At 55.5% G+C, this 62,983-nt stretch overlaps 1 long non-coding RNA gene across 2 annotated transcripts; it reads left to right on the top strand.

Moving 5' to 3' along the window:
• Positions 1-2,536: 2,536 nt before the first annotated feature.
• LOC140603201 (uncharacterized) lies at positions 2,537-25,091 on the top strand. 2 transcript variants are annotated; one of them, XR_012006259.1, is made up of 3 exons: positions 2,537-2,678; positions 11,822-11,940; positions 24,519-25,091. It is a non-coding gene; the product is annotated as an uncharacterized lncRNA (long non-coding RNA). The 2 variants fall into 2 exon arrangements; XR_012006260.1 differs by lacking the exon at positions 11,822-11,940.
• The last annotated feature ends 37,892 nt before the right edge of the window (positions 25,092-62,983 follow it).

Here is a 62,983-nt window from a genome sequence, read left to right as displayed (position 1 = left end):
AAATTTTAATCATTAATAAAGATGAATGATTTCAGTTAAAAAATCATTTTTTTAAAGATTTTATTTTTATTTATTCACGAGAGACACAGAGAGAGACGCAGAGACACAGGCAGAGAGAAGCAGGCTGCAGGGAGCCTGACATGGGACTTGATCCCCAGACCCCAGGATCAAGCTCTGGGCCAAAGGTAGACACTCAACTGCTGAGCCCCCCAGGAATCCCAAACAAATCATTTTTAACTGTATTCTGGGTATAGTGAAAAGTTTTGGAAATTTTAACTGATTTGGGTATGGGGATCACTATCGTTTCAATACTGAACCATCATCTTGGGTATCTAAGTCAGTCGCTCTCCAAAGGGGTTCCATTAACGTTTTGCCAAATTTCAAATGAGTATCTTTTTCTTTTCGAGAGGCTTTTTTTTTTTTCTTTTTTGAATTTACTTATTCAGGAGAGATATATAGAGAGAGGCAGAGAGGGAGAAGCAGGCTCCATGCAGGCTCCAATGTGGGACTTGATCCCAGGTCTCCAGGATCACGCCCTGGGCTGCAGGCAGCTGCTAAACCGCTGAGCCACCCGGGCGACCGTCTTTGCAGGAGTTATAAAAGACTTATTTCTGCCATGGAGTTGCTTACTTACATGGCCTTTATTTAAAGGTACCCTTGCCTTACATAAATTTTGTATATACATATGCAAATTTATTTTATATATAAAATTCATCTGTGTGTGGCCCTTGCCTCCATGACAACCACACCCCAGATACAGAAATTCTTCATAGTCATGGAGATTACACCAGGACCTGGAAAAACCTCTCAAGGTCAAAAGCCCTCAGAAAAACATGTTTCGCAAATTGAATTTGCAGGTTTTCTGGCCGGGGAGGAGCAAAGAGGGATAGGCCCCTGGTTGTGATATCTTTTACTTAGTCCGACAAGGATCAACAAATGAACCAAGACCAAAAAAAAAAAAAACAAAAACAAAAAACCCTGAAAACCAAAAAAAAATTCCCAAAACAAGCCACTAATGAAACAAAGCAAACCATCAACACCTTGAGCCCAGTTTAATCTGGTTGTGGAAACAAAAGCAAGCTGCCCCGGAGGTCAGGTGGGGGCGCGCAGAGGAATGCACCGGGTCACAGGGCCCGAGGCTCTGCAAGGAGCAGGCAGCCGCGGGGACGGGGGCGCTCTAGGAAGGCTCAGCAATGCCCGCGGCCTCCCGGGGCGACGGGGGGACCCGCAGGCCGCTCCCAGCAGCCCTCCTGGGACCCGGGCCCCGCGCGGACGCGGCCTGAGCACCAAGCAGGTGCAGGTGCAGGTGCAGGTGCAGGTGCAGGTGCAGGTCAGCCTCGCCTGCGAACATACAGACCCCCGGGCACCTGGGCCACCCGCTCGGTGACTGCGCTCCCGCATCCTGCCCTGAAAGCGAAGACACCGGGGGGCCCCTCCCAGGGCCGCCGTGGGGGCCTCGTTGGTTCACGCGTGTGCAGCACGCCCGGCGGCGCACGGTCCCGCGTGGGGCCTGCTGCAGGCTGTGACCTGCGACGCAGCCCTTGCAGCCGTGGCCTCGTGCATGACCCGCTTCTCCGGGCCTCAGTCTTCTCCTCTGCAGAATGGAAGAGGAATCATCCTTCCCAGGGTCTCACCGCCCCGCGTTAGGACTGTTTGCTCCGGTTAGAAGCTGAACTGGGTGAAGGACGAGGCCCCAGGGGTGAGCGCGCGGGCCGACCGCGCCGAGGCTGCAGGCGCTGCAGGGCATCTGGGGAAATCAGAGGAAAGGCTCTCGCGCGTGGAACGTGCAGCGACTCTCCTTCGCAGGCGTGGGGGCTCGGCTCTTCCAAGTGGCCCCAAGAGGCCCACGGCCGCCTGCGTGAGACCCGTTCCCGGGGGTGCGGCTCTGCTCGCCGCGGTGCGCGTCCCCGCGGGTCGGGGGGGCGGGGCTGGAGCCGGGACCGGCCCGACCCGTCCAGGCTGCAGACTCTCGCCCCGACTGGCCAGCAGAGGCCGCCCTGGGCCGGGCGCGGGGCCCCGGGGGCGGGGCTGGGGACGGTGGGCGGGGCTAGGGCCCGTGGGCGGGGCTGGGGCGGCCCGGCGGCCGGGGAGGCGGGGCTAGGGGGCGGGGCTGGGACGGCGTAGGGGGGCTGGGGGGTGGGGCCCCTACGTGGGCGGGGCTAGGGGCGGCGCGGGGGCGGTCCTGCGGCCGCGGGGCTGACGCTGGGGCGGTGCAGGAGCCCTGGGGGGCGGGGCTGGGGGCGGGGCGGGGCTGGGCCGGCGCTGGGGCGGGGCTAGGGCCCCCGATGGGCGGGGCCGGGGCGCGGCTGGAGCCCTGGTGGGCGGAGCTGGGGCGGGGCTGGGGCCCTGGTGGGCGGGGCTGGGCCGGCGCGGGGGCGGGGCTGGGCCCTGGTGGGCGGGGCTGGAGCCCCGGTGGGCGGGGCTGGGCCGGCGCGGGGGCGGGGCTGGGCCCTGGTGGGCGGGGCTGGAGCCCCGGTGGGCGGCGCGGGGCGGGGGCCGGGGCTGGGGCCGGAGCGCGCCGGGCGCCGGAGGACTCGCCGCTGACGGAGCCGCGCCGCGGTGCCTGCCTGTCCGCCCGCCGTCCCCGCGGCCCCGCGCAGCCCGCCCGGCGGGGGAGGCGCCGCGCACCGGGACGATGGTCTGCAGGGCTGTGTTCGCGCTCTGCGTCCTCGCGGCAGGTACTGGGGCGGGCGGGGCCGGGGCGGGGGCCGGGGCGCGGGTCGGGCTGGGCCCGCCTGGGGAGAGCGGCTCCGCGGAACAGGTGGCCGCGCCTGGCGCCCGAGCCCGGGGGGCGACGCTGACCGCGCGCTCCCGGGGTCCCGGGGTCCCGGAGCCCTCGCCGCGGCGGCCCCGGCGGCTCGTGCGTCCCGGACCCCTGCGGCTGCGCGGCCCCGAGGCGGCTCCCGGGTCCCCGGCCCGGCCCCACGGAGCTCGGCTGGGCTTCAGCTCCCGGAACGCACTCGCGGGGCCCGGACGCGCGGGGCCCTGCGGGGGCTCGAACACGCGGGGCGGGGCGGGGCGGGGCGCCGCGAGGAGGGGCCAGGCCGAGTCTGCGGGCCGCCGGGTGCGGGGACCGGGTCTGCAGACCCCGCGGCCGCCGCCCTGCCGGGGACCCCCACTCCCGCCCCCGGCCCGCGCGGTCTCCCTCCCGAGTCCCGGGGGCGCCTGGAGGAGCAGCTGGGGCTTTCCTGGCCGCTCCCTAAGGACGAGCATTTTGCGGGAAAGTTTCCCGAGTTGAGATGAGAGTTTCCTGTATTTTGCTTCCTCTGCGTGCTGCGAGCCCAGGAAACCCCCCTTTTGGTTTTGGGATCCGCGCCCTTCGCGGTCGCGTCCGCGGGCGGTGCCCGAACACCCCGGGGCGGCTCCGGCTACACCGCAGGCTCCGGGGGCTGGGAGCGCGGGGCCCAGCGGGGGGCAGCCCCGTCCCAGGGGACCCCAGCGGGTGCGCATCCCCCCCCCCCAGGGCATTGCCCTGTGAGGCAGTTCCAGGGACCCTCCCAGCAGGAGGTGTTCGTTCACTAAAGGACGTGAAAGGCTCCGTTACTTCCCTCCTCACTAGGAATCTCTCCATGAAGCTCCAGGCTCAGAGAGACCAGTGAGCCAGTAGAGCCAGTGGCAGGTTTTTATTTTTTTTTATTTTTTTAATTTATTTGTGATAGTCACACAGAGAGAGAGAGAGAGAGAGAGAGAGAGGCAGAGACATAGGCAGAGGGAGAAGCAGGCTCCATGCACCGGGAGCCCGACGTGGGATTCGATCCCGGGTCTCCAGGATCGCGCCCTGGGCCAAAGGCAGGCGCCAAACCGCTGCGCCACCCAGGGATCCCCCAGTGGCAGGTTTTTCCTCTGGTTTTATCTTGTGGCTCGTCTTAATTTGTACCGACAGCCCTGGCAGTTGGCGGCACCTGCATTAGCCCTACTAGGCAGCGTAGGTAGCATTTTTCCCTAAGGAGCTGCAACGTTTTCTCTTCCTTGGTCAGTTTTAGAGCTTAGCCCAGCTATTCTGGGGATGAGAGTATTGCCCTTGTCCGTGGCTGGAGCGAGGGGCTGCTGGGCCCACTGAGCAGCCTCACCCGCGTCCACACACTGGTTGGTGGGGTTGGGGGGTGTTGGTGGTGGTCAGAGCCGAGCCGAGCCGACCGCAGCCTCCCAGTTCTGGGGCTCTCCTGACCCCAGAAGACATAGTTACGTTCCCGTGCACACCTTACCGAGTCCTGAAGCTTCGGCCTTCCCTCTTTGAAGATCTCTGTGTTGCTAGAGCTTCTTACAGTCGGTTTGAGAAAAATAACATAAAAACTGGTGTAAATATCTCATGAGATTCTTTGCATCCCAAGGTAGGCTGTTTTCAGGAACCAAAATATCTTTTCTAGGAAAAAAAAAACAATAGATGTGTTGGTAAAGGAGAGAGGGTGAGGGTTCCTGAAATGAAACTGCCTCACTCCCCATCAGTCTCGGTAAGGCTCTGCTTAGTTCACACTGATGGCTTCTCTTCTATTCTCCTCCTCCTTCTCCTCCCTCTCCCCCACCTTCTTCTTCCACTTTCTTCTCTTCCTGCTCCTTTTTTACCCTTCCAGTAAAATTCTCAAGGTGATTCTTCCTTGAGCCAGGAATAAGGTTTGGCAGGGGACTTTTTTAGCTTAATAAAGGCACTCAGTGTATACACAGCATTTCCTGCGGCTGTCTGTGGACACCTGCACGTATGTGGGCATGGTCAACGACCATAATGTCTACATTTATTCACTCGTATTTTAAAAAGAAGGAAGAGCGAACGCTTGGACTGTCTTCAGTTCTTTCGAAGTTGGTCGTGGTATGAACCATCATGGCTATTTTGTAGACCATTCTCCAGCATCTCTGTGTACAGGCATAGAGGAGCACCTCCTCTGAATTAGAGTATAGGCCAGCACCCCCAAGTTTCGGCTGCTGATGAGGGACGGAGGATGGCAGGCTGCAGCAGGCTTCCTCTTCATCCCTCTCCTTCTCCTATCTGGATTCTCTTCTTTTCCCCACCACCACCATTGCCACCCTCTGCTCTTCTATGGCCCCATTTATTTAAAAACTCCCTCACTGAGACCTCTGAGATATGCTGGAACTTTCCAGAGGTCTTTTCCAACACTCAAGGAGGACAGAAGGGAAACAAGCGCAGGTAAAAGAGGCACACACCTCATGACCCTGCACTCCCCACAGAGACTATCGCATCCCACCCCATCACCGAGGCCCACGTCTTGGCCCTTGTGGACCAAAACCAGGAGAGCTCGAGAGTGCAGTCAACCACCCAGCTAGAGAGCCTGTGTTCTGGCCTGACAGCTCTCCTCTGGGTGACTAACATCTAGGATGGCCTTGTCCCTGAAGGGAGACCCCACCCTACACAATGTGATACGGGTCGACACCTTCTCATCAGCACACTAAAGCCTCTACGTGAACCATAAATGCCTCGCGCACACATTCATGAGAACGGCGAGGTTGCCCGTGGTTGCTTGGGAGTGGGGGGTGAAGGGTCACTCGTATTCCTGTAGCCGGGTCACCTCCTTTCCTCCGAGGTCTGTCGCACGTCCAAGGAGTGACCTCTCCTCCCCGTGACACCTGACCTGCGAGGCGGAAGCGCTTCTCCGCCCTCTGATACGGTTGCTGAGGGAGTGGTGCAGAGTGCTAAGCCCGCAGGCTCTGCAGCTGGATTGCCCAGGCGCAAAGCTAACATTACTTGCCAGGTGTGTCATTTAGGGCGAGTAACTTAACCATCCTCGGTTTTCTTTTCTACAAAATTGGGGAAATAAAACCTCATAAGGTCGTTGGAAGTCTTAAATGATTACATATACTTAGAGCGCATGGGACTTAGGAAGCAGTCAATAAATGTTAGCCACTGTTGTTTCTATTAACGTTATTAATAGTGTTTGCTGGAGTTTAGTGCCCGTTAGGTCATCCTCTCCGAGGCAGAGCTTCTGCGCGTGTGCTCAGGCTAAGTAGATCGAGGATCTCCACTGACATTGCAGCACGATGCCAGCTGTTGTGGCAAACCTTAATGTGCAAATTAAGAAAATATTCAGCTGAGCCTACTATGTGCCTAATTTGAAAAGGCTAATAATGTGCCAGCTCAGATTTAGCACAACAGTCAAAAAAAAAAAAAAAAAAAAAAGACTAGTAGAAGTAAAGTCTTACCGAGGACTTGACTTCTTCCACAAAGTGTTTTGCTTTTGGAAGGCCCAGCTCAGTAAACCTTTAAGTCAGATTCCCAGAACCACACATTTTGGATGAATCAGATCAAAGAACTTAGGAAAAGACCGCTCACGGTACCTGAATGATCCAGAATGGCTCTCGAGAGAGCCCAAAAGCATTAGTAATGGGCATGTCTCGGATTCACCTTGACACCTGGGCCAGGTCTAAGCGTGCTTGTGTTTTTATGAGGAGGACCCTGGCCCAGGGTTTGCGGTGTTCGGTCAGACTTTGTGAAGCAGTAATTTTCCCTGTGAGAGCGGGGCCTGGGGAGGTGGCTGCAGCATCCGCTGCCACAGTGAAAGGGACGTTTTAGAAGTGTTTCCACGCGGGTTGGCGGTCTCAACACCAAAGCGAACGGAATCCTGCCATCGCATTGCCGACAGTTCGCTTCCTTTCGGAAGCATCTGTCGCTTAAATGGGACGTGTTAGTTCGGGAATCGGATGTTTGCTTTGCTGTAAGACACTGAATGAAACAGTTTGGAAAAATTAATGTTTTCATTTAGAAGACGGTGGCAATTCTGAGAGAGGTAGGCGAGTAGAGTGTGTGCCTTTGGCAGTGATCGCTCTTCCCTTGGACGTGCGGGGCTGGTGGGTACCGTCCAGTGAAGGTGACCATAAATAAGACTGACTTGTGTGCGGCATGACTTTGCTTTAAGTCACAGCTTAAGTTATTTAAATCACAGAATTTGTGTCACAGCACATCTCCTGGCGTGTGGATCTTCACACGTGCCGCGTGACCCTTACACCCGCGTAGCCCCTTTCTTCTACCTTTTACCTGTTCTGATGTCATTTCTAAACCTTGAGACCTTTGCCACTTTTAAGTACCAGAAATAGTTACAACAAAATAGACAATTACATAGTTTTTTCCGCCTGTGTTTTCCGTCGGTGCAGGGTAGTACAATGTCAATTGAAAATAAGCTGTTTTAATTTTCCTTTGGCTAGCGTTGCCAGTTTTAGCAAGTAAAAATAGATTGCCCCGTCCAATTTGAATTCCAAATAAACAATGAATTCGAAGTGTGTCCCACACAATAGTTGGGACACACTTGAACTAAGTAATTCTTCATGGTTTATCTTGAATCCAAATCTAACCGGCATCCCGATGTACGTCACCTAGAAGCCGTGCATTTGGCCTTTTATGTATGGTTCATCTATACGATGGGCTTGAGAGGAGATTGGCTTTATCTAACCACACCTCACCTGGCGTGGGCTGCCCGGCTCCTTCTCAGTCTGTTCACGGGAAGGCGGGGAGGTTTCAGGGCAGCTCCCTCCAGGATGGCAGCCGGACGGAGTAGAGTTCAGAGGAGCTCTCCAGTGCAAGGTTTTAATCTGATTGCGTTTATTTTTTTTTAAGATTTATTTATTTTAGAGAGAGTGTGTTCGGGCAGGGGAGGAGGGCAGAGGGCAGAGGGAGAGGGACTCTGAAGCAGATGCCCACCTGAGCACAGAGCCCAAGGCGGGTCCGAGCCCCTGAGATCATGACCTGAGCTGAAATCAAGAGTCGGACGCAACCAGCTGAGCCACCCAGGTGCCCCTCTGATTGCGTTTCCAATAACTGTGCATTGTTAACGTGTTTCTGAACAACTGGGATTTCTGGAGCCTTCCTGAAGCTACATTACCTTAGCCTCATGTGACTTTTCCTTTAAAAAAAAAAACTATACATAAAACGGTAGCAGTGTTCATGCCTGGGAGCTGGAACTAGGAGCTTCTAGAATCCAGCTGGCAACCGATTAGAAACAAAGTTATAGAATTGCTTTGGATTTCAGTGCTCTTTTATGTGCCAGGATCCTAATACACCTCACAAATATTAGTTGTGTAAGGTTTGCATAATTCCTGCAGGGTGGGTCTGTGGGTACACTGGAACCTGCAGGTATGAAGCCCGAAGCAGTATATGAGACTCTCAAGGCAAATTGGAAAAACAAACACAAGAACCCTTAAGCGATCAGACTGTGGTGGAAATTTGCACCTTCCGTATCGGGCGAACCTGTGAAAAGGTAGCTGTGGAGCGGGGAGGAAATAGCGGCCAGTTCCCAGGGCGATACTTAGAAACCTGTGTACTCGTCGCAAAGTAAGCTGCAGAGCAGAGCACGACGTCAATGACGACCTCTTCCACTTGGGGTCCGAGCTCCGGCACCTGATCTTGTTTTCTATCGGGGAAGAAATCAGGACGTTGGAGCTTTAGTGCAGGTGTTGGGCATGGAAGGAATTGAGGAGAGGAAACTGTGTGTTTAATTCTGTGTGTGCCTTGGCCCTGGTTGACTGGGGTGATGAAGGTCTGTTCCCCCCTTTAAATTATGATATTCTTGCCGGTGTCGTGGTGTCCAGAAGCACGACCTCGGGACTGACAGACGGTCACTTACTAGCATAGCCCGTGACGGATCGCCGCTGGTGCTTTTGCTTCTTATGGGATCTTTGCAGTTTCTGCCAGAAAGGCCTGTGCCCCCGCAGAGGGATGGCAGACGGATGCCATTACCCTGGCTCAGTCGTCTGGTTGTTGAACACGTCTTGCCGTGTGAGTCTTTCTTCGTGCTGTCTTTTGGATTCTTTACGAAGAACAATAACGGTTATCCTAAGGATTAAAGGATGCTCTCTTCACCGTACGGAAGCTCCGGTGCTTTGTCTGGATGTAGGGAAATGGTTAGGACACCACCATTCCACGGAGTCCACGTAGTGGGTCGGTTACGGGAGGATTTCAGAACATGTCAGAATGACAGGAGAGCCTCGATGCCCGTCTGTTCGTCAGCGGGGCCTCGGGAAGCCTGGTGCCCTGAACACCTCTCACACCTCTCTGTTGGCCTGGGGAAGAGGCCAGGGGTTGTGCATCCCCCACTGCCAGTTGGGAATTCTTGCTACCGGGGGGTGTGCTGCTTGAGAGGCAACGTCAAGGCGAATATTGCCGTCACCCCACCCGCGAGGAACCCTGGCTGTTTCGTCGTAGGGGTGGCAGGGTTGATAGGGCCGGCGTCCAGGAGGAGAGAGCCCCGGAAGTCCCGTGTTTTGAAGAGCAGTTGGACAGGCCTGAGCCGGAGAAGGAACGATCGGTTTCCGGGGATATAAGATCATTTATCATTTACGTTCTAGGAAATGTTGGTGGGGGCATACGTGTGGTTATCAAATTACATGTGGAAACTGGGTGAGAAATGGGCAGTAGGAAGGAGCCAGGGCTGCTCCAGAAATTCTGTGGGATCCATGGGCGAGGCTGGGGTGATGTGTTACGGGAGACGGAGAGACTATCAGATGGCCGAACGTGGTCGGGGGAGGGCAGCGGGGGGTAATAATTAAGATTATTGGGGGCTACGAAAGACCAAACTACCCCTGCTGCTGCTGCTGCTGCTAATGGAAAATGCATCAAGTTTCATTTTGGGTGAGAGAGAGGAGAGAGTGAGGGGTGGAGGGGTACAGGGTGGGGGTAGGGGTGAGATGAAAGAGGCCTCCTTAAATTTATATGAATATAAAGCCTTTTCAGGTTTGTGAAAGGTAAATTGAGGGGCACCTGGCTGGCTCAGTCCATTAAGCATCTGTCTTTGGCTCAGGTCATGACCCCAGGTCCTGGGATCGAGCCCCATGTCGGGCTCCTGGCTCAGCGGGGACCCTGCTTATCCCTCCCCCTCTGCTCCTCTCCTGCTCATGCTCTCTCTCAAATAAATAAATAAAATATTTTGTAAAAGATACATTTTTAAGTCTTGGCAAAATGAAGACGTAATTCAAATTTTGCCTTAGATCACCCCAACATGAGACATTGGCAAACTTGCTTACTCTCAGGTGCTTATGTCTAGTGTTTCCAAATAGCTTTTTTAAAAAATGTGAGTCAGCCTTTGGTTTTCATTGAGGATTACAAAAGCTAAACTTTAAAATCAGCTCTTTTTTTGAGCGATGCACATAAAAACTATTTTTCTTTTAAAAATGTAAGACTGTTTCTCATGGATATCGCTTTGAAATAGCTGAAACATTAAAAAGAGAGAGAGGAAGAAAAGGAAAAGGGGAAAAAAAAAGAAATAGCTGAAGTATTTTAAGTTCTCTGGCCAATTAAGAAAATGTCACCTTTGAGCTCAGCTAGAAAAGATACCTTCACTATTTGAACATTTTTGAGAATCTTCTGAATAAGTAAAAATAACCTGATGATAGAAGGCGATTTGAGCCGAAGGGAAGGAAGGAGTGGTCGGCAGCCTCCAGTGATGCTTGAGAGGCTCGAGTAAATCCTGATGCTGCGTGTGGAAGGTGAAGTTCGTCACTAGCAAGCGGGGAAACAGGAGTGTGACCTTAAAGGCCCTGCCTCCGGGCAGCCCGGGGGGCTCAGTGGTTAGTGCCACCTTCAGCCCAGGGCATGATCCTGGGGTCCCGGGATCGAGTCCCACGTCGGGTTCCCTGCATGGAGCCTGCTTCTCCTCTGCCTGTGTCTCTGCCTCTCTCTCTCTCTCTCTGTGTCTCATATGAATAAATAAATGAAATTACTTGAGCAGCCTTTAAACAAATCAAAGAATCAGAAAGATGATACTAAAAACATCTGCCTAGCTTGTTCAGTGGGGTCCCCTTGCAGATTTTTGAGGGGGGAGGCCCTCAGGCACCTTGAAGTACAGCAGCCTGGCGGTAAGCCAGGGAGTCAGTGGCAGTGGACCGTAGGCCTGCCCTGGGGCTGGGAGGGTGGGCCAGGCCGCATCAGGTGCCGTGGGCCTGACCCCGGAGGACGGGCGCCTGCCCCCGCCTCTGCTCTGCGGGGAGACCATTCCAGAATGAAGTGGAAAGCAGGGCCTGTGGCAATTCTAGGGTTAACTTTTGGGGAGCTGCCAGACGGTTTTCCAGAGTAGCTGCACCGCAGTGTATTTGTGCATTCCCTCTCATTAGGGCGATGCGGGTACACTTTTTTGAGAAAAGGAAGGAAAAGTCATCCACATTGACGAGAGAAGACTCCCCAGATCTCAGAGGCAAGTGTGGCTGCTGCAGGAGGGCAAACTGCTACATCCCTGAGTACTGGTCGGAGGGTGGTCAGAGACGGGGATGTGGTTTTGGAGATGAGGAAATTTACGAGATTTTTGTTAAAAAATTAAATATCATTAATGACGGTCATGTATTTTTTTAATGGTTTTTTTAAAAGCTGCCCTCAAGCACCATTTTTTTTTTTTAAATCATGGAAACTATAAACATACACAGAGATTGACGAGAATGTATCCATCACCCACCCAGACCTGATTCAGAGTCTGTTGGTCTTGGTTAAGAATTTTTAAAAATATTAATACATCGGAAGTCATGTAAATGTGTAACCATGAGGTGCTAGTCAGAGAAACTAGAATATACACTGCACGGCCATCCAACTGCGCAACAGCACGCAACTGCTTCGGATTCTGAGTCTTAAAAGCCATGCAGCCACCCGGGGGCTCAGCGGTTGAGCATCTGCCTTCGGGTCAGGGCGTGACCCCGGGGTCCCGGGATCGAGTCCCGCGTCGGGCTCCCCGCAGGCTTCTCCCTCGGCCTGTGTCTCTCATGAATAAATACATAAAATCTAAAAAAAAAAAAAAAAAAAAAAAAAAAAGGAATTCTGAGGTGGTTGGTTCATTCCTGTACAAACACATTAGCTGGTTACAATATATTGAACTAATAAGTGTAACTTTATATTTCACAGTTGTATCAGAAAAGCAAGCTACAGACTGAATGTACATCGTGATGAAATATTTAAGACATATTTATGTGCGTGCCTGTAGAGAAAATCATTTAGAAGAATACGGTGGTTATTTCTGGCAGGTGAGCCTTGGGTTAGTTTCAGTTTTTATGCTCTTTTCTATTGTCTGAAATTGTTAAAAAAGTTTGTTTTGCCTGCACAATTAAAAGAGTAGAGATATTGTCACTGTTTTAATCCCCCTTTATCAACACTTAATGTGGCTCTCGTAACTGCTGCGCAGCTATTTCTAGCCTCAATATCTTGATTGGGAAATCCTTCTGATGGAGCCATCAAAACCCGTATCTCAGAAAAGCAAATAACCTCGAGGGGTTTACAGGATATCACTGACGTAATGGGCAGGGAAGGTTCTGGGAAGGAATTGACTTAAAGCAATATTCTATTTTATGAAACCAGAGCGCTACATAAATCATCGATCAGAACAACTCTCTTGGACACTGTTTTAAGAGACTCTGACTCAACTGGTCAGTATTTGAGATTCTTTGTTTTCAATACTTGATGGTCACTTATGGGAGCAATTTTAAATGAAAACATTATTCTGAGCTTTTCTATAGTGAAACGTGTCCTCTTAGATGTAAGAAAACAAGTGGCCCCCAGAAGAGCGCATGATCTGCTTTTCTTTGGCAACATTAAATCTGATACATCATCTTTCCAATAAGATAATCAATAAAATGTGGTTTAGGCAAATGCTGGAGCGTTACTGACAGTCCGTGAGCATGTAGGCCGGCCCCTTCACGTTCTAAAGGGAGCCAGACATGCTGGGGTGGGATGGAGATTTCGCCTTGTGTTTAGCTGGAGCAGGTACCACACATTGTAGGATGCGCGCTTCCCTTACAGCTTCGTCTCATGCTCCCAACAACCCCACAAGGCAGACCGTCCCAACCCCCGCAGTCCCACGGTTCAGGTCACTGAGCCTCAGAAGCTGAGGAGTGAGACGTGGCGTTGGACCCAGGTCTGTCCTCCTTTACCCACCTTCGTCCCCACTGTCTTGAACAGACAAAGCAGACTACGTCGCCTCCAAAGTTTCCCCCGACTCTGAGCCTCTTTCCCGTCCCCACACCCACAGATTGATGGAGAGCCTTGCCATCCTTCCTAGCCGGTCACAGTAGCTCCCGACTGGCCACCCGTTCCCTTCTCACCGTCTCACCTCCCTTTTGGGAGTCTTTCAGGTCAGGCCACCCTGCCTGCCCCCCTCCAAAGGAGCGGAAGCAGACCTGAATCTGCTGGCATCCTCCAGGCGCTCAGGCTGTGGCTCATTAATCTCATTTCCACCAAAAAGAATGAAGGCTCCTGGGAGGACTAGTTAATTCCAGGCGTGAGTTAGAAACTACAGAGGATGAGCCTGGGACATCCTGTCATCACAGACGGCAAGGATGCTATCAGAGACCACCGGGCTCCTGTGACAAGGACTCAGAACCCTTCGTGAGGCTCCCCCTGGCCAAAGATGGAACCGCTGAGCGTCAGTGTGGGTGGCTGCCGGGGGCTGAGTCCCAGGGCTCAGGCTCGTGACTCAATTACAACACCGACACAAGGCAATAGTGACTCAAAGTCCATTTGTCCCCAGTGGGGGATGCTAACGAACCAACACATTTCGAAAAATAATAGATAAATAGGAAGAATTAAAATTCTTGATTGATTGATTGGTCTTATTTTGCCTTTATTTGATGAGGTGTATCCCTGGGTCACCAACCATTAGATGGTGGGATGAGCATCTTATACAGGTGTTCCCGCCAGCGGATGGCAATGGTGATGGCGATGGCGAGGTGGAGATAGAGTAGCACCATACGCGTCGCCTGAGGAGTTCGCGGGTCTTGGCCCTGACCCCCGGTGACGGCCAGCGCCGTGGGGAGCCACACAGCAGGTCTTCGTCTCCCGGTGGAAGGGCCCCCTGGCCCCTGGGAAGTGGCCTTGCCGCATCGGAAGGAACCTGTAGCAGATCAAGCCTCTGCATCCAACTGTCAAGTCACAGGAAATACAGAGGGCCGCGGAAGCTGCTAAGTGACCCCACAGGAATGAAGTCCGCGAGCTCCCGACCACGGACACCTCTTCATGACAAGCAGGTGGTTTCTTCCGACAAATGAGTTGCAAGGGAAAAAGAGAGATGAAGAGGAAGGTGGGAAGGCAGGATTTATCGACGACAAACGAGCTTTAAGAGGCAGCAGCCGCCACAGCCGTGGACCTTAGTTGGATCAACCCAAAACGCGGAGAAATGAACTAAGATGTTTACGAAGAGGATTGTGAATTCGATCGTTGACCGGACAGCCGACGGCGTTAGCGTATCATCATTCTCAGTGCGGTAACGGCGCAGCCTGCGTGTTCTCAACGACACCCCTCACCCCTCGGAGCTACACGCCGTCGTGTGTACACGCCTCGGAGCTACACGCCGTGCCGGGATCTGCTTCAAAATAATGTGAGAGTGAGATGCGGGTGGAGGCACATTCCGGAAAAAGAGTCGTCGTCAGCTAATGACTCTTGAAATGGAGCAAAGGGCCCATAAGCGTCTGTTACCCTCTTCTCTTCCATTTTGTAGAGGATTCATTTTCTCCATTATTCAGTTTTTAAAAAGAATCTTCCAGAAACCCCCATTTCTTCCAGGAACGAGTCCAAACTCCTTGACTAGTGGCTTAAGATCTGAGGTAGAGGCAGAGGGAGGGAAAGGCGGTGCGGGTAATCGTGGTGCGAGAGGCTAGACAGGCTTCCCCAAGACGGACGCATGGGCCGCATGCCCTCAGGCCGTCGCCCCGGCCAGTTTCTCATTCTAGAAGCCTCACGGCGGCGTCTGCCAACCAGAACGCTCTGTATCCTGCAAGTTCAAGTCTCCCCTTCACCTGTTTGCATCGTCGCCCTTCGAACTCGTGGCTTTTGGAGAGCAGGGTGCTGTCTTAGCTTCGCTCCCCGCCCCCCCACGTGTGAATGTGTACACAGCAGGTGCTCAGTACTTACTGAGTTGAACTGAGGAACCTGAAGCTCCAGCATGTAGACTGCAGGGTCTGGATTACACATCTCGTGTATACAGGAGTAGGAGTCCCCTGAGGCCAGAGCCCCCAGCCCTTCGTGTCGCTTCCCAGCACTGTGACCCCTGAGAGAAGTGACCCTTAACCTGCAGGGGCCACAGTGGTTCAGCGGTTGCGAGGCCCGGCAGGTAGCGGGGCATGGAGCCTCGAGAGGGTGGCCCCAAGGGCAAGACCGTGCTGAGAGGGGAAGTGGCCTGGGAGCTGGACGCACTGGTAAGGAGGCGGATGCCCCGGGCACCAGCAGGGCCCAGTGGAGAGCACGGGAGGGAGGGAGGGAGGGAAGGGGTCCTTCACCTGCTTCCCAGGACCACACAGCAGTGCGAGGTTTGCAAAGGAAGCGTGACCGCCTTACCAGCAGCCTGCTGCCGTTGGGCAGCCCCCCCAGCTGCACGTGTTCAGGAGATGAAGTTTTGCTGTAGACACGGAGGCCCGGGTGAGGTAGTCCTGGGAAGGGTGCAGAGGTAGAGGAATCAGAGGGCAAGTGTGGCCTCCTGGGTGGAAGGGGAACGGCTCCCTTCCCGGTTCCCAGCAGTGCAGATGCCAGCAGGTGGCTGGGCCCTGAGCACCATCTGAGCACCACCGAGCACCATGAGCACCACCTGAGCACCATGAGCACCACTGAGCACCACCTGAGCACTACTGAGCACCACCTGAGCACCATGAGCACCACCTGAGCACTACTGAACACCACCTGAGCACCATCTGAGCACCACTGAGCATCATGAGCACCACTGAGCACCACCTGAGCACCATGAGCACCACTGAGCACCACCTGAGCACTACTGAGTACCACCTGAGCACCATGAGCACCACTGAGCACCACCTGAGCACCATGAGCACCACTGAGCACCATCTGAGCACCACTGAGCACCACCTGAACACCATGAGCACCACTGAGCACCATGAGCACCACCTGAACACTACTGAGCATCATGAGCACCACTGAGCACCATCTGAGCACCACTGGGCATCACCTGAGCACCACTGAGCATCACCTGAGCACCACTGAGCACCACCTGAGCACCACCTGAGCACCACCTGAGCACCATGAGCACCACTGAGCACCATGAGCCCCACTGAGCACCACCTGAACACTACTGAGCACCACCTGAGCAGCATGAGCACCACTGAGCACCACCTGAGCAGCATGAACACCACTGAGCACCATCTGAGCACCACTGAGCATCACATAAACACCATGAGCACCACTGAGCACCATGAGCACCACCTGAGCACCATGAGCACCACCTGAGCAGCATGAGCACCACTGAGCATCACCTGAGCACTATGAGCACCACTGAGCACCACCTGAGCACCACCTGAGCACCATGAGCACCACTGAGCACCACCTAAACACCATGAGCACCACTGAGCACCATGAGCACCACGAGCACCACCTAAGTGCCCACCCCTTCCCACTGTGGCCTGAGTGCTCCCCTGGGTTCTGTCCAGCAGCCCGGCAGGGCAAGTGCAGACGGGCTATTGTCTCGGCTTCCCAGGGTGTCAGGACAGTGCGTCCCCTCCTGTTCTGTGGCTGGAGACTGCAAGTCAGGTGTGGGCAGGGCCCTCCTGTGGCCGGGGCGCTGTGGCTCAGGGCTGTGCAAGCGCCCGCTTCAGTCCACCCCCCGAGTGTGTTGGGGGCCCGTCCTCACGAGGCACCGGCCGCCGGGTTAGTCGCGGGCTCCCCTGGCTCAGGAAGGCCTCGCCTCACTCAGCGGTCGCTGCCCAGAGCAGATTTCCACCTGTGCCCCCGCTCGTGGGCCCGGGCCGGGGGCTCCCCTGCGTCTTCCTGGAGGCCCGGGCAGCCCATGCCGATGACCCCCGCAGCGAGGCCGGCCCGTGAAGGACCCTCCCCAGGTTGCCCGTGGTAGAGTCGGGGGTGAACGTCACAGCTCCACGCTCGTGCGGACGAGGCCGTCCTCTGCGGGAAAGCACGCCCTGCTCCCTTAAGTCTCTTCTCCCCTGTGTGAGATGCATTATTGGGCGGGGACATGGGAGGTCACAGGAATCTTCCACAGGAAACTTTAGAGATTGTGACGTTCCCAAACCACGGATCGCTGTCTGCTGGTGTGAAGAGTGTGCGTGCGTGTGCAGCAGGTATACGTATAGTCGTGGGTGGGATGCGTGTTTCCTTCCTTTCTTATCTGCATCCTTCCTTACCAAAGTAATTAGAAGAATTTTATCTTTTATTTTTAGTCTTTTAAAATAGATTTTATTTATTCATGAGACACAGAGAGAGGCAGAGACACAGGCAGAGGGAGAAGCAGGCTCCATGCAGGGAGCCCGATGCAGGACTCGATCCCGGGACCTGGGGTCACGCCCTGGGCCGAAGACGCTCCACTGCTGAACCCCCCAGGCGTCCCTAATTAGAAGAATTTTAAAAGGAGCAGGCAGCATGAGAAAGAAGGTGGTTTTCGGGGAAAATTAATATTCAACAAATTCATACATTTCCTGTAATTTCTAAGGTTCAACTCTTGCTCCCAATAAAAAGCTGGACATTCTGAATATTTAATTATCCATAATCATGCATATCCACATCTTCTGATTACTGACTAGGACATTAATTAGGTGGAACAGGGACATTTATTTGGTTCTATACCTACCTAGTCAGTGTTGTTTTGGAATTAGCAGCTTTCCTTACAGGTCCCAGTGAAAAAAAATCAACATTTGAAGTTCTTTTCCCTGGAAAAAATACAATTCCTCTTACAGGAGATTTAATTACTTAGTTTTGCTTATATAGGCAAGAGAAATATTCGAAAAAAAAAATGCGAGCGGTGCTGTCTTGAGTCTTTATTGATTTGGGTTATTCTCAAAGGAATAAAAAAAATTAAAGCTATAAACGAAAGAACTGAGTTGACGCTGAGATAAAAAGTCACAAAGCAGGAGAACAGCCTCATTATGTCGTGGAAGTCCCAGGGAGAGCCATTGTTTTGCCAAAGTGATGGGGTAAAACCGCCTGGGACCCAGCACCGGTGCCCGGGAGACTAGGAGGAAAGAGCTTTGGAGGCTTTGATTTTTTTTCTCTAAAACAATTAAGATTAAAGGAGTTAATCGGGAAATCTGAGGTTATAGAAGGTTGAGCAAGTCAACCAGCTCATGTGTCTGGTCTGGGGCACATGCCTGGGATGACCAAACTTTTCCATGGAAGATTGCTCTTTATGATAATTCTTCCAGAATGAAAAGAGTGACAAGAAAACGTTAAAGTCGGAAAAACGATCCCCACCTCCGACACCGGAGAACAGCCTGGCCTCCCGGGGACACCGGCCGAGGAAGCAGATGGGCCAGCTGGGGTTTGCGCCCCGCAGGGCCCGGCTGTGAGCAGGGAGAGCGGCTCAGGCGTGGCGAGCCCCGGTGCCCCCGGCGAGTCAGGAGGCCGAGCGGACGCTCCCAGGTCCCCGGGGCGCCCTGGCCGCCTCCCGCCCGGCCTGCATGGGGCGGGGGGTGGGTGGCGGCCTCTGAAGCTCTGAGCTCCGTCCCCGTCGGGAACTTCTCATAGTGGGTGGAAGAGATCGTTCACCATTTTTGCAAGAACCAGCCCAGAAAATTAAAAGCAGGTCCGTGCCCCCAGTGACCGCATCTATCGTCCCTCGTAAGCCGGGCCCGTCCCGGTCACACTCTGGGCGGTAGCAGCCAGGTTTGGGAGGGCATCCACGTCCTTTGCTTGCAGCAAAGGATTTTTATCCTTCCAATTTTTAAGGATTCCAATATAGGGGCCCCTGGGTGGCTCAGCGGTTGAGCATCTGCCTTCAGCCCGGGGCGTGACCCCAGGGTCCCGGGATCGAGTCCCTCGTGGGGCTCCCTGCATGGAGCCTGCTTCTCCCTCTGCCTGTGTCTCTCTCTGTGTCTCTCATGAATAAATAAATAAAATCTTAAAAAAAAAAAACTATTTGTATTTTGGGTGTTAAGTTTCATATGTTCTCTCTATATTTTGGGCTCTACCCCTTCGTCAGATGTGTCACTTGCGAATACTTTCTCCCATTCAGTACGTTGTCTTTTACACACTACAGGTTAACAGCCCAGATTTGACCCGTGTTGGACTCATAAAGCCCGACCGGAAAAAAAACGCTGTCTTGAAACCAACTACGCAATGAGCGATGTGTAGCGGGGCCTTGCCCTTCGCCCAGTGTCCTAAACCAGCCGATGGGCTTTCCACGTGCGGCGCTGAGGGTGTATTTGAGCTTCAGGTTCACAAAGCACGAAGGACCCCGAGGGAGGTTCCTAGTGGTTGTGATGAGCTCCGAGCCGCCGCCTGCAGGGGAAGTCACGGCCCGCGTCGCCTGGCTCCTTACGGTGCACATTACATTGTTCACAAGTTTTCTTGACTTTTATTTTTATCAGAATACACTTCCTTAGCATCGTCAAACTTAAGCAGCACTTGATGTTTCTTTTTGATGACGGATCTGTCCGCACATAGGCAATTAGCTGGCTGCTGTGTGAACTCAGGAAGCCCAGGGAGTGGTTAGATCGAAATTCATCTAACAATCTAGGTTTAAGCCCCGGTGGAGAAGGATCCAAACTGAGAGCATTAGCAGTTTGGCTTTAAAAGGGACGTTGGATTAATGCAGTCTACGCCTCCTTGCTGCACAGCATCCTTTCAAGGCAGAAATTCAACGTATGGCGTGGAAAATGGATACGATACACATAGGCTTGTCTTGATTTAACAAGGATGAAGAATTAAATGTTTGGGTAAATAAAACCTCCCAAATAACTGAGCTTTCTCTATTAATATGGGTTCTCAGTTTTAAAAAATGTGAGAACAACAATTTTACTTTCTTTTTTTTTTTTTAAGATTTTATTTATTTATTCATGAGAGACACAGAGAGAGGCAGAGACCCAGGCAGAGGGAGAAGCAGGCTCCATGCAGGGAGCCCGATGCGGGACTCGAACCTGGGACCCCAGGGTCACGCCCTGGGCTGAAGGCAGATGCTCAACTGCTGAGCCCCCCGGTGCCCCCCTGGATTCCTCTTTCTTTGAAAACCCTTATGGCTCCTCAGGATGGTCTGGGTGTGCCTGTGCCAGCAGTAGGGCTGCCTCCAGTTCCCGCGAGCTATGGCTCCCAATGCCCAGACTGCCTTGCGTGCACCCATGTCCCGCTCTGGTCACCCACGAAGGCAGAGGTTGCTCTTTCTAGGGACAGACAAGGAAATCCTTGTAGGGTCGGTAGCAGAAGAGGTCAGAGATGTGTCGCCAGAGGGCTGGGTCGGTGACAGCCCTGGGGGGAGTCGTGGGTATTTTGACGTCCTGACCTCGTGCTCTTTCCGCGACGGTCTCCTTTGTCGAGTGCCCTAAAGGCCGCATTTTAATGCACAAGGTCAGTATTTTGGAAACCACTTGTGTTAGCTGAAGTCTCTAAACTCTGAGCTTCCCAGATACGTGATCCAAAATTAAGCAGACTAGTGGCACACGGCTTAAAAATGGAAAATACTACCCTAGTGTCTGCAGGAGAAACTCTGTGGGAGGATGGGCCACGCGTTCCCTCGAGTCCAGATTTGAAGGATTGTTCCACGAGTTCAGAATCGCCCGCCGTACTGAGCAGAGAACACCTAGTCCCCGGCCAGCAAGGGAGCCCCGGACGCCGAGACCCCCCAGTCCTACATGCATGCAGCCTACGGCTTTTTATAAAAATATGTGCGTCTTCCCTCCAGAAGGCTGCGTAGCCTGCCTCGAAGCACGGGGACCTCGGGAGGGGTTCGGACAGACGCTGCTGCTGCTCTCCGGGCCCCATTGGCCTCTGCAGATGCCGTCGGGACGGCGACCTGGTGGTGATCCTCTGTCGACTTTTTGCTTTCTGCTAAGTGGTTTTATGACATTAAGTGGCCGGCAGAGGTGTTCTTCTGAGCAGGCCGTGCTGGGGTGACGTTAAATCGCTCTGGGAGATACGCGACCTACGTATTTGGGTTTGGATTTGTAGAAGGCTTGCGGCCGTGCACAGATCCATAACGGGACGGGCCCGCACTCGCCAGAAGCCCTCAGGCTGGGCGGGGAGCGACTCCGGTTCTCACCAGGTGTGCAGAGAGCTGGGTTTGGGGCCCGCGACCCTGCTCTGGGTCCCTGGCTCAGCCGCTTGCAGACGAGGGGGTCGGGGACGGGGAGTGAGCCCCACGAGGCGCCCAGCACCTGCCTGCCCAGCCCCGCGGTGGGCGCTGCCAGGGTCTCTGCTCCTGCAGGAGGGGACCCACGGGAGCGGCCTCGCGCTGCCAGGACCGGCGAGCGGGGGCACCAGCCTGGGCCCGGCCCCGTCGGCCGCGCGGCCCCCCTCCAGCGTCGTGCTGGAGCCCCGGGACCTGCGCGTCCCTTTCCGCGCTCTGCACTACGAGAGGCAAAGTGTCCCAAAGCCGTACGGCTCCCCAGGTCTTTAGGGAGTGGTGTTTCCCCCTATGCTGCTCTGCTCACAGCTCTGGGTGGTGTTAGGTTCGCTGGTGGGGGTCTTTATTGGTTTTGAAGATGTGGACACGGCTCAGTTGTTTTTCAAGAGCTCCCTGTCCCTAGCGGTGCCCACGTGGCTGCGGAGGAAGGGGCAGGAGGAGCGGCTGCGCTCCCGTTCACCCTGGGCGGGGGGTGTTCCTGCCGAGAGTGCTCGGGGCCGGCGTCTGACTCGGCACCAGGGCCCCCGTGAAGGCCTTCAGCACCCCTCCAGGAGCAGCTGCGGCCTGCGGCGCCCCTGAGCCGCCCCGTCGCGTGGGCCTTCCGTCCGGAGCCCTGCCCAGCGCTGGCAGGCGGTGGGACAGGTGGACGCGGCTCCCCGGCCTCGCTGGGACGGGGCAGCTGCCTGTTTGACGGCCTGCTCGCGGGGATCCAGCCCCGACGACACCGGACGCCTCGGAACGGCCAGTTCCCGGGAGGATGGAAGGCAGCCGGGTCGCCGGGGTCGTTGGCACGGTGCTCCCTCTGCCCCTGGAGGATGTTGGACACGCCTGCTGGGGACACCCTGCCCGGGCAGCCTCCCGCACCGAGGACAGGCAGCGGCGCTTGAGCACTGGCGGCGTCCTGAGCGGCCTGGGGGGCCCCGACCTGCAGACGGGTGTCGCAGCCGAGCCTCGTGGGCCCCGCATCCGAGGCGGGAGTGGGGTGCGGCCCACGGCAGACGGCGCAACTATTTTGCCTGATGGAGAAGCGACGGTTGCATTAGTTCCTGAGGGATAAATAAGTCGCCAGATAAAGGGGAGGAGCGGGGTGGGGGTGGGGGGTGGGACATGGTGCTCCAGCCTGAGCAGGCCCAGCACCTGCCGCTTGAGGGACTGTGGGTGTCCCAGGGCCTTGGACGAGCCAGGGGGACGGAGAGCAAGCTGGGCCAGGCCGGGGCGAGAGCTTGGGGCGCAGGGTCGTGGCGTGGGCCCGAGTCCCCGCGTGGCCGCACAGCCCAGGTGCTCGCTCTGCGTCCCCTCCTCTGTCTGTCGGTTCCGCCTTGAGGGCGGTGCTGGGCCCGGAGCACAGCCCTGGCGATGGGAGTGCTCGGCCGGTGTCCCCTGGAGCCGCGGGGCCGGCCGCACGCCAGCTCACCCAAGGGACTAGGGCTCGCGCGACACGCCTGGGCAGGGCCCTCGCCGCCCGGCTTGGCTTGGGTAGCTCGTCCCTTGCAGTCCGGAAGGTTTTGTGGCCGGAGGGCTGGGGCTCGGATGCCGTTGGCTGCCCTCCTTCCCCGCCGGGAACATTCCGCCCCTTCCTCCCGCGCTGCCCCGCTCGAGCCCGGGCACCTGTCTGCCACCGCTGCTGTCGCTGGTGTTACTCTTCCTGTGGGTTTGCGGCTTTGCCTGGTGTTTAATCAGACCCTCAGCGAAAACATGGGCCTCGTCATACTATTCACGAGGCAGGAGCCCAGATTGTCACGGGAGCCTTGAGGCCAAGTCTTGGCTCAAGGAGGGATGATGGGGACCGGGGCGAGGCTTCGCGGCAAGCAGTGCAGCCTGCGACGTGTGAATTCAGAGGCCGGCGGGCCCGGGGGCAGGAGAGGGTGCCCGGGGGGTGGGGGGTGCCTGGGGGGCAGGAGAGGGTGCCCAGGGACGGGAGGGGTGCCCGGGGAGCAGATGTAGCTCTTGCCTTCTTCTGAGAGAGGCACCTGAGCCTTGATCTGTACCTGAGGCTGCGTGGGAACGACGTGCAGTCAGGGAGCCGACCTCCGGGCCCACTGCCTCGCTGTCCTTCCCGGGCCACGGGTGTGGAGGAGGAGGAGCAGGCTGGCTGGGGGGTCGGGGGGGCACGTATTCAGTCCCACAGCGCTCTTCTGAGAACTTGGGGTCCGTCCGCACCTCACGGGGGGCGGCACTCACAATGTGCACATGGTCTTCACGGGCCCCGCGTGAGCCCGACGCTCCAAACGTGCTGTCCCCTCCAGGTTCTAGAACATTCCAGCAGGCCCTCCCTCCAGCCTGCACTTGGCTCCTCGTAGTCAGCCCCACTGACTCCCTCACCCATCAGGTCCCCGTAACGGTCCCTCCTCCAGAGAGGCGTTCCCTGACCTCGCTTCCAGGCAGTGAATCTCCTGCTCTGGGCGTCCCGAATCCCGCAGCTCGCCCTCGCCCTTGCCCTCGCCCTTGCCCTCGCCCTCGCCCTCGCCCTCGCCCCCTCGCCCTCGCCCCCTCGCCCTCGCCCCCTCGCTCTCGCCCTCTCGCTCTCACACAGCAGGTCTCCCTTCTTTCCTTGATGCGTCGTCGGGATTCTTATCATAGCTCGAAAGGAGCTCGGTGTGATCCTTCGATGCCCCTTGGGCCGTAGATTCCGAGAGGGTAGGGATGGGACCTGTTCTAATCTCTGCTTATCCCTAGGGTCTGGCCCAGGCCCGGACATGTTGTAGGAGCTTAGAAAACTTCTCTGGACTTAAAACATGACGAGAGAAAAGCTGCGCCAAGGGCAGGGACTACCTGAACTCACAACTAAACATGAGGAATGCTTTTCTTGTTGAGTGATGGCATGAATGACTGGGTGCCCCCCCCATGTCTAGATTTGTTTCCACTGAAGGCTCTCAGGGGTGCAGAGGGGGAGCGAGCAGCAGATTGACAGCAGGGAGTGAGTGAGCTTGGGAGTCCCGTGAACGGGGTTACGAGGGAGGGCAGGGCGCGCCGGAGCCTTCAGGCGAGGTCAGCTCCTCCTCCGTCCTCCTCCCCAGACAGCGGGCCAGGACGCGTGCCTCCGCTTTCCAGGCCGTCGGGCACAGATGGATTTATATTGGAGTTGGGTTTTCTGTTTTACTTTGTTTTGCCTACGAGATTGTGAGTAGAAAAGATTTTTTTTTTAGGATTTTATTTATTTATTCATGAGAGAGAGAGAGAGGCAGAGACCCAGGCAGAAGGAGGAGCAGGCTCCACGTGGGGAGCCCCATGCGAGACTCGATCCTGGGACCGCTGAGCCACCCAGGGATCCCCTAGAAAAGATTTTAATACACTTTGTGTATGTAAAAGAAAAAATTATGATTTTTTGGCATCCCCGGGTGGCTCAGCGGTTTAGCGCTGCCTTCAGCCCAGGGAGTGATCCTGGGGTCCTGGGATCGAGTCCTGAATTGGGCTCCCTGCATGGAGCCTGCTTCTCCCTCTGCCTGTCTCTGCCTCTCTCTCTCTCTCTCTCTCTGTGTGTCTCATTAGTAAATAAATAAAATATTTTTTAAAAAAAGAAAAAAATGATTTATTCTTCCTCAGTGACTTTTGTGCAAATGGATCATCAGAATGGCCTCTGCTGAGCCAGATGCTGGGCGTACAGATGCATCAGGAGAGAGCTGGGGGGACCAGCCGGATCGCCGTTGGTGGGCTGCAGAGGCCTCCCGGGCGTGCAGAGGCCACGGGCTGACCTTCCTGCGAGAGAGGGACACGGATTGTCAGCGAGGATTGTCCTCCAACTTGTGCTTTGCTGTGTGCCATTCAGCCCTTTCTCCTCCTTCCCCTTCCCCGCCTTCCACCGTGAAACCTCTGTATGGTTTCCCACGACTGCCTGGGGGAGTGGGTCTCCCCTTGGATAGCTTTGGAGCGTGAAGAGTCCAGCTCTGAAAGTAATGAGCAAAAGCTGCCCTTATTTGTGATACTCAGAACACTCAACATAATCACAAAAACGTGACCACATAATGAAAAGGACGCGTCACCTCTGCAAATTCTCTGTCATAAATAAATAAATAAGTAAATAAGTAAATAAATAAATAAACAAATAAATCTTTTTAAAAAATCTAAAATTATTCCAAAATAAACAGTTTATTTAAAGATAAAGCCTCAGAACTAAAATGCTCAGTTTTGGCTCTTTGTTAAATGAGTAGGAAGAAGCCACAGTTTACTAAGTCATTGCTAAGTTTATTTAAACAAAGTAATCACAAAAAGGAAAACTTAAGGCTCCCTGCTGAGCAGACAGGGGCATTTGTTGTCACCAAAATGCTTGACCTTTGGCTCCTATGGCAACACAGTCATTACTGTTCATGAAAAAAAAAAAAAAAAAAACTATTCCTATGTGTTAAAATGTCAAGGAAGACGTTATTCCAGGCTGTTGCCGTAGGTGCCAAGGCCGTCGAGTTGGAGGAGGGAGAGGAGCCTCAACTGCAGGTCCGGCAAGGACAAGCGGGGGTGGACGCAGCAAGGGTCAGGGGCGGTGAACAGAAACCACTAGGAGGTGTGTCGGGGTGGGGGGCGCCTGCTAAGATGACCCCCCGGAGCCTTGTTGAAGGCAGGCCAAGGATGTGTCCGTAAGCCTGGGAGGCACCGAAGATGAGCAGTGAGGACCTCGGTCAGGTACCTGAGGTGACTGGTATCGGGGTTGGGGGGCCGGGAGGTCCTCAGCAAACTGACTTGGCGGGATTCTTGGTGAGACTGGGCTCGGAGGCCAGAGACAGCATGAGGAGGGGAAGGAGGGACCCCAGGGTCAAGGTCTAGCTGAGAAGAGGACCCCGAGGAGCTGGTCGAGGAGTCTGCCACCGTCAGCCACGCGGAGACCATCTGACCCCGGTCTGAGTGGCGCCTGTGCCATCAGCACCGGCCTGGCCTGACCCCTGTCCAGATGGTTTGGCTGCATCCCTAACCTTGGCACGTTACAGCCCGGGAGCAGACTGCACCTGCGATCTCACATCCCGCGTCTGGATTGTGGCCACTGGCATTACCGGGTTGATATTAGAGGAGACAATTTCCTCCCAAATGGATTAGCTTTGGCGTCTGGACGCCGCAGGCCCGGAGGACGCGGCGTACAACTTCGCGAATGGTTTGGTACCGAGGCTCCACCGGGCAGTTCTTTCCCGGGGCTGACGGCCTTTTTCCAGCACAGCCCCTTATGCAGTTGTGAGGACTTTGGATATAGCCCGTAAATCTGCCAATTTAGGTCAAGAAGATGAACCACTGGAGGCTTTTCTTGCCCTCTGTGCCAGCCCAGCACATTCATTCCCGTTAACATATCCAGGTGTGCAAGGCTTTGCCCAACTTGGTAAGCTCGGTCTCCACCTTGCATCACTCTTGCTAGGGAATGGGCACGGCTCTTGTCATTTGGCAAGTCCCGGGGGCGGCGTCTCTCCATGTACGGCTAAGTGAGGAAATGAGGACAGCCAGGCAGTTTTGAGCAGAACCAGTGTTTGGTTTTGGCCTGTATTCTGGCCTAAAATTATCTTCACACTAGTCCCATTTCTCCACCTGGCTTTGGCCATGGGAACAGCTCAATCGCGGCCTGCGGGGACACAGACCGTGTCGTGGGGAGCCCTGGACGGGAGGGCTCGTCGGGGAGCCCGCGGAGGTTGAGCTTGGCACGGGGGCCGCGCTGGTGAAGACGTAGGTTCAAAGTTGTTCCCTTCTTTCTCTCTTTTTTTTCTTTTTTTGGTTCCAGTTCCCCCCAAAAAAAAAAAAAAATTCGTGAGCTAACACATTCTGACTCTCCCACCTGCTTAAATAAATTCTGCAAGGACATGAAAGGAGGTCACGAAATCCAGCCAAATGCACATCATCTACCTGTAAAGTCCTCTTGTTCTGCTGTTAGTTTAACTTGCGGTTTTCCACTTGGGGGATATTTTAATGCACCCAGAGGGCGAAACAGTGGGTAGGATATTGGGCGAAATCTGGCCATTATTAAGCCACACGGTGACAGATTGTCAGCTAATAACCTCAGCGCTTTGGTGGTTACTAAGCATCCAAACCAGCGCGGAGAGCAAGCAGCAAACAAGGGATTCTGATGTCTGGGAAGAGGCGGGGGACGGCGTCTGGGTGTTTCCTTGTCCCTTAAGTCTTCCCCAGGATTCTTTCTCTCTTTTTATCGTCCTTCCTGCAGAGCCCTTTACTCTTTTTTTAAATTTTTAAAATTTTTAAAATTTTTAAAATTTATTTATTTATTTATTTTTATTTATTTTTTTAGAGCCCTTTACTTTTTTTTTTCTTTTTTTTTTTTAGAGCCCTTTACTCTTACTGCCGTCTGTTAGCCAGCTTTCGAAATAAAACCAACACGTCTGTGGCTTCATTTCTTTTCAGTAGTTTATGATCCTTAAGGACAAGCTCAACCATCATGTATTTATAAGACTTGCTCCCATTTCTGCTTCTCCAGTTTGTCTCCTACAAAGCGGAGGAAAATAGCTCTGAATCATTTGTCAGAAAAATTAGACGTTGGACTTTCCTTCCCCCCAAATGCTGCAAATAAAATTAGAGCGTTGGCCTCCAGAAAAATGAAGGAAAGGAACACGGCGTCATGTGGAAATCAGATTACTGGATCATCAGGCCTAGTTAATTGAGTTTGTACAGGTCAGGAAATAAGGAAGTCGGGTTATTCTGGTTTTCTGCCTTACCCCGTAAGTGGGCGTTGGGGGGTGATAGGACTTCCGTGCTCGCCGAACCCTGTGCCGCCTCAGCCTCAGGACAGCCCTGAGATGCCCACGTGCACCCCCGGCTGTCGTGGGCCCGAGGACGGAGATGCAGGGAAGATGCCGGCGGCGCTTAGAGGAGCTGAGGTCAGCGCCCGGCCCGAGCGGCCCTGCCGACCGCGGAGAGGAAGGCACTTCGGGGTCAGTGTCCACTGCGCTTTCTTCCAACTGTGCATCCAGTTTTTTCTTTTTCCTTTTTCCAAAAAAAATCCCAAAACCTGAGCCCTCTTCCTCTTGATCGTTTGCTCGCTGCGCTTTCACCAACCGCGGCAACGGGTAACCAAGCTCAGGTCGGGGGTGTCGATGTCATGCCCCCCACCCGCAGGTGCAGCCCCGGGATCGCCCGCGTAGCCCCTTCCGAGAGGAGCTCCGGGCTCGGAGACCACGTCCCTGACTCCGAGGCCGGCGGCTCCCGTGGTCCCTCCGTCCCTGGCCTCCCCAGGACACCGGCACCCGAGCTCCGGGGGCGGCGATTCCGGGCCAGCAGCGCCCGCCGCGGCTGCCTCACCGGGGAGAACCACACCCGTGCACACGGCTCTTTGTAAGACGGGAGGGAAGAAACGCCGCACCCGGGACTGAGACCTGCCAGCCTCGTCTGCCGGGACTGCCGGGGCTCGAGACGGGGACTGCCCTTCCTGAAGGCGGGCCGGACGGCTGTTGGGCAAAGTGGCCCCGCTGCGAGTGGCTGACGTGGGGGCTGCTAGGGGACGGGGTCCTGCTGTCGGGCTCCCCTTCGGGGCCGGGGGCAGGGGCCCCGCACATGGTTCAGGGCCCCGGGGCTGCTGCGGAGCTTGTGGGGGCTCGTGGGCTCAGGGGGGCTGCACCGGGCACCGCAAGGACACTGATGTGGCTTCGTCTAGGCTGCTGGCCTGCAGCACCGGATCAGGATGCGGTTGCCGTGCCCCCCACCCCCCCGGTGGCACCTGCGTCCTGCCTGAGTCCTGCGGGGCCCTCCAGATGGTGGCGGCAGGACGGAGGAGGCACCTGGGACGGAGGAGGCCCCTGGGCCCTGTGGCGGCAGGACCAAGGACCCCGAGGCTGGGGGGGCCGTCGCCTGCGGCTGGACACCTGCCGTCGTCTGCACCTGGAAGCACAGAGAGGGGCTGCCCGGGTGGCTCAGCGGTGGAGCGTCTGCCTTGGGCTCAGGCCCCGGGGTTGAGTCCCGCGTCGGGGTCCCCGCAGGCCCTCTCTCCCCGTCTCTGATGAATAAACAAAATCTTTAAGAAAAGAAAGAATATGGGGATGGCTGCATCCACAGCAGAGTGTCTGGACCCGGGGACCTTCAGGGGACGAGTCTCGGCAGCACAGACGACGCAGGGCCACGGCCTCCGGCCTCTGCAGGACTGTGCTGTGCCCGAGCGCCGACGCCACACCTGCTGTGTTCCCCGCCCAGGCCCCCCCGCCCCCTGGCGCTGGCGCGGCCTCTGAGACCCACGGCAGGTGCACCTCGGCACCCGGTTCCTGAAAGGTCAGGGCCTCCTTCCACGTGCTCCGGGGGTTATCGCATTTCCTAGAAAGCACCTTTGGCTGAGTGTCGCGGTTCGCCGAGCTCACGGAGGGTCACCTGACAGCGTGGCTGCCGAGCGCGTCGCCCTCCCCAGTCCGGCTGCGTCATGATTTTACTTCTGTTTCTGGGAAGTGAAGCAGAAGCACGAAGCTGGGAGAGCGGTCGTTGACGGGGCTCAAGAGGCTGAGCTGGGCAGGAGACAAGGTCCGCGGCGCTTCACCGACCCCTCGGGGCTTGCCTGGGCTCCGGCCTCTCAGATGTGCCGTCCGCATGTCTTACACGGCACAGCCCTGCGGCCCCCTCCGGCCCCAGTGGGGCCTGTCCCGCCTGCAATGGGGCGGCCACAGGGGGCCTTCCAGAGACCCTCCGTCCACGCTGGCAGGTCCAGCTGCGCTTCAGGAGCGAAGCACCTCGGGCCTGCTCCCCACCATCGGCCTGGAGAGTGGCCGTCCCCCGGGGCCTGTGGAGTCGGCTCCGGTTCTCCGCGCAGGGGCCCCCGGGGCAGCCGAGGCTCGGTGGGCTCTGCTCGGGGCCCGGGACCCAGCCCCCCGCCCGCGCCCGCAGGGAGGGACTGCCCCGCGGGAACAAGGCCCAGGCCGGGGCTGTGTGTCCCTCCTGCCTTCCCGCCGCTGAGGTTCACCCTTCCCTCCGCCGGCACCTCCGAGATCCCCGGGCCTGTGTCAGGGCCACCCCGCGGCCACCTGGACGGCCGGACGGCCCTGAGCCCCGTAACTGAGTCACACATCGTGATCGTGATTTGAAAGTGTAAATGCAGCCGGTGCAGCCATCGCTTGCCTTCTTGCCCCGACAACCACGAGGCCGAGAGGCGGCATTTTCACAAGGCGAGGGACCGGCCACGCGTAGCCCTTCGGGGATCTGCGTGTGTCCAGACGCCGGCGAAAGGGCGCCACAAGCTTTCCCGGTAAAAAAAAAAAATGCATATGGGGGTAGGTTTTACCTTTCTCGGTTGTTTTGAAAGGTTTCCTTTGCCGCATGAAAGCAGCCGCGGCCTTCGTGACGCTCCTCCAGCTAACGCGCGACTGCCCGACTGCACTAGGGACGTGGGTTGCGGAGGTTACGGACGGCGACTCGCAAGGAAGCGTCCTCTCCTGACTCAACCAGGCCCGTCGGTTAAGTGGGTCCCAGGCACCTTCTCCCAAAACCCTTTGCATTACTCGTCCTACATTCCCACAGACGAGTGACCGGTTTGCACGCGCAGCACAGAAACCGGTGCAAAGACACGGGGCGCCAGCGTGTTGTCCACGTGCAGAAAGCGACGCAACCGCGGGGGAGCTTGTGGGCAGCGGGACGCGAAGGGCTGTGACCCTCCGTGGCAGGCCCGGGCTGACCCGTGGTGTCCGGGGTGGGGGCAGGGCCGCTGTGTGACTGCGGGTCACATAAACCTGCAGGTGGTCAGCAAAGCGGGAGCATCTAATGGAAGAAATTGGGCTTCCCCGGGATACCGGGAGGCGGGAAGTTCAGGCAGCTCCCGAGCAGCTGAGGGAACCTGATAGAGGAGCCGGCCGGCTCTGCTCTGCGGGTCTCGGGGCCCTCGCCCGGCTCTGCTGCTCCAGGGCTGCCTACGGTCGCGCCAGAAAGCAGGGTCCTGGAGTCAGACTGCTGGATGCCCATCGCAACTCCGCCATCCCCATGAACCTCTCTCTTTGCCTCGGTTTCCTTGACTGCAAATGCCTGAGTTTAACTGAGTTCTCTGAGAATTAAATGAGATACTACCTGGCCACATATCCAGTCCTCAGCATTATTTGTGCCTCTCTGTTTGCTTCACTATTTCCATCTGAATATAGGTTTCCCCTTCTTCTCTATGCATACGGGGTGATGCCATCCCAGTGTCCACTTGGCCAACTCATCAACCCTGACACCACCTAGGGTCTCAGTCCCGAATGCAGTTGTTTTCCAGAAGAAGGGGGTTGATTGGTCCAGCCTAGGTCAAGTGCTTACGCCCGGTCCAGTCGGCTGTAGGTGGAGGGCGGGGCCAGGGTTTGGGTGTGACCACAGGGCCCAGTCCACTGTTCGTTCTTAGGAGACGCACAACCTTTCACAACACTTTTGTATTCATTATAAATATCCACAGTTACAAGTTAGAGGCAGTGAATATTCTCGTAGCCCTAGGTATAAGCAATAATTATATTAAGGAAAACTGCCTGTAAAGAAAACCCTACTGGGGCACCTGCCCTCGGCCCAGGGCGTGATCCCGGGGTCCCGGGATCGAGTTCCACATCGGGCTCCCTGCATGGAGCCTGCTTCTCCCTCTGCCTGGGTCTCTGCCTCTCTCTGTGTCTCTCATGAATAAATAAATAAAATCTTTAAATATGAAAAAAGCAAACCCTACTTTAAATGGCACACAAGAGGACCGTGAAGTAAGGCTATTTGTACATAAAGACTCCTTTTACATTTGGAATAACAGCTTCACTGAATATCCATTTTTATATGTTAAAAATTAAAATATCTGAAGTGTTATTTAACCTAGATTTTGTCAAGGTTAGCAGCTGAAATTGAGATTTTAAAGTTTGCCGCTCAATTAGCTTGATTGCCTTTTGAAAAACCTAAACTTGACAGGTTTTGTGCTGGTTGTGGTGTTCCCTTATGGTTGGTCACCGAGGATAGAACCCTTTCGGTTTTGAAAGGGATTAAAGTCTAATACAAAGAAGTATGTCAGGGGTTCCTGGGTGGCTAATTCCTGGTACCCCAGGATGCTGAGATCGGCCCTGTGTGGGACTCTGAGCTCCGCAGGGAGTCTGCTTGAGGGTCTCCCCCCCTCGGCTTGTGCTCTCTCTCTCTCTAAAATAAATAAATCTTACAAAAAGAAGAAGTAAGCCAGCTCCTGCTTCCTCCAGGAGTTTTAAATGACCCTTGTCCTCTTTTCAGTTCCTCGAGGTGTAAAGGTTGTCAGTATCCCAGCCCTGTGTGAGCTACATTTATTTCATTAAGTCAGAAGTCATCAGGTCCTTCATGCCTCATGCTGGGTTCTGTGGGGGAAACCAGGAGGAGTAACATGTGGTTCGTTCCTTTGGGAACCTCACTGAGGTGACAGATGGCCGTGTGTGCAGTGGATACATTCCCAGTGCCATGGGAGAGATGGCCTCGTATGCCGTGGACATGTCACACTGCTGGGAGAGAGATGGCCCTACGTACTTTGACACGACCTGCTGGTTTGGGAAAGATTGCCAGAGATGCACCGGACACATTCACATTGATGCTTGAGAGACAGCCGTGTGTACAGCAGGCATAGTCACACCCGTATGGGAGAAATGAGTGTGTGTGTATTGGACATGCTCACACCGACGTGGGAGGGACGGCTGTGCATACGGTGGGCAGGCTCACACCGACGTGGGAGGGACGGCTGTGTATACAGTGGACTTGTTCACACCGACCTGGGAGGGACGGCTGTGCATACAGTAGGCACGCTTACACCAATGTGGGAGACATGGATCATTCTCCAGCTAACCCTACAGTGTGGAACCTTGCACACCATGGGTGTGCCGTCATTTTTGTTGAATGAATGAACTACTTAGTGCGTGAAGGCCCGATGATAGAGGTGCTATTGCACAAAATGTCATGAAAGCATGGAAGAGAGGGAGTCATTCCTCAAACAAACGCTTCCCTTGTGCCTTCTGTGTGCCCGGAGCTGGTCTAAGCACAGGCACAGGGCTATTCCTTGTGGTTCGGGACTTAGAGGACATGACATAAAGCAGCTGGCGTGTGTGCTGGACCTTAGAGCCCCGCTCAGAGGTCTAAAGAGGCGTGGCTGGGCCTGAGGGAATTCCAAGAGGAGAGCAGTGAAGTGTGGCTGGAGATGGCAGCTTTGGGGCGAATCACGACGGCTAAGGTCACAGCACTGGCATCAGCCACGGTCACTGAGGAGGGAGCCTCCCATGCTGGAGGGTTCTTTTGGACTTAGTTTTGTAGACAGTGGGCCGCTGTTGGAACTTCTGAGGAGGGAGTCACATAAGCAGGCTGTCCTTGAGGGACATTTACCTGGACAAACCGTGCGGGTTGGAGCGGTGATACTAGAGTCAGGGCATCAGGGATGAGGCCTTGCGGGAAGGCAGTGATGATGGGAATGGAGAGAAAAAAAACGAATGAGAAACATTGAAGGGTTAGAATCTGTAACATACGGGAGATGTCATACATGTAAAACGGTTGAACTAGAAAACAGGTCAGGTGAAAAGAGTAAGAGACTGAGGCATCCACGATGACTCCCGAGCATCAAGCCTGCCCAATTAGGAGGCTGAAGGCACCATTAATGAAAAGGAGAGCCACGGGGAGGATCAGAAAGGCAAGAGAGATGAGAGGATGAACTGTGGCTGTACTGGGCTCGAGGTGGAACGGAGGATCCTCATGGTTGCCAGGGTTTCTAATTCAAGCAAGCAAGGCCTGGGAGCCACTAGAGTGGGTCCTTAAGGGAATGACGTCCACCTCTGAGATAGTAATTGCATTGATATCTTCATCTACAAAACCAGTTTTTCCAGATGGAAGGAGGAAGAATTTTGCAACCGCAGTATAAATAGGGGTTATTGAGCTCCTTCAGATTATTATCGGCCTCAGCACAACACAGACCTGGCTAAAGATGAAACTTACAGAAACAGCAAAAAGGCCCTTAGGTTCTATGTGATCCAAGGGACAGGGACTTAGGATCATCCAGGGAAAGTCTTGGAAAGTCACAGGTTGCTACCATTTGAGTCGGGAAGACATTGAAAATCACAGCAGAGAGCTGGGATTCAGGATCGGAAGGCAAGGAGATAGCCAAAGTAATGGGAGTCAACCAAGTAGGTAATTGAGATAATCAGACAAATTTTTCCAAACGGTATGGTATTTTTTTTTTCCTCTTTAAAATATTTGGCACATAAATTCTAATTCCAAGCCCTCTGATGTGTTATAAAGTTGCCACTTAGGATTTAACAAAGATAATAGTCAAAGCCTTCAGATTCACCGACATTGTGCAGAGGAGCTCCTGTATCTGTGGAGTGGTAAGAAAAACTCAATGTGGAGAAAATGGGGATAAAAGAAGGACCACAAGGATGCAGTCTTATGGAGCAAACAGAAGATACTTCACAGCCAGCCCTTCCAAGAAACCATGTAAAAAGAAACATTTTCAACATATGCATAGCACCGCGTTAGGTGTAAAAGAAGTCAAATAATACATGTTCTGCCCTCCAGGAGCACTTTTTCATGAGCATAGGGATATGTGAAAATTGAGGGGAGGAGGGTAAACTGTGTTAGAGATTACTAAAGCAGATGGAACAGATTTCTGCTTCTGAACATAATGGAGTAACAGAGACCAGACTTAACTTTCTAGCTTAAACAACTAAAAAACTAAAACAAGAAAGCGGACAAACTGTATGAATCAATGGTTTCCCAATATTGGAACAGGCAGTAATCTCTACAAGAAGGGAAGCAAACAAGATGAGCCCTATGATTGCCTCAGTCCGGTGCCTAGACAGAGAGCCAGGCTGGGGTATAGAGAAAAAAGAACTTAGGGAAGCAGAGGTCTCCCTGAACTAAAGAGATAGAATTGGGAATTTTAGAGGAGGACAAAGCAGCTAAAATCCCTAAGGCAGTGTACCAGAACTAGACGCAGAGAACGCTCTAGGCCCTGAAGAAGGTTCCTCTCAAGTCCTAAGAAGAGTACTAAGGGGCGCGTGCTTGCCTGCATGCAACATCAAGAAGTACAGGGAAGAATCATCAGACACGATTTAACAGAAACATGTCTGACATTAATCCAAGCCTGGAAATTCAAGTTCCCAGAAATTAGAGGAGAGAAACTCCATAACACACGGGGCATCGGGTTTAGTCCTCAAGAGGATATTGTCTAAGTAGAGGGCCCGATTAGCCTTAGTCTAAAGCCTGCTGTGATCCCACCTATCAAAGCTGAAATGTAAGCTGTGAAAAGATCAAAATGATTCCAAATAACCACATTACAGAACAAAGTTCACTAACAGTTCAAATAATGCAAAAATAAACAAATAGATGAAAAGATAAATAAAATACCCAACATGAAAATACACACTGCCTGTCACCTAATCAAAAATTACCAGGCATATAATAAAGAAGCAATACGATACAACTCATAATGAAGAAAAGAATTGATGAATAGCATCTTAAGGAGAGATGTGGAAGATTTTTAAAAGAACAAAATCCAACGTATAGACCAGAAAATTAACAAAATCAAAAAAACCAAACCAAATCAAACCAAAACCCCCAAAAACAAAAAGCAAAACAACATTGAATGGGACTAATGGGACCTAGAGCTGGCATTAGATAATTAGGAAACAGGATAGAAAATACCCAAAATAAGATAGAAAAAAAGATCAAAAAAATAATTGAAAACGGCAGCAGTGAGCAGTGGGACTGACCGACCAGCTTCATGTGACCTGTTCATGTCCTCAAGGGAAATGAGGAGTTTGGAAGAAATACATGAGGACCTTATGCCTGAAATTTTTCCAAACTTGACAGAAACCATAACCTTAGAAATCCAAGAAATTCCAACGAACTCCAAACAAAAGGAACATGAAGAAAACTACATCAGGCCACATTTTAATCAAACTGTTTAAAACCATAAAAAAGAGAAAGTCTTTAAAGCATCCAGAAAGAAAGAAAGAAAATGAAGAGCGAGGATAAAAATTATAGCCGATTCCTCCCTGGAAACAATGCAAGTCAGAAGTAAGTGAAGTAACATTAATCGGGAAAGAAGACAATATCAATCTAGAGTTCTGTACCCGGCAAAAAGAAGCCAACTAACTAGCTTTAATGAGCAAAGGTGAAATAAAGATTCCTTCAGACGGACAAACACTGAGAGACGCTTGTAGCTCAGCAGACAAGCAGGGCAAGAAATGTTGAAGGAAACCCAGGAGGGAGAGGATGCAAGGTGGAGATCTAGAGCTCGCCGAAGGAGGAAGAACTCCAGGAATTGTCTTTCTTTCGTTTCTCTTTTTTCTTTTTTCTTTTTTTTTTTAGGAATTGTCTTTCTAAAACAAAAATGATTGCAGCACGCTGTGTACTTTGGACCCTCGGTGCTCAGAACGAACAGACGAACCACTAGTAGCGCGGTTAGGGTTAGGGTGCGCGGTTCTGGAAGGGCGTTCGGGGATCCCCGCTTCCCAGTCTGCTCCTCCTCGTGTGTGGGATGGATCTGGAGACTTGCTCCTGGCGAGTGGAGTGTGGACTCGCTCCAGTGTCAGGGTGTGAGAGGCCCTTACCTGCGTCCTGCGTGCTCTCTGCTTCTGGCTCGCCCACGCGGATGAAGCAGCCCGCCATGCCGCGTGCTCCACTGTGGAGAGACCCGTGTGGCCGAGACCGGAGCGTGGGCATCCAGCCAGCAGCCACGACGAAACTCAGGGTTCAGTCTCAACGTCCCCCAGGACCTGGATCCTGCCAACCACACGGGCGGGAATTTAGGCTCCGCTCCTTCCCCAGTTGCATCTCTAGATACTTTGTCCACAGCTTTAGGAGATACCTGGAATCAGGAGCCCAACGAAACCACATGCTAGTTCCTGACCACAGAAACTGTAAAATAATGCATGTTCTGAGCTACTCAGTTTGGGGCAGCAATATATAATGATACCCCAGCAGAAGGGAAGCGGAATATATGTGGGGATAGATATGAAATACTTTGGCCCTACTTTTTACAGATCTTTATAAGATAATGGAGCATTTACGGCAAAAGTAATTTTATAACAAATGAAGAAATGAAATGAATGACTTTTTTTTTTTTTTTTTTTTGGTGCTGGAAAACTGATCAGTGGTTGTTTAGAAACAGAGCGAGGTGTGAAGACCGATGGGATTTCAAGGGCGCACAGGGAACCTCGGAGGCGATGTCTGTGCTCCTCCTCTGGACTGTGGTGACGGCTTCACGAGACAACATGTAGCTAAATCTCGTCAGTTTTGTAGACTTTAAATACCTGCTGTGCGTTGTGCATGGATTATACCTTATATACTCGGAAAAGATATGAATAAAAATATAAAACATAAATAACAGAAGTTCGGAGAAGGGAAGAGTCAATGTAGGTTGTAATTATTACGAAAAAACTTCACCAAAAACAGAAGACCTAGCAACAGAGTCAGGCTTCGGTGAAGGGAAGGAAGGCGAGGAGGAACTAAGGCAGACGGCAGTGTCCCCAAGACCAAGGCGCAGAAGTGGTCCTACTGTGTAGACGGGAAGAACTGAGCAGAGTAGGCCTTTGAACAAAACCACCTTTCTCGATCTTTGAAGGGTAATTTCTTCCTGAGAATCCCTGTAGAGCACATTCCTCTGAGTCTGAGACATAAATACTATTAATTTTAAGACATGTTGATACTTCCTGAGCCCGGAAATTAACTACTTACACCAAAACAATACCAAATCCCCTTAAAACGGACCCTGTCACTGAAGCGAATGACGCGAGTCCTCATGGCCCGGCCTTCCAAGGCCGTTTCCCCTCACTGATCACTCTGTGGTGAGGCCGAGCGCCTTCGGTCGGCTCCTTCGGGGCTGTTGTGTCCCGTACGTCTAACGTCCACCGTTCCGTGTAAGCCAGCAAAAGACTAAGTAAGTCAAGAGAAGCGACGTAAATGGCGCGTCGGATTGTCACCGCTCTGGACCCACCAACCAAAAATACTGAGACGATGTCACCACTGAGGTGACCCCGAGGAGGGTCTCGTGTCCCGGAGCTCGGCCACTTGGGAAGTCCCCCCCCCCCCAGAGTGGCTCTCCTGAACGTGAACAGAAGCGTCCTCTTAAGCCAAAACTGCCTGAAGCCCCTCGCAGACCCGCATTCGTGAGCCGGGAGGGCGCCCTGCGGGGTGGACTCTAGTGGGAACTTTAAGGCAGGGTTTCCCCGTTACATGGCGGATTGGGATTGAATGGGGAGGGCCCTGCGGGGGGCCTGCTGCAGGAGTGCTGACGGCACTGGGAGGCGGGCAGAGCAGAGCAGCCCGGAGGGAGCTGGGCCGGCGGCTGAGATGTCGCCCCGTGGCAGGCCGAGCAAGGTGCCGCCCGCAGGTGACAGCTGATACCGGGCGCTCCCAGTACTGATAATCCCGACGGGCCTTCTCGGCCTGGCGCTCTGCCGGGTGTATCTGTACGAGCGCGGCCCGTGTCGCGTATTTGGCACCAGGCCACGTTGTCCTTATCCCTGTTTTACATTTGAGCAAACCAAGCCCCAAGAGGCCGAGTAGCTTCCTCATGGCTCATGGGGAGCGGAGCCGGGTGCAAGGGGCGCTGGCCCCCCGGTGCTCAACCTGCCGTCCAAGGAGCCCGCTGCGGGGTTCAGCGTCCACCCTGCTCTTGGTCCCTGCTCTGGCCTCTGCTCCGAGACGGCCTCCAGCCGGCCTCCCCCAGCTCCAGGCCCGTCGGCCTCCGGGCCACCCTGCCCGCCCCCAAGCCGTCCTCCAGAGGCTAAATGCAGGTCACCTCACAGCCCGTTCAGAGCCTCCAGGGCGAGGCCGGAGCCCGTCTATGACCTCCAAGGCCCCGCGCCACCTGGCCCCAGGTCCTGGGCACTCTGTGCTGCAGCCACGGCGCGAGACTTGAGCCCCTTTCTCCTGGGACTTGGTGCATGATGCTCCTTCCTGGTAGAGCGCTGCTGCCCCTCTCAGCCACCCGCGTGAGGTTCACGGGCTCGTGCATGTGGCTCCCGTGCACTGAGGGGTTGCGGCCCTCGGGTGTCCGGGGCTGGCAGCTTGCTCGGCAGCCCGCGTCCCGCTCCTGGTCCCCGCGCTCTGTGACGGCAGCCGTGCTTCGCTGGCGTGTCCCGCACCTAGCGCCGCACCCAGTACACAGCGGGCTCTCAATACAGGTTCTGATTGGAGGAGCAACGAGGGTGGAGTTTGACGGGACGCAGAAGGCCAAGAGCGGGAAATCCGACTCCCCTCTCACGCAGCAGGCCCCACTGGTGCCAGTGGCGGCATCGAGGGAGCACCTGGGAGAGTCGTGTTGGAGCGGCCTCGGTCAGCCCGGGACCCGTGCCCTGGGTGATGAGCCGTCGTCCGCGAGTGAAGAGCCAACCCGCGTGCGGCTGGTGCAACGAGGGCTCGCCCATGAGCCCGGGGATTCAGACTCGCTAGTGCTACCTCTGAAGATTTTACCGCCTTTCTTCGAACGCGTCTTGCTTTCCCGCCTTGGCTTGCGCGTGTTTCCTTTGACCGACTGTGGCTTCATCGCAGTGAAACAAACGGACCTTAGGTGCTTCTGCTTCAGCCCGTGGAGACCCAGCGGCCGCTCGGTGCTTAGGGTGAGATGTGACCCTGTGGTGCTGAGGGTCTCTTGCGCTGGGGCGGGCGTGCATCGTCTGGCAGACGGCCCCTGCCGGAGGATATGCGGGCACCTGCCCCTACCCTGAGGAGTGACCCGCTCGTCTCCTGCTGGCTCAGTCTATGAGGAGCTTGTGTGTTTGGCTGGACCGTGTGCGTGTGCACATGCGTGCATCCACGTGTAGCCTGCTATTTCACCGTAGTGCAAACAGAATCCTTGGCTTACAGCCTCCACGTCTGCAGGAGTAAGAGCCTCGTCACCGAAAGACCTGGAGGATGACCCAAATAGGCGTGTCTGGACCCAAACCGCAGCTTTGCCTCCCATGGGCTGCGTGACTTTGGACGATGGATAAAGAAATTACAGCATATATAGTTGTATTTATACTTGTGATAATTCAGCGTGAAAAAAAGAGATCCTGGCATTCGCAACAACGTGGATGACCCTGGAGGACGTTAGGCTAAATGGAACAGGCAACACAGAAAGAAAAAAAAAAAAGGCAACCATGTGATCTGGCCTCCGTGTGGAACCTAAAGTCCGACACGCAGAAGCAGAGAGTAGTAGGACGGCGGCTTCCAAGGGGCTGGGCGTGGGGACATGGAGCACGATGCCCGCACAGTGGCAGGCACACGGCTGGCGTCTGGAGGCCTGGTGTGCGGCACCGCGACCGTGGTCAGTACCGTGCTGAGCGCCGGGTGGTGCTGGGGGTGCATCGGCGGCGCTCGCATCCCACATGCACAGGCTGGTGACTTCCGTGAAGGGAGGGTACGTGGATAGGCTGGACCGTGGTACCCGCATCGCTGCGTGTATATATATAAATGCACCGTGTTGTGCTCCTTAAATATATGCCTTTTTTATTGAAAATAAAACAAAAGCAACGTGGCTGAGTGGAAGGGTGATGACAGGGATGGGGAAGCCCGGGGAGCCGCCTGGATGGGCGAGGGCGAACCCGTTGCTGGTCCTACTGAATGTGCGTGCAAAGCCCAGGAGCACCTGGAGATCGAGCGTCGGGATCGGGAGGGAGCAGCGGCCTGGGCAGGTGGGCCTGGGGCCTGTGGCACAGCTGCCTCTGCCTCCGCGGCGGCACCTGTGGCCTGGGTCATCCCAGCGTCGCCCGGGGGACTGGGAACACGGGGAAGGAGTGGCTCGAAAGGCAGGATCTTTCCGAATCAATCTTTGTCTAGGCAGCAGCACTTAGAAACGTATTCTAGGGAAGGACATCGAAGACACAGTGACCCTCCAGGCCGAGCTGCCGATCTCTGCATCTTCCGGGATCGCCCGGGTTCGCTCACCCGCCCGCCAGCGTCTGTCCGTCCCGATTGATGGGTTGACGGGATCTGTCAGCAGGGCCTGCCAGGCGGCGTTTTACCGGATCCCAAGATTTTCACCAGGACACGCAGTGGTCCAGGAGCAGGGCACGGGCCTTGCTGACCCCGTCCCAGTGCAGGTGGCCCGGCCGCAGAGATGCCAAGGACGGGCAGCCTTGGGCGTTGGTTAATGAGGGAGCCCCTGAGGATGGGGTTTACGTGGTGTGTGTCCCCACCCAGGGGTTCGCGGTGTTTGAAGCAGAGACGTAGACTGTGATGGAGGAGAGAAAGCTGATTCTTGCCTGAGCAGCGAAGGTGTCCAGGAACAAGAGCATCAGAGAGTCTGGAGTTTTAGGCAAATTAAAAACCAGAAAGCTGCTTTGCACAAGTGACAAATTAGGTGGGAATTAGTCCCGTTAAAGGAGAATTCGCCATGGAATTCCTTCAAACAGCCGGTTTCCCTCTTTGCTTAAAGAATTTGATTAAAGTTCATTACCCTTTTTATACAAAGCACAGCTCCTCACACCGATCTCAACGGATTTAGTTCATCAAAAGCGACGTCTCTGCGGAGAAGTTCAGCCCTATAAGAGGAACAGGTTACACGAGTCGCACATAAACTGGAAGCCAGAGGTGTTCCCACTTGGCTTCTGTCCTCCGTACGTCCCCGTGAGCTGGGAGCTTGCACGCGACCTGGTGGCCCCCCGTGAGCGAGGCCCTTCCCTTTGCTCAGGGAAGCCATGGGCACTTGACTCTATTCCCCCAGGATGCTGCGCCCGTCGTTGGTGGCATTAGCAGGACTTGGACCACGTTCCCCGAGAAAATAAAGCAGAGTCCTCTTCCGGGGTGTCTGAGGGCTCGGGTCGCTCCGTACGGTGCTTCCGTCCGCACGGCTCTCGCCCCACCCAGGCCTCGTTCTGAGAGTGACTCCTCGCCCAGCACAGAGGCCAGTCGCAGCCTTGAGCGCCCCGGACGGGGAAAGGGATCGATGGCTGGAGAACGGAGTCTCGAACAGGAGACGCAGGGTGTCCCAGAGCCAGATCCGGCCCCAGCATGCCCAGCCCAGGACGCTCACGTGAGTAACACATCTCCTTAGATGTGTGTGGAGGACACGTCCTCAGGTCCTGGGACTGTGGGTTTGTTTTTTTTTTTTAAGTTTTTATTTAAATTATCATACGGTGTAATATTAGTTTCAGGATTCCATACATCACCCCACGCTCGTCAGCAGTGCCCTCCTGCATCCCCACCCCCTGTGGCCCCCGCTCCCCGGTGACCATCCTTGCGTGCTCTGGAGGTGACACTCTCCTTCTCGGTTTGCCTCTTTTTGTTCCCCTTGACTCATTTGTTTTGTTTCTTAAACTCCACACGAGTGAAGCCGTATGGGATTTGTCTTTCTGACCGACCTATTTCGCTTACGTACAGCTCTCTGGCTCCATCCCTGCCGATACAGATGGCAAGATTCCATTCTTTTCTGCAGCAGAGCGATACTCCGTTGACTTTATATACGTGCGTCTTTTTTATGCACGCGTCAGCTGCTGGACACGGGCTGTTTCCACAGTTTGGCTCTCGTAGATGCTGCTGCTGTGAACATCGGGGTGCCTGTACCCCTGTGCATGAGTAGTTCCGTATTCTCTGGGTAAATCCCTGCTGGAGCAGCTGCCGGGTCGTAGGGTAGCTCGATCCTAACCCCTTGACGAGCCTCCATACTGTTTTCCAGAGCGGCTGCACCGGTCTGCGTCCCCCCGTGCTGCGGGGGGTGGGGGGCTCCCCTTTCTCTGCGTCCTCGCCAACACTTGCTGTTTCTCATGTTGTTGAATTTAGTCATTGTGACAGCTGTGAGGGACATCTCGTTGTGGTTTCCATTTACATTGCCCCAACGATGAGTGACGTGGAGCATCTTTTCATGCCAATGCTGGAAGGTTTTAGACCTAACGCATAGGAGACGGCTTAAAAGGCAGAAAGAGAGCTAAAGCGCAGAAATTGTAATTAATTAATTAATGTAGCGTGTCATTTCATCCTCTCCCAGTCCCTTTTGCCTCGTTGTTTTTACCTGGCTGTTTATCTGCTTCGTCTTAGTCTGTTCAGGCTGTTGTAACAAAATTCCACAGACTGAGTAGCTTAGAAACCACAGAAATTTCATTTCTCCCGGTTCCAGGGGCTGGGAAGTCCAGATCGAGGCCCCGGCATCGTCGTGTTCTGTTGAAAGCCCTCTTCCTGGTTCGTAGCTGATGTCTTCTCCGCTCATAGCTGATGTCCTCACATGATAGAAGGGCCTGGAAGCTCCCTGGGGGTCTCTTCTAAAAGCCCTGATCCCATCCGTGAGGGCTTCACCCTCATGACATAAGCACGTAAGGCCCCACGTTGGGGGTTAGGACTTCAATGTATGAATTGGGGGGCGGGGAGGACACGCACCATCAGACCACAGCAACAACCTTGCAGCATAATTAGCAAAACAGATGATCTCTGCGGAGAAAAAGTGGGCAGGGAAGGGTCAGGACTGGTGCAGAAGGCATTAATCACCAACGTACACGAGGGAGAATGGCCTTACGCTGCGGCGGTCGGTGGAAGGGCTGTATGGAGAACGGGACGCACCTCTGTCGCTTCCCCCAGGGCAGGCACTCAGCGGGGACTGGTCGCGTCGGACCTGGACAGACCAAAGTCCAATGGAGTTTTTAAAAAGTAACCTGCCGAGTGACGCTTAAAATTCAGAAGTGATAGGAGGGAGCCGTTGTGGCGAGTGTGTGCTTGCTCGTCCCTGCCCGCGCTGGTGAAGGCAGGCCAGCTGGCCTAAGATAGCAGAGGCAGGTCCCAGGGCGGGGGGCGACTTCCTCAGCCGTTGAAGCCGGCCAGCCTCATTCATGTCATATCAAGATTCATGGTGAAACTGCCCCAGAACTGCTTTTTTTTTTTTAATTAAGTGGAAAAATACAAATCACCTTTAGCCGTTTTTTTTTTTTTTTTTTTTTCTTTTTCTCCTTGCTGAGGCATCCTGTGGGTGTGTGGGCAGCTCAGCTTTCACAGGCCTCGGCCTGGAGAGCGCCTCCAGGAACGCTGACCGCCCCTCTGCCTGTTGCTTAGTTGACGGACATGGGGAGCACTCCATCCTTGGTGCTCCCCGCTGATGCCGTGAAGGGTAATCGTCCCCTTCTGATTGTGCCTAGAAAGGGCCTTTTGCAAATTATTAGCAGATTAAAGGAGGTGAAGGCATCTGGGCCCAGTTTCCAATTAGAGGCCAACACAGGTAGCCTAATATTTATTGAGCTCTTACTTTTTGTACAAGGCGTTGTGATAGGCTTTCGTACGCGGACTGTCCTCTATATCGCAAGTAAGGGAAAAGCCGACCCATAGTGCCTTGACCCCCAAAGGCGGTTGTTGTCTATCTAGCGGGAAGTCTGGAGGTAGGCGAGCCAGCCTTGGCCCGACAGGATCAGCAGTATCATCGAGGAGAAGGCTCTTTCTCTCTCTTCATCTCTGGTGGATTGACTTACTTCTATCCTTTGCCTCACAAGACGGCTGCCACTAGGCCAGACATCACATCTGCGTTGTCGGGAAGGAGGCGGAAGAGTAGGAATCAATAAATTCCCTTATAAATCCCTTTCTTATAAATTCCTTTTATAAGGAAACAAAATTTTTCCAGAAGCCCCTCAACCCACCAAGCCCACTGTGCAGACCTGGGGCTCACGGACACCTCTAGCTGCAAAGGAGGCCAGGAAGGGAGCATTTAGCCTTCATAGCCTTTATGGGGAGCCCGGGGCAAGAAGTGGAGGTGGCTTAGTGAAGCAACAATCTGCCTCATGTGGGTTGTTGACTTTATCCTCCAGTAGCCCCGTTAAAGGAGTACTGCGACCTTCCCCAGTCTGCAGGTGAGAAGACAGAAATTAAGAGACTTGCCCGAGGTCAGGCAGCTAACAAGTGGTCTGGCTTATCGCTTTCCCCACAGCGGCAGCCACCGAGCACGATGGGCAAGAAGGCAAGTCGCTGAGGCGGTCCGCCCTCTAGGCTCTGAAGCCAAGCTCTGAATCCAAGTTCTGTGTCGTGGGCGGTTATTTAACCTCGTTTCACCTTGGGTTGCTCACGTGTAAAATGGAGACAATAGCAACACGCACCCTCCGCTGACGTGAGGGTTACGGGACTTCGCAGTTGTAAAGCACCCGGGAAAACTGGCTTGGAATAAGCACGGGCGGAGTGTCAGCTAAGGAGCTCTGAAGCCAGTGGCCTCATCTGTAATAGCCCTGACCCGAAGGACCCAGATCCCCACCACGGGCAGAAGGAGGAGTCCGTCGCCGCGTAAGGGCACGTGCAGATCGCGGCGTAACCGTGCACTGGATCCCAGTGGAAAGGATGGGTCACACAGCGACACAGGGCGGTCCCACCGGGAGTGACGGGCTCCGGCCACAGCAGAGTACGCCCCCTACGATCCCACGTATGTGGAGGGCAAACACAGGCAGCGCTAATCGATGGTGACGAAAGTCAGAATAAGTTACATTTAGAGTTCCGTCTGCGAGGGGATGAGGAGCTTCCCGGGCTGCCGCAGAGGGCCTGGGCCTTGGTCCCAGTGGCGGTTACGCGGTGTACGCACATGTGAAAATCCCTGATGTGTACACCTACGATGTGTGCGTGTGATACTGTATGTTATATTCCTATTTTTAAAGTACCTGAACATTTTTAAAAAGAGGAAGAGAAGCCACGGAGCACACGCGCCCAGGCCGACTGGCACTCTGGGGGAGCCTCCTGGAAACCAGGGTGGCGGGAAGAGGAAGGAGGGCTTCGGGCGTCTCGTCCTCTCTCCGCCAGCCTCTGCTGCCTCTGCCTTCGGGGAAGCGCTCTCCTATTCGTCTGCCCGTCCCGGACATGTGGGGGCCCTGGGGCCATCCCTGCCCCCTTGGCCGCCCCCTAACACGGGAACGCGGCACCAACCTGCCCCTCCTGGGCGTCTTCCCGTGATGGGCCAGCCTGGCCGCCAGCGGGCCAGCTCAGCGCCAGGGCGCGTCCGTCGGGCCTGCAGCCGTCCTTCGGGCAGCCTGCTGCGGGGCTGGGCCGCCAGGAGCTCCGGGTGGGCGCGCGGACGCCGGGGCCACGGAGGTGCGGGGCTGACCTGGGGACGGCGGGGAAGAGGTGGGCGCGTGCGCTCGGGCTGAGAGGCGCTGGTGCCCACGGGCAGGGCGATCCGAGCCTGGCAGCAGAGCCCTGAAGGAAGGGGCCCCGCGACCGGGGCACTCGTGGGGGTTTCTCTAGCTCCCAGGGCGCTGGGGGCTGAGCCCTCGCTCCGTGTGGCCAGCCTGGCCGCCCTCTGCAAACACATCTTCTTTCTGGCCTATTATCTGGTGAAGGTTTTTCTTTTGAATTTCGGTAATTGGGAAGCTAGGAGGGGGACGGGGCTGCTCCGGCGCGGGTCGGGAGGGCACGCTGGTGGCCTCCGCTCGGGGTGGGGGGCAGGTGGCGGCCCTGCCCGCCCTCGGAGGCCCCTGCACTCCCTCCAGGCCCTGGGCTCGCCTGGGAAGTGAGGCCTGCCCACCCAGGCTGCTGGGATGCACCCACCAGTCCCCCCCCCGGGTTTGCGTGGGCCCCAGCCCAGCCCTGGCCTGAGTGGCCCCGCGGGTCCCTGGCTCCAGCAGCCCCCGGGTCACCAGTGGGATGGCCTTGCTGTGCGCCGCGGGGCCCTGGAGGGAACACAGCCGGGGCCACGGCCACCAGCTGATGTCTAGCAGTTACGGTCTGCTCTCGGCCTGGAGCCCACGCCGGCTGGGGCTGCGCCTGCGGGAGGGAAGGACGAGAGAGCCCGATGCTTTGCTCGTGGAGAAACCCGGCCGCTCCCGCCGGAGGTGTTAGAGCTCTGCTTCTCCCGGCCTGCTCCCCGGTGCGTGGCCCGTCTTGCCCTCAGCCCCACAGCGGCCAGAGACAGGGGTCTGGGCCTCCGCCACTGCCCCTTCCTCACGCTGCCCTGCCCCAAGCAGCCCCAGGACGTGCATTTGAGATTCCGGGTGCCCGTCGGCCTCCTCGCACAGCACGGCCTCCTCCTGAGACCAGGCAGCCGAAGATAACGAGTTTCCGGGGGCATCCCAGTGACAAAAGACAGTTCTTGCCTCTGGGGAAAAGAAAGAAAATGTTAGATTGTTCTTCCCCAGGAAGTACCACCTCCCTCACAAATGCTGGATAGAGAAACTGAGTCATACACCGGGTCTGCAGGCTCTCAAAAATAGAAGCGGTTTTCCTCTTTTCGACTAGGGTTGCATCTCATTTCCATAAACAAAACACTCAGGAGAATATGGTTTTTCTACTTCAAACGAGTGTTAATGCCTTAAACACAGGGCGATGGCTTTGGGGCACACATGTCCTGTCGACACATGCGAGTGCCTTCAAATACCATCTGGTTGCACCAGGCTCCCATTAGGGATAGTTTTGCAGGTGTTAGATGAACCTTCTGGGGGTTGGGGGCCCTCAGTTAGGAATTTTTGTGAAAATCCCATATATTAAAGGGAAAAAAAGAAAATCCCATATATAACAGTGAGAGCATGAAAGTCTCCAATGGTGGCTTCATTGAAACTAAACAACACAAAGACATAGTTTTGATATTAAAAATATATATATTACAAGATTACGTTCACTCTTTCTCTGCCTCTTGGGCAGAAGTGTAGCCCGTTCCATGGAGGAATGGAAGGGATGGTGGGGCAGCCGGGGTCGGGGGCGGCCGATGGACGGCCAGCGTTTCAAGGGCCGGTGACGCTGGTCTGTATCGTGCACAGAGAGAGGAAATTCCCGCAGTCTCCAAAGTGGAAACAAGCAAGTGAAAATAGCAAACATCTGCTTAGAGACCCATCTAAAATTTCATCCTAGTGGCTGGTCTTGGTGGAACCGACAGATCAAAGGGAAGATGCCTCTGTGCTGTGGGGCCCAGCACGTAACCAAGGAACACTCTGTTTTCCCAAGGGTGGAGAATCCACGCTTCCACCCGGTGACTCTTGGGTCCCTTGTCCCTGGTACTAGGGCTCCCAGGCCGCCGGGCGCAGCGTGGAGCCAGGTGCCGGCTCAGCAGGATGAAGTCTGCGGGACGCCCCGTCGGGCTGGAGGGCGCTGGCTGCAGGGGCCGAGGCTCCGGAGGTCTCGGCCGGGGTGCGCGGAGGCGCCGAGGCCCAGGCTGCGGGAGCTTCGGGACGGGGAACGCTCGGTTTTAGGAACTGTTTGCATCCAGGGCCCAGGCAAGGAGGCGCCGTGAGCAAAGCCGCTGGAGTCGGCTCTGGGCACTGAGGGGGGCTTGGTGTGTGGGTGAGCCCCGGGGCCTGGGGGGCGGGGGGAGCGACTCAGGCCGGGAACAGAAGCAAAGGGAAAGGCCTGCTGGGGCCAGGCTGCGGGCGGCGGGCAGGGAGGGCCCAGCACCCTGTAGGCCGTGCTGGGGCTGCAGGTGCAGCCTCGGGTGGGGGGTGGGGCGTGCCAGCTGCTGCCCCCCGGCCTCGGCCCGCAGAGGGTGGGCCGGCCTTCCAGGACGCCGGCCTCAGGGCCTCAGGGGTCACTTGGCCTGGGCGCCTGGGCCTCGGGCGGGCGTGCCTGTGTCACCCCAAGGCCGCAGGCAAGGTGTGCTCAGACTCCGGGTGCAACTCTGCGAAGGCTGGCTGCACTCCCCTGGGGTTTCACGGAGTGGGCCGCAGCGCTGTCGCAGGTGCCCCGGCACTGACAGGCCCAGGGCAGGAAAGGCCAGGTGGGGGCGGCGGGTGGGGGACGGGCGACACGGTCACCGGGCTGCCTGACTCCGGCCCTGGCTGTCCCGCTGCTTGGGGAACCCAGGGAAAGGGGACGGAGGACGGGTCCTGTGTCCCCCGGCGGCCCCCCCCCCCCCCCGCCAACATCCTGTAACTCCCCTGCGCCGGGGAGACCTCACCTGCCCACACCCGGCAGCCCCAGGGCCCTGCTCCAGGGCAAGACCTGGGCGAGGAGCCACTCGGCTTGCTGCCAGACGTCAGAGATGTAACCTGAGGTGCGGGCACCCGGAAAGGCCCAGGTCCGGGGAAATGAATCACCTCCTTTCCACCTAAGGACCTGCTTCCTGCTGAGCACCAACCTGCCAGCTACTCTGGCAACAGAAAACCCTTAACCTGACCAAACCTCAGGAAACGCAGCCACTGGTGAGCACGCGGGAGGACTTGCATGCAGTTACGTTGACTGTCGGACCCCCAGCGCGCTCTCATACCCCAGTGCTCTGTCTCATACCCCAGGGCTCTGTCTCGTACCCCAGCGCTCTGTCTCGTACCCCAGCGCTCTGTCTCGTACCCCAGGGCTCTATCTCATACCCCAGGGCTCTATCTCATACCCCAAGGCTCTGTCTCGTACCCCAGGGCTCTGTCTCATACCCCAGGGCTCTGTCTTGTACCCCAGGGCTCTATCTCATACCCCAGGGCTCTGTCTCGTACCCCAGGGCTCTATCTCATACCCCAGGGCTCTGTCTTGTACCCCAGGGCTCTATCTCGTACCCCAGCACTCTGTCTCGTACCCCAGGGCTCTATCTCATACCCCAGGGCTCTATCTCATACCCCAAGGCTCTGTCTCGTACCCCAGGGCTCTGTCTCATACCCCAGCGCTCTGTCTCGTACCCCAGGGCTCTATCTCATACCCCAAGGCTCTGTCTCGTACCCCAGGGCTCTATCTCATACCCCAGGGCTCTATCTCATACCCCAGGGCTCTATCTCATACCCCAGGGCTCTATCTCATACCCCAGCACTCTGTCTCATACCCCAGGGCTCTATCTCATACCCCAGGGCTCTGTCTCGTACCCCAGGGCTCTATCTCATACCCCAGGGCTCTGTCTCGTACCCCAGGGCTCTATCTCATACCCCAGCGCTCTGTCTGGGCCAAGTCTAGATTGCCATCCTTAAACCATTTCGGGCTTCAGGCCGGCCCGTCCCTGCCCAGGGGGGGCACCCACATCTGGCAATGCCGCTGTTTCAGAACAATGCACACTTGCCTCTAATTTTAGAGATCGATGAGTTTGATTTCTTCATTCTATTTTTTTCTGCCATTCTTTTCTTCTAGGGAAGGCAGCTCTATTTGGAATGGGAAGGTTTGGGGCACTGCACTATTTCCACGTACTCGGCTGCCCCATCTCCCGCGGGCTCCCCCTTGCTTACTGTGCAGTGGCGGTTGCTACTAGTACGTTTGACTAGTCTTTTCGAGTCCAGGACACAGTGCAGTGGGGGGCGGGGAGAGCAGCGGGCGAGAGTGATGTTGGAGGTGGAAGCTCTAGTTCTGAATCTGTCCCTACGTGATTCTTCCTGGGCACCACAGCCCAGCTCCTCCTCTTAGAAGTAGGAGTCCACTTAGACCACTTGCTCCCTCTGCGTCTCTCCCCCATTTATCAAATGAGGAGCTGTACTCACTCATCCCATGGCCTCTTCCCAGCTCTTAAAACATTTTTTTTTAAATCCTGAGAAAGTATACATCCTGTTTGACTTATTCAGTGTAATATTCCTCTGAAACACAAATCCATCATGTGAGAAGGCAGAAAACGATACTTCCTCAGACTCTGTCAGTGATTCGGAATGTTAAGTCCGAACTCACAGTGTGACAGCATCTGGAGATGGGGTTTTGGGGAGGTGATTAGGGTTAGCTGAGACCATGAGGGTGGGGCCCTCAGGATGGGATTATTAGTGACTTTAGCTGAAGGTTTGCGCTCTCCCTCTCTCTCTCTCCATGAGCGCACGTGATGAAAGGTCCCGTGAGGGCACAGAGAGAAGGTGGCCACCTGTGAGCCTAGAATAGAGCTCTTATCTGAATTGGCCCACACCTGCCTGGACTTCCAGCCTCCAGACTGTGGGAAGTAGACTTCTGTTGTTAAAGCCACCCAGCGTGCGTAGTACTTTGTTCTGGCAGCCTGAGGGGATGAGAACAGCAGGCACTCCCTGGGATAGTCATCGTGGACCTTGGGTGTCTTCGTGCTGAGAGAAGACCCACCGCCATGCAATCCGAGCAGTCTGGAATGCACCATCCAATAAGGCAGAGCAGAGGCTTCCAGTGCCTTATTCAAGTGAAGACAGCCAGCCCTGTCACAATTTCCTGCATCGTCGTTGTTGTGTTAGCAGTAGGAATTGTTTGAGCTGGACTGGAAAGTGTTTTAAATAAGTGCCCAGAAGGTAGCCACGGGAAATGAATGGCCACCTCCAGTCCTCTTTGGAAGCAGGAAGGGTAGGAGTTATAAAAGTGTATTAGTCAGAGTTAAACAAGGAAACAGATATTTCTAGCAACAAAACCAATAACTGGAGCATGTCGTTTCCAGCACTGTAATGATTTTCATGGTACAGCTTTTAGCTCCACTGGAAACGACAATGCAGGTGTCACTCCGAACATCATACACCTTAAGTGGCATCTTGTGCGTTCTTATCCTTTCAGAACCAACTCAAATGCCATCTCTTCTGTGACTTTCCTTTTTTTTTTTTATTTTTATTTTTTTTATTTTTTATTATTATTTTTTTTTTCTGTGACTTTCCTAAATGCCGTTTGAAAATGACATTTGTACTCTTGCATTCCACGATCCCTCTACGGAGGTATTTGTCGGGCTCCCACCGTAACCCGCTTTTACTTCGGTGAGGCACTTACCACATCCTATTACAGGAAGTTGGGTGTCCTTTCTGCCCTGCTGGATAGTGAACTCTCAGAGGGCAAAGCTATAGGCATAGAAGTTACTGAATAAAAGAAAGAATGAATGTGGTGCTCCTTTGTGTATGACTTCTTCCTCATTTACCCCAGGCTTCCAAAGGCTCTGACTCGGCTACCAGTGAGACTGCCTCTGCCTCCACCTGCCCATCTATTATGTGATACTATCAGCAGTAGTTAGTCATGGTCATTTTTTGGTTTTGGTCACAGAATAATGAGCCACGGGAGCTACCAGGATGCAGAGCCAGTAAGCTCCAAAGAGCACATGTGAAAATCCAGCGTTCTCATAATATTTGTCCCAACTGTTGTTTTGTCCATATTTTAAAGATCTCTTGCTCTGTTTTCATTCTGAAATCACTGATACTTCAGAGCTGCCAAAAGTCCACTATAGCAACATGGACTATTATGCGGGCTAGTTTAGGAGGTCTGCCCTCCTATTTACTAAAAGAATATCTCTCTTATAGGCTGCGGTCTTGACCAATTCCTTTTCATAAGATAACTCCGAGTACTTTGATAATAATTCAAACATTAAATTCAGTTAAATATGAGAAAACTATGTTTTCAGGATAGATTCTGTAGCACAACTTTTCATGAGCTGCTGAGTCTACTGTGCACCAGAATGACGAAGTGAGCAGCTTTTCCCCAAGTACCTGAATGCCTCCATGTACACCTTTCCGCCCTTCCTCTGTGCTGTAATCTAGCCCATTTTATTCCTTATGAATTTTTATTATGGTTGGCCATCGCATATATGTTACCCCAAGGGATATCTATCTCTTCAGAGTATGAAGGGTTAAAAAATTGAAGACCTAACATGACATCAGGCATAGGTACATGTTATGGTAGATTGACAGAGTGAGGCTGACTTTGAAAGCAAGGTTCCTGCGCTCATGTAACACCAGGTAGGTAGCCACTCCTAAGGTAGCTCTGATGGATGTGGCCATACTAAGTGATATGTAAAAGAGAAAAGAGAGATTCTGGAGTATTTTTGGATAAAGTTCTTAATTCCTCTTCCTTCCTTCCTTCCTTCCTTCCTTCCTTCCTTCCTTCCTTCCTTCCTTCCTTCCTTCCTTCCTTCCTTCTTCCCTCCCTCCCTCCCTCCCTCCCTCCCTCCTTCCCTCCCTCCCACAAGTACTTACTGCGCGCTTTTCATGACCTAGGCACTGTCCTGGGCTTAGGGGAAACAGCAATGAATAAGACCAGTTCCCTGTACCCTCATGGAGCTTACATTCTGATAGAAGAGATTACTTTATTAGAGGTAAAAATCTCTTTATAAGAGATTACTTATTACTTTATAATAAGTAAATAAAGTGATTTTGGGAAGAAACTAATTTTTTATTTCATGAAAAAAAATGAGCAAAGAGTATGGTTGTTCCTCAAGAAATCAAACATAGAATTACCATATGATCTAATACTTCCACTTCTGGATATATACTCCAAAGAGTTGAAGACAGGGTTTCTTTTCTTTTTTTTTAAATAAATTTACTTTTTATTGGTGTTCAATTTGTCAACATACAGAATAACACCCGGTGCTCATCCCGTCAAGTGCCCACACTCAGATTCATAGTATTATTCATGGTAGCCAAAAGGTAGAAATAACCCATCAAAGTCCACCAGTGAATGAATGAGTGAATAGAATATGGTCTTACATATACAATGGAATATTATTCAGCCTTAAAAAGAAAGGAAATTCTGGGATCCCTGGGTGGTGCAGCGGTTTAGCGCCTGCCTTTGGCCCAGGGCGCGATCCTGGAGTCCCGGGATCGAATCCCACGTCGGGCTCCTGGTGCATGGAGCCTGCTACTCCCTCTGCCTGTGTCTCTGCCTCTCTCTGTGTGTGACTATCATAAAAAAAAAAAAAAAGGAAATTCTGACACATGTTACAATACGGATGAGACTTGAAGACATTACGCTAAGTAAACTAAGCCAGTCACAAAAGGACAATTACAATATGACGTTACTTACGTGCATTACCTAGTGCAGTCAAATTCATTGAGACAGAAAGTAGAATAGCAGTTTCCAGGGCTGGAGAGAGGGAAGAAAGGAGAGCCACTCCCATTTGATGGTACAGATTTCAGTTTGGGAAGAGGAGAAAGTTCTGGAGGTGAGTTAGTGATGATGGCTGAGCAATAATGTGAAAATCATGCCACTGAGCTCTACACTTGACGATGGTTAAGACGGGCGGGGGGGGGGGGGCACCTGGTGGCTCAGTCAAGTGTCTGACTTGGATTTGACTCAGGTGGTGACTTCTCGGTTGTGAGATGGAGCCCCCCATCAGGCTCGGCGCTCAGTGTGGACCCGGCTTGACACTCGTCTCTCTCTCTGTCTTCCCCTGCCTCTACCCCCTCCACCAAAGAAATAGATCAGTCTTTAAAAAGATGGTTAAAATGGTTAAGGTCATATGTATTTTAATAACCTAAAAGATCAATCCTTTACAAAAATAAGCAAGGAGCTAGAGCAAGGATGATTTTAGTTGGGGTCACCGGGGAAGACTCCTCAGAGGAGGAGGTGGCCTTTGAGCAGAGACCAGCCGGAATGACGAGGGAGCTTGGGGCAATGTGGGGGACTATTTCGGAATTTTGTTCTAAGCACAACAGAATGGCTTTGGAGGGTTTGGACCAGTTAAAGGACGTGCTATGATTTACTACTTTAAAGGATCCTACGGGCTCCTGTGTGAAAAGCAACCGAAAGGGAGAAAAGCCAAGAAGGCAGAGGACCGATGAGGAGACTGTGGCCTTGTCTCAGCAGGTGGCAGCAGGTGGCCCCGGGGATACTGAGCGTGGAGGTGGGGAAGAGCGGTCGGTGGGTGTAGGTGGGGAGTCCTCCTGTGGGCCGATGGGTGACCGGGTGTCAGGGGGCTGCGGAAGGGGGTGCAGCCGCTGAAGGGAGACGATGAGGGGAGAAGCTGGATGGGGGATGGTGAGGGGCGGGGAGTCCAGGAATCCAGAACCAGCTGAGCGACAGCTCCGGTGAGCTCCCGACATGGGGAACAGCCAATCGGTGAGCGCCTGTCACGGGGACCGGCCGATCCGTGAGCTCCCCTCACGGGGACCGGCCAATCAGGGAGCTCCCGTCACGGGGACCGGCCAATCAGGGAGCTCCCGTCACGGGGACCGGCCGATCCGTGAGCTCCCATCACGGGGACCAGCCAATCAGGGAGCTCCCTTCACGGGGACCGGCCAATCAGGGAGCTCCCATCACGGGGACCGGCCGATCCGTGAGCTCCCTTCACGGGGACCGGCCAATCAGGGAGCTCCCCTCACGGGGACCGGCCAATCAGGGAGCTCCCGTCACGGGGACCGGCCAATCAGGGAGCTCCCGTCACGGGGACCGGCCAATCAGGGAGCTGCCATCACGGGGACCGGCCCATCCGTGAGCTCCCATCACGGGGACCGGCCAATCAGGGAGCTCCCTTCACGGAGACCGACCAATCAGGGAGTTCCCTTCACGGGGACCGGCCAATCGGTGAGCGCCTGTCACGGGGACCGGCCGATCCGTGAGCTCCTCCAGCCTCCAGCTGTGCCCTCGCGACCACGGCCTCGCGGCCCTCAGCGCCCGCCCGGGGCCTCCTGGCAGGTGTCGGGGCGCAGGGCCGTCGGTGGCGGGTCTGCAGGGAGCGGGTGGAGGTGGCGGCAGGAGGCCCCGGGGAGGCCGCAGCCTGGGGGGCGGGCGGGGGGGCGGGCGGCCTGGGCGCTCTTCCCGGCGGGGCGCTGAGCCGCTGCCTGTGCCTGCTGGGCCGGGCGCCTCCGGGGCGGGGGCGGGGGCGGGGGCGGGGGCGGGACTCGGGGCGCCTGGGAGCTCCCGCCCCTTCCAGGCTCCGCACTGACCGCCCCGCTCTCCCGCAGGACTCGGCGCCCAGAGCCCATGGGCCGCGGCCCCCCCGGCGGCCTCTCTTCCTGCAAGCGGCGCCCCCCCCGCGGCCCTGCGGACCGGCGCCCCGAGCTCCGCCCCGAGCTCCGCCCCGAGCCCCCCGCAGAGCCCCCCGCAGAGCTCCGCCCCGGAGAGCCCCCCTCCGACCTCCCCTCCAGGTCCCCCGAGCTCCCCACCGACCTCCCTCCCGAGCTCCCCACCCAGTTCCCCCCCAAGCTCCCCCCCGAGCCCCCCGACCGCCCCCGTGACCTCCCCTCCGAGCCCCCCGACCTCCCCCGTGACCTCCCCCGTGACCTCCCCCCTGACCACCTTCCCGACCTCCCCCCCGAGTTCCCCCCCGAGTTCCCCCCCGCCAGGCCCCGCAGCCTCCCCCTCCGCGGGCGCGCCCCACAGCCCCGCCCTCCCGGGCACGGCCTTGGCCCCGACACCTGCGTCCCCCGAGGACGCTTCCGTGGGGCCCAGGGCGGAGGCGCCGGGCAGCGAGACCTCGCCCCCCGAGGGCAGCCCCGCAGCGCCCGCGGCCACGGAGCACAGCCCCGGGCCCCCCGCACCGCCTTCCGCAGGGCCCCCCGCACCGCCTTCCGCAGGACCCCCCGCAGGACCCCCTGCAGGACCCCCTGCAGGACCCCCCGCAGGACCTCCTGCACCGCCCTCCCCAGGACCCCCTGCACCGCCCTCCGCAGGGCCCCCCGCACCGCCCTCCGCAGGGCCCCCCGCACCGCCCTCCCCAGGACCCCCCGCACCGCCCTCCGCAGCGCCCCCCGCAGCCCCCGGCCGCCCCTCGGCGCCCCCGGCCCCGCCCGCGCCCCCCGCGGCCCCCAGCACCCCGCCCGCCCGAGCCCCCAGCGCCCCGGGGCGCACCCCCGCCGACCCCACGGCCCGCCCCGCGGAGCCGACCCAGGGCACCTGCCTGACCGCCGCCGCCGAGACCAGCGCGGCCCCCGGGGTCATCATGCGGGACGTGGAGCGCGCCCTGAGCTCAGGTGAGTGGCTGAGGATGTGGGGAGGCTGGGGGGGGGGGGAGGTGGGGGGGGAGGTGGGGGGGCGGGGGCGGGCCCAGCGGCTGCCACCTGGGCGGGAGCCCCGCGTCCTCCCCACCTGTGCACCTGCTGCCGCGGCCTCCAGCTGGTCTGCGCCCGCGACCCGGACAGGCCAGCGGGCCCCTGGTGGAGGTGCGGGGTCACCGCCCCTGGCCGGGCACCCCGTCTTCTGGGGACCCCTGTCGTTCCCAGTTCCCACCTGTGGCGGGGGACAACATAGGTCCTTGGCACGCGATTGTTTTGGAGGTTAAACGAGACGACGCGTGAAGTGCCCCGAGGGTTCCCGGCAGGACCAGGCCACGACCCTACAGGGGCCCTCAAAGCCCTAACCCCTCGGAGACCAGTCAAGCGGCGTAGGGCCGCGGCTCGCAGAATTGCTCATTCTTTATGGGCACTGACGGCTCTCGTGGGAAAGAAGAGGAACTTTACAGGACATCGCGTTTGTGTTTACCCTCCCAGCAGCCCTGTGAAGTCGGTATTACCCTTATCTTGATGTCCCAATCTGGGAAATTATGGTGGAGAGAGATTTAGGGCCCCTTCTGAGGTCACATGCCTGTGGCACCGACGTGAAGACGGCAGGCTTCAGGGCCTGGGCAGGAAAAGGCTTTCGTGGGCGTCTGGCCTCCTGAGTGAGACACAGGTGAGAAGGGCCGGACGTGAAGGGGGCACAATTTCGGCCCCTCCCCGGGCGAGCGTTGGAGCACAGCCACACGCGACCAACTGGGTCGGAGGAACCACGGACCGAGGAGACAGGAACATCTTTTAACGATGAATAAGCAGCCCCGTGACCAGAAATTCCCACGAACACAAGCACCGGGGGGAGGGCTGACGTGAACGAGACGTGGTTCCTCTCGGGAGAGCCCACGGTGTCGTGGGATCAGGGCCCAGGGACGCGCGTGTCCCTACTCCCAGAGGCCCGTGCACCAGTGAGAGCCCCGCGAGGGGCCCAGAGAGCTGCCATCCGGCTGCGAGGAAGGAATTAAAGGCACAGGCGGCGGCTGGGGTCCCGGGGAACCACAGGGGAGCCTGGCCGAGCGCTCCGAGGAGTCAGGCCCAGGAGGGAGCGCTCCCCGGAACCCAGGAGGACAGTCTGGGAGACCAGGCCACCCTGACGGAAGCAGGGACTCTGGGGTGACAGGCACAACTGACACAAGCTTGATCTGCAGGGGGAGCGGGCGTCCTCTGCCCTCCCTGCCTCCCTTCCCGCCCATGTGCGGCCAGGAGCCAGGCACGGATGCAGCCAGCCTCCTGGGGCTCGTCGGGGAGACGCGGGGCGAGGGGCACGGCCAGTTCCAGGGGGACCCCTCTGTGCAGCCCCCCATTAGCCCTGCCGGCACCTGCGGCCAGCGTTCCTACAAGGCACTCGGGTGTGCGCCTTCCGTGCCGACCCCAGCCCCACGCCCCCGCGGCTCCCAACGTGCAGGGAACAGCTAGCACAGGCCCCGTCCCGGAGCACCGTGGGCACTGACCCGGCCCCGTGCCTTAGGGACCGTCCCGGCCAAGGGGCCAGCAGTGTGGGCTCGCCGTGCTCCTGACCTCTTCTCCCTCCAGCGGACCTCCCTTTGTCCCCTCTCGGTCCCCAGCAGGATGCTCCCGACGGGGTAGATGGTCCTCCCGGAGCACGGATTCTGAGCCTGGCACGCAGGAATCCCCAAAGGCTGACACGACCCGCCACTTGCCGCGAGCACCCGAGTCCCATGGGCTGGGTAATCTGGGCCCGCCCGCTCCCAGAGTCCCGGCTTGTGTTGTAGAACCTGGGTCTGGAGTTCCTGAACTCTGAGCCAGCAGGGTCGAGAGGCACAAAATTAGTGGCAGAGCTGGGTGCTTGGGAATAATGCACCCAGGAGCGACCCCGGACGGATTGAGGGAGGGATGAGGGGCCGACGTGAGATAGGACGGCAGAGCGGGGAAGGCTGGGCCAGTCGCCGTGTCCTGGACCAGAAGGGACCTGTGCTTGTGATCTCCCGAATCCAAGGACGCTTACATTGCACCTAGCAGTGCGCTGTGCCCGAGGCCAGGAAGCAGAAGAGCCATCTTTGGGGTTTTGTAGTTTAAGTAGGAGAAGGCACAGTAGCGCTTAGTGCTGCTGGCATTTACCACTCGTCTCTCACCTGAGAAGGAACTGAGGTGTGTAGAAGGACCTTTGAGCAGGTGCGATCCCATCAGTTCATGTCGAAGGTGAAGAAAGTGTCGCAGAAGCTCGGAGCCCTCGCCCAAGGGCCCACCGCCCAGGGGCCGACGGGCAGAGCCCAGGTCCCGAGGACCCCGCTCGAGTGTCCTCTCAGCAGCCGGTGTCACTGCGCCGCTGGGAGGTCGCTCTTATTCTGAAGGAAGGAAGTTCCGCTGGCGTATTTTTATTAATCCAAGGACCCGTCCATTCAGCGAGTATCCAGACATAGCCACCAACGGGTGATTCTGAAACAGGGTGACCGTCACGGCAGCGGCCTCTGACTCGGGTGCTGGGGAAGGAAGGGTCTGTGAGGAGGGAGCGAGTCATAGGAGGGGCAGGGAGGTCAGACCGGAGGCGAGCCAGCCGCTGCCATCACCAGGTGTCCAGGGCCTGCCCCCGCTGCCAGGTGAGGGGTCACTGCGGGGCCGGGCTTGGCCGACCTGCCGGCCCCGTTTGGTGGGGACGGTGGCTGCCCTGGGCTCCGGCCCCGGGGGCACCTCTCTCAGGTCCGCTGCCCACAGGACCACTCCTTGCCATACTCGGCCGCCTCCTCTCTGCTGCGGGGGCCCCAAGGCCAGCCCTGCCTTCCCCTGCCCCTTCCTCTGCTCACTCCTGAAATGATCTCATCCCACTGCGGGACTTTATGTGCCGTTTGTATGCCGGTAACTGAGACAGAAAACCCGCCCCTGTTTTGTCCCAATGAGCTAGACCCACGCATGTCCAGCCGGCAGCTCACTCCTGTCCACGTGCACGGCCGTCTGCCTCTTGCTCTGAATAGGGATTCGGTGGGTTCCGGACTTCCTCAGGCCTCAGTCTGCTCCTCCGTCACCTGCCAGGAGCCTTGGGCTAGTCCTGGCCTCCCTTCCTCGCAGGCCTTCATGCAGCCCTCCGGAGCCCGGGCTCCTCTCAGCCCCCTCCCTCGCGCGGGTGTGGCTCTAGTGTTCCTATGACTGCGCCCCGCTAGCTCTCCCTTGCCAGGGAGGACCTAGGACAGACCCCGTGGCTCCTTGGCTCCGACCCCCTGGTGCCCCCCCGAAGCCAAGGCTGTGTCCACCTGCCATGCTCACACCGTCTAACCCGTGCGGCCTCTCTGCTCCCTTCCTCTTCTTCCACTTGTACTTGCACACACACGGCAGCCTTACTGTTCCCGGAACATACTGACGACACTGTAGCCTCCGGCCCTTTGCACTTGCTGTTCCCTCTGCCTGAAATAGTTTCCCTGTGGGTCTCCAGTGGCTCACTGCTTTCCATCACTCGGGACTTGGTTTGGCTGCCCTCCCCCCAGTGAGCCTTCGCCTCACCCCACGTGAGACAGCCAGCCCGTCCCCGTTGAGCCCCTTCCCCTGATTTATTTTCCTTCTGATCATTTACCACTTTCTGACTTTATCTCATTTACTTAGCGAGTAGGTGTCTTGTTTCCGCCACTGGACTGTCCGCTCCGTGGAAGCAAGGAGTTGTTTGCAAAGAGGAAGATGTGTGTTACCTCCCCGATCCCCAGGACAGGGCCTGACACGTGGTAGATCCCCAGTAACATCTGTTGAACGCGTGAATGGGTCAGTCAACCAACAGCAGAGGTTGCTTGCCCTCTCCGGGTGTTGGTCATCTCATCCGTAAGGTGCGGTGAGGATAGTACCCACGCGGCGGGGCCGTGAGGTTCGAGAAATTTACGGCTTAGTGGCCATCGGCCAATGGCTCAGTCCATGTAGCGTCATGGCGCTATGATTTATCATCATCGTCATCATTATCATCGCCGATTTGCTGTTGTTCCTATTGTTGGTGTGGTCGTATTTATCACCATGAAGAATGCCCGCCATCGTTCCAAGCGTCCGCTGAGCCTTGGCTGCGGGGCAGGCATCTGGCTAAGCGCTGGGGACTCGGCCGTGGCTACGAAGACCCCGGTGTCCCCGTGGAGCTTACGACGCAGCGAGTGCGCAACACGACAGGTAGCCTAGCGAGCAGGTCCCAGACTGCATGCGGGGGCCCTTGCAGGAGCAGGAAGCAAGGTTTCGGGACAAGTGTTAGAGGACCCCGAGGAGCAGGGTGAGGGGGTTCACCGTACTTGCCAGAGCGCTGGTGGTCATCAAGGTAGTCCCTTCCTTTTGCTTGGGAGGAAAAAGTGCTGAGAATCGTGTTTTTCTCTTTTAAGGCTATTCCGTTGGCGGGAACATGTTGGTAAGTGGCAGGGAGCCATCCAGAAGCGGCTTCGCGGGAGACGTGAGCTTAGCTTTTTGTCTTTCAGTTCTTGGTTTGCTTCTAAGGAGGAGAAACATTATGTGTTAAATTGGGATTCTCTGGTGTCACTAAATCAGCTCTTCAAGGGTGGACGCTGTGGCTGTGATATGTTCTGACCCGTGACCTGGACTGAGCGGAGCCGTGCGCGGTTCGGTGCGCGGCAAGCGCTTGGCGAATTAACGGGCCTTGCAGCCCAAGTTACGACCACAGTGTCTTTAATTCTTGCAAATGCAGGCTTTCCAGTTAGAGCCGTTTTGCGCGGTGCAGAGTGGATATTCTCTTTTGTCTGCGAGATCCAAGCGTCCCCGGGCGTCGCTGTGCTCTCTTATGCTTCCCCGTTACACAGAGAAGGACCCGTGATTGTGAACACTGATGGGAGTCTTTGAAGTTTCGATTGCTAGTGTGAACCCCAGTCTTTATTCAGCATGAGCTGTGCTAACAAATACTCTTAAATAAAGGGCATTCGGCGGGCAGACATCTAGCTATCTGGGCATCCATACCTACAAGGGATTTCTAGCTCCACACGACATTTCCTTCCTCCGTGATTAACTCTTAGGACGAGCGTAGATTTCAAAAAGGATTAAGTCCTAAAAAGGGGATCCTTGGGTGGCTCAGCGGTGGAGCATCTGCCTTTGGCTCAGGGCGTGATCCTGGAGTCCCGGGATCGAGTCCCACGTCGGGCTCCCGGTGCATGGAGCCTGCTTCTCCCTCCTCCTGTGTCTCTGCCTCTCTCTCTCTCTCTCTCTGTGTCTATCATAATAAAATAAATAAATAAATAAATAAATAAATAAATAAATAAATCTTTAAAAAAAGGAATTAAGTCCTAAAAAAGGTGGAAGATTATTTTTTAAAGTACACATGGAGAAATTATAGGAATAAAAAATGTTTATTGTAGTAAGTTAATGACCATCGTATTAAAATATGTTAAATGTATAAATATACATGATTTATTAAATGCATATAGGTGGGAAGGTCATCCTGGAGAACGTCAAACATCTACTGATCAGGTTCTTTGGGAATGCCCAGAGTGTGTCAGGAAGCGCTAATCCTAAAATGTGTTCTGTCGGTCTTAGGTTCAGGGCCTTTCCTCCTTAAAATGCTTCTCCTGGGAACCCAAAACACATCCCGTCACCAGTTAATTCCAGCTCACTCCGGCTCAGAGACCATCTGTCCAGGAAATCTCTCCTGGTCGTGTGTTTGGGATCACAGATATATCCTTAGCACCTAACGGTGTCCGGTTTTATGGCCAAATATCAGACTTTAAACAGTAAATCCATGTATTTTCTTGGCCTCATAAACCCTGACCTTTGGATTGAGAATGAAGAAAAACACTTTCACTGATTGTCTTAATCAGCTTGGGCTACGGGGACAAAGATCCTATAGGCGGAGTGGCCCGAACTCTTGTCTCAGAGTTCTAGGGGCAGGAAGGCAGACGATGTGGGCCCCTGGAGACGCGGTGGGGGAGGGCCCTGCTTCTTGGTTCGCACGTGGCCGTGGTCTCACACGGCAGAAGGGGCGTAGGAGCTCCTGGGGTCTCTTTCATGAGGGCACCCGTCCCGTTCAAGAGGACCCCCCCCGCACGACCTAATCCCCTCCCCCAGGCCCAGCTCCATATGCAACCATATTGGGGGTAGGGTCTCCACATAGGAGTTGGGGAGTGGGCACAGCCCTCCAGCTCCTAACGCCAGGGCGCACAGACGTCACCCTACTACACAGCCGGTCTCAAGGGCACCCTGCGGCCGCTGTGGGTTTCAGCCCACCCCCCCCCCCTCCCCTGCGGACTCCCTACTGCCTTCGGTTCCCGTGGACTTCAGGGTGGAGGAGACTCTGGGTTGCTACAAACCCTCCCTCACATTTTTAAAGATTTTCTGGCCAATTTTTGAAACTTACGCCAAACCTCAAAACTTGTTGACCCCAAGTTAGTTCCCATAAGGAGCTCCAATCATCAGATTTTCTTTTAGGTAAAAGTTATTCCAAATTCTTGTCTCTACTACTACCATTTCTCTTCTGGTTTACTTTTACTACCTAAATCTTAATCTGAATGTGAAATGTTTCCAAAATATCCCTTGAGAAGTATATGTCAGGTTAATGAAACCAGCTAGTGACCATGTCTGTTGCTAGTAACTAGTTACCAAGATCGTGACTATTGATGCTGTTACCTGGTAGTGGTACAACTCCATCCCGTATTTTATTTTTTTGGTTTTTTGTTGTTTTTTTAATACATTTATTTTTTATTGTTCAATTGCCAACATATCGAATAACACCCAGTGCTCATCCCATCAAGTGCCCCCCTC

This window comes from Canis lupus, chromosome 13 (assembly GCF_048164855.1).
Source record: "Canis lupus baileyi chromosome 13, mCanLup2.hap1, whole genome shotgun sequence".
Classification (NCBI taxonomy): Eukaryota; Metazoa; Chordata; class Mammalia; order Carnivora; family Canidae; genus Canis; species Canis lupus.
The sequence above is the reverse complement of the archived record's forward strand: the minus strand, read 5'-3'. Positions and strand labels throughout refer to the sequence as shown.